This window comes from Aegilops tauschii, chromosome 4 (genome assembly GCF_002575655.3).
Source record: "Aegilops tauschii subsp. strangulata cultivar AL8/78 chromosome 4, Aet v6.0, whole genome shotgun sequence".
Taxonomy (NCBI): Eukaryota; Viridiplantae; Streptophyta; class Magnoliopsida; order Poales; family Poaceae; genus Aegilops; species Aegilops tauschii.
Window position 1 is genome coordinate 190,723,075 of NC_053038.3, and position 71,691 is coordinate 190,794,765.

The following is a 71,691-nucleotide window of genomic DNA, read 5'->3' on the forward strand; positions in this document are numbered from 1 at the left end:
ATGCAATAATAAACAGAGAACTTGTCAAGCGCAGCGTCACTTGGGTCTTCCAGCGCTGCGTCGAGCCAGAAAGGGGTGTAGCAATCCTCAAGGATATCCACCAAGGCAAATGCGGCCACCACGCAGCCTCAAGATCACTTGTGGCCAAAGCCTTCCGCCACGGTTTCTTCTGGCCGACTGCTTTGGAAGATGCCAAAGAGATAGTCAAATGCTGCAAAGGATGCCAAGTCTTCAGTTCCAAACAACACCTGCCGGCTTCCGCACTCAAGACCATCCCCCTCACCTGGCCCTTTGCCGTCTGGGAGCTGGACATGATGGGCCCATTCAAGACAGCCCACGGCGGCTTGACACATCTGCTTGTCGCCGTGGACAAATTTACCAAGTGGATTGAAGCAAAGCCGATCAAGAAGCTGAACGGGCCGACTGCCGTGACATTTATTGCCGACATCACTACTCGGTATGGCGTGCCGCACAGCATCATCACCGACAACGGCACAAACTTTGCCAAAGGAGCACTGGCACGTTTCTGCGCGACACAAGGCATCCGACTGGACTTAGCGTCTGTTGCCCACCCACAGTCAAACGGCCAGGTCGAACGAGCAAACGGCCTCATCCTCTCCGGCATCAAGCCCCGCCTGGTCGTACCACTAGAGCGCTCGGCCGGCTGCTGGCTCGACGAGCTACCGGCTGTCCTCTGGAGTCTGCGTACTACCCCAAAGAAGTCAACTGGCTTCACTCCGTTCTTCCTTGTATATGGTGCCGAGGCTGTCATACCGACTGACATCGAGTTCGACTCGCCTCGGGTCACCATGTACACGGAGGCGGAGGCCAAGGAAGCGCGAGAGGACGGTGTCGACCTGCTGGAAGAAGGCCGGCTGTTAGCACTCAGCCGGTCCGCCATCTACCAGCAGGGTTTGCGCCGTTACCACAACCGGAAGGTGAAGCCAAGATCCTTCCAAGAGGGCGACCTTGTGCTTCGGCTGATCCAGCGAACAGCCGGCCAACACAAGCTCTCGGCCCCTTGGGAAGGCCCTTTCGTCATCAGCAAGGCACTAGGCAACGACTCCTACTACTTGATCGACGCACAAAAACAAAGAGCACGCAAGAGGGATGATTCCGGCAAGGAGTCGGAGCGACCATGGAACGCAAACCTCCTGAGAAGATTTTACAGTTGAAAGCAGTATGTATCATGCTACCGTTTTTTTAAATATGAGACAAACGGGCCCCCCGAGGCACACTCGGAAACTGCCCTCCTTTATCTATGAATGACGAGTGTCATACTCATGAATGTATTATTACATTTGATTTTTTGTCTGGCACCGGGTTCGACTAGTCGGCCCGGGGACTGGCCGCCTTAAGTTATATTAAAAGTTCTGCCTGAAGTCAGACAAGTAGTGTGCCGGAACCCGAGCCCTCTCTTGTCGAAAGTCGCAGCTCGAAGAACCGACTGTCCGACTGGCAAGAGCCAAAGGCAGAAAGGATGCCCACATGAAAAACGGCTAAGGACCAACGAACTTATATAACCCAAAGACGGCCTCCAACCATGCCTACTGGCTGTCAAAATAGCCGGCTGGCCGGCCTCCCAATCACTTCGCTATAATCCAACAAAGCTAGAGTACTTACCCTCCCAAGAACTTCCCCAGCCACAGATTGCAGAGCAGCTGTCCGGCTGGGAAGGCGGCAACCAAGGGAGGGCGGCAAAGAAAACAGCCGAAGGATGAAAAGCAAAGAACAAGGGAAAGCCAAACGCATGCATAATTATGTTTACACATAAGGCACCCAACAGGCCGACAGTCAATATAGTTCGAATACACCCCCAGTTGGTGGAATTGTGCAGACTTAACAAAATACTGTTCCAAGAATGGTGAAACAGGAAAGTAGAGGCAGCAGACTAGACTAAGGGCGCAGCAGGGGAGCCGGGCTGGTCGGTGGAGACGGCGCCGCCGGCTGGAGGAGTGGCCGGCTGGCGGGTCACGACTTGATCATCGCCGGCTGCAGGCGGTGCACCCGCGCGTGCCTTGTTGCTGGAGGCACGGTCAAGCTGAGGCTGACTGGCCGCTCCACCATCTGGCGCGGCGTCTTCACCCTCCTCCTCCTCCTCCTCCTCCTCCTCGCCCTCGTCACTGGAGTCGATCTCCTCCGCCGAGTCCTCGCCGTCTGCCGGGTTCAGCCCGAACCACTCCTCCGGCTGGGCGACGCCGTTGTCGTCCACCTTAGGAGCGAAGTCGCTGGTGTCGGTGTAATCGGCAATCGCCGAAGCCCGCTGGATGATAGCCGGCCGCGCCGGCTCCAGCTCCGTGTCGGCCTCCTGCCGCCAGGTGGCTAGCTGGTCCAGACTCAGCTAAGGATACCAGGCCTTGGCGAACTCCAGCGCCCGCCTGGCGCCGGACCGAGCCGCAGAAGCCTTCCAGGCCTCGAAGCGGCCGACCACCACCTCCAGCCAGTCGGCAGTCCGATTGGGGGTGCGGGGAATCACCTCACCAGGCCAGAGAGCGGCCAACACCTGCGCCCCAACACGCTGAAGCCGGCGGAGCATGCGATGAGCCGGCTGGAGGCGGGCCTGAATTGCCAAGAGCTGCTCCTCCAGCGACCGGCGAGCGTTCAGCGCGATCTCGGCGCCAGCCTGCCTTCGTGCCTCGCGGTGGGCCTCGACGACCTGGTTGGCGGCGGTAGAGTAGCCAGGGAAGTACTCTGCGCAAGAAAGAAAGAGAAAGAAGAGAAAAACACCAAGTCAGAAAGTGAGCCAAACGGCAAGCGGCAAGCAAGGACGAAGAAGAAGGCGGCCTACCGTCAACCAAGTCTTCGATCTGGCCATAGCCGTTGATCAGCGTCTGCTTCGCTTCGGCCCAGCTGGCCGCCTCTGTCTCATACTCGGCTTGGAGGGCGGCCTCGTTGTCCTGCAATGCCTTCAGGGCTGCCTTGTGGCTCTTCTCCTGGTCGGCCAACCTCTTGGCCAGGCGGTCACGCTCCTGTGCCAAGGCATCAAACTCGGCCTCCTTAACACGGAGGGCGGCCTGAGCCCCGCCCAGCTGCTCCCTCAGACTGGCGTTGGCCGCTACAGGGATGGCAGAAAAGAAAGAAGCAATAAGGAAGAAGTCGTCAAGGAAGATCCGACCCGACTGCTCAGCAGTCGGCCCGAATCTCGGGGACTACACCCAGTGGGTGCACTGACGCGCCCCCACGTAAGATAAAAGACGAAGCACTTACCCCGGCTCTCAGATAGGTCAGCATTCTTCTGGATCAGCTCCCGAGCCTGGGAGTTGAAGGCAGCCGCGCGGAGGTTGTGGTAGTCCTGCAAAGTCAGGCAGAGGAGCGAATGAGAACAAGATAGTAAAACAAAGCCCGCTAAGAAGTTCCAAGCCGACTGCTCATCAGCCGACTCGGAACTCGGGGACTACACCCAGTGGGTGCGCTGACGCACCCCCACGGAAGAAACCAAGATCAAAAAAAGCAAAAATAGGAAGACTAACCCGAATGGCCGCCCGCGTCGCAAGGAACTCGTCATTGTATTTCCTCAGCGCCGCAGCCTGGGACTGAAGCCGGTTCCGGACGGTCCTGCGCTGCCACGTTCACCACAGCCGTCCCTCCACCTGGCGTCCACCCCGAGCTAGCGCTGGCCGCCTCCACGTCTTGGGCCGACGAACTGGGGCCCGCGGCTTTCTGCGGGTCCGATGCGGCCTTCCCCGTGCGCTGGCGCGATGGCGACCGGACCACTAGGTCCGTCCTCGCGGCCGGCTCGCCCCCAGCCGATTGCGCAGGCGGCACGTTAGGCCGGCCGCCTTGAGCCGCCCCAGTCGGCGAGGCCGATGCCGCCTCCCTCTCCGGGACGATGACGTCGTCTTCCCTCTCCAATCCCGGCTGGTCGCCGCCGGCTTCCTCTGGCGGGGGCTCCGGGACCTCGGGCGCCGCGACACGCAGAGGGGTGACGAGCAAGGCCCCCTCCGCTGTTGCCACAGCCGCAGCCTCCGCTTGGGCCTTGGCCGCTGTGTCGGCACGCGCCTTCGCCGCCTCCTCCTCCTGTGCCGCCTTGGCGGCAGCCGCCCTCAACTCCTCCGCCTCCCACTCCTCCCGCGCCTCCCGCGCGTTTGGCTCCGTCGCCGCCTGAAGCTCGGCGCGGGGGTCCACGCGGTGGGTGCTCCCGGATCCTCCCGGCGATCCAACGACAGAGGCGGCAGCAACCCGCTCGAGTGAAAGCGGAGCCCTGATTTTTTGAGAAAGAGCAAGGATTCAGAAATCACCAAGAAAAAAAGAAAGAATGTACAAAGGAATATACACTTATGCCGACACCATCTGCGGCTGCTTTACCACCTTACGGAAGCGGGACGCCTTCGCGGCCGCCTCATCCCGCCTGGTCGCCGCTGCCCCGCCCTTGGGCTTCTTCGGCCGGCTCCCGAACAAGCCCGACGCGGCACGGCGCTTCTGCCCGCCGCCCCGAGCAGGTGGCGCGGTGGAGGAGCCTGCGCCGTGGCCGGACGCCGGCTGGCGGCGTGGGACGATTTCCGCCTCGTCGTCATCCGGCCAGTCGTTGAAACTGGCTCCAAGCCCGGAGCCGCCTGCTTCGCCGCCGGCTTCGCCGCCACCCGCCTCGGTGTTGTCATCCATGACGGCCGCCCCCAAGTCGTGGTCCTCCAGGTCATGCTCCGCCCGGTCGGGGAGGAATCGGCGCTCCGCCTCCGACCCGGCTACAGGTCGAAGGAGAGGGCTCTGCCAAGGCGTGCCGACTGGTCAGAGACGGCCAGAAGGAATTCGGCGACAAAACTAAGAAAAGAAAAGGAAAAGGAGAAAATACCGTGGGCGGAGGATGTGCACGGGAATATGGCTCCTTGCCAAACCGCCACTCTGCAGAGAGCTTGCAGTTCGCAAGGTAATTCACCATGTGGGCCACCTCGTCGTGCGGCATGTCCTTGGTGCACATCCGACTCGGATCGAGCTGGCCGCTCATCTGACAGATCAGGTGAGGGCGGCTCTGAAGCGGAAGTACCCGACGCGCAACGAACGCGGCCAGCAAGTCGGACCCAGTCAGGCCCTCCGACTGGATCATCACCCGCATTAGGGCGACGGCCGCGGCTCCAGCCGGCGTCACGGCCCGATAGGACCATTGGGGCCGCCTCCCAGCCGGTGGGCTGGCTACGTAAGCCGGCAAGTTGACGTAGTCACCTTGTGGGGCGACGTTCTTCACGTAGAAATATGACTTCTGCCAGCGCTTCACCGACTGGATTAACGTGATGACGGGGAAGGGGTTGTCGGCCGCCGGCCTCCGCATCGCGATGAAGGCGCCGCTCTGGGCCGGCACGCCCTGCATGCGGGTGCCCAGCTTATATTGGAAGAACTCCCCCCAGAGCTCGAGGGTGGGGAGAACACCAAGGAAGCCTTCGCACAAAGTGACGAAGGCGAACAGCAGCACCACCGTGTTCGGGGTGAGGTGGTGCGGCTCGAGTTGATAGAAGTCGAGGAAGGAGCGGAAGAAAGCGCTCGCCGGCAAGCCGATGCCGCGCAGGAAATGCGAGCGGAAGACTACCCGCTCGCCTTCCTCTGGCTCATGCGTGATCTCCTTCGCAGGCGCGAGACGGACCCGCACCTGGTCCGCGCCGGGCAACCGCCCCGTCTTGCGGAGGAACTCGATGTGGTCCATATGGACGTTGGAGCCGTCCCAGTCCCCGCCGTACTGCATGGTGGCAAGAGGCTGGCAAGAAAGAGTGCGGCGGCGGAGAAAGCACGGCCTCACGGCGGCAAAGCTGCGGGGCGGAGTGAAGATTGGTGGGACGGCGCGGCGGCGAGTCGCTGTTGTGAGGGAAAGCAGGAGGAAGAAGATGGTGGAAAGGAGAGGAGCGTGCGAGCGTCTGCCGCTTCCCCTCCTCCCCCTACTTATAGCCTCGTGCGGCGAAACCGAGGAGGCGAGGCATGGGGAGGAACGTGGGATTAACTGCACCCACTCCCCCACGACCCGCGATTATTACGCCCTAAACAGCGTGCGGAAACCGCCGCCGAAAGACGTGCGGACAGTTGTGGGCCGCAAAGAATCCGCGCCTGGGCCTAGGCGTAGGAGTGGTGGGCCCTCGGCCTGCGGCGACGTATTATCGCGCGCGTGAGTTGGCAGGCTCTTTTCAGCCATGGGACGCCACGTGGTTCGCAGGCCACGTGGTGGCTATTGTCGGAGTAAATGGCCACGGGTAGCCTAACCGACTCCCCCTGGCTCTTCGAAAAATTACCAGGCCATTCGAGCCTTCAAGCATCCAAAGCATAGGATCGCCTTCCCCCGGCCGAGGGCCGACTCCCAGAGGGCGACCCAGCCTCAAAAACCTTCTCCAAGAAAGATACAAGACAGCCGACTCCAGGGAGCCGGCCCTGAGAGGACCGACTCCCAGAAGCCGGCCATAAAGAAAGCCGGCTCCCAGGAGCCGGCCGCGAGGAAAGCCAGCTCCCAGAAGCCGGCCAAGACTGCACCCACTAAGACTGTACCCACATGGCGGCGATAGGATGGGGTGTGGCCACCGTACAGCCCACTACCCCCGAATCCCGGAACAGGCATGGCCACAGGGCGCCGTACGGGCCAGCCATCCCCCGTCCGGCGTGGCACTGTAGCCATGTTGGCCTCGATGTCACCCACGACAGGCGGCAGTACGGCCCGTGGGTGGCGGGCCCCTTCGCCAGAGAGACATCCGAGGCAGCCTGGCCTCCCCTAGTTGTCACGACCGGATTTTCGGGATAATAATTTCCCAGAAAACGGCCTTTGTGCTCACCAGCCCCAGGATTACTGTTAGCTGATGAGGCACCAACTTGATACAAGAATTCCAAGCAAAGTACAAAAATATGTAGTACAAGACCATTGTGGCCTAGGAGTACAACACTTGGTTTCTAGTGGTTGATGGCAGAAGCGGTTCGTGGTTCATCGGCGTCTATGGGACTCCATTTCCCACAAGAACAGCTGACCAGGATAACTCCTATCTTCGCGAGGCTGCTATCACCTTTGCGAGGGTTCCCGGTCTGTCGTCGCAAGGCTCTCTCCATGCAAGAAATCTGGCCAAGACAATAGCCAGGGACAAGCCAGTGAGTACGTTTGAATGTACTCGCAAACATTAAGAACACGGGTATAATATAACAAGGGATACTCATGCCCCGAAATATTCATGATCATAATGTCTGCCACGAAATAAACGAAATCCGAGGTGCACGCATGCGGGGTAAAACATGAACTTGCAATACGGGAGTAGAAATAAAATGCGCTGATCGAGTGTCTGAAATGACTCCTCAAAAGGGTGCAAATAAATTAACAATGCCGCAGTCGGGCGTCTGAGCGACACCACATAAAGGGCTTATAAAGGATAAATAAATAACAAAACATGCTGCAGTCGGGCGTCTGAGCGACGCCACATAAAGGGCTTATAAAGGATAAATAAATAACAAACATGCCGCAGTCGGGCGTCTGAGCGACGCCACAAAAAGGGCTTATAGAGGACATATAAATAACAAACATGCCGCAGTCGGGCGTCTGAGCGACGCCACATAAAGGGCTTATAAAGGATATATAAATAACAAACATGCCGCAGTCGGTCGTTTGAGCGACGCCACATAAAGGGCTTATATAAGAATAATCACAGTGAATATCCAGGAGGTAGAACCGTCCCAGGGATACTCAATAATTCAGGAAAAATAACTGGTTAGTCCACAATAATAATAAACAAAAATCCTCATGTGTCACAGGTCATAGAAAAAATCTAGTCTAGCCGTTTCTCCATCCGAAGACCGTCACTGAGTTCTAGTTAAATCGTTCTCCATCCGAATACCGTTACTATGATCCAGTTAGCCGTGTCTCCATCCGAAAACCGTCCCTAGATTAAACTCAGACTGTGGTTCTTACCCATGAACATGGCTATCCAAATGGATATATCCTCTACAGAGGGTGTACTCTTTACCCACGAGTAACGGATTTATTTAGTCCATCGGGACTAATTCCGCCTACGGCCTTTTAATTGAAAACACAACTGACCTGCACACACCAGCTTAACTTACTGATGTCTGGAATCACCCACGACACCTGCCAAGCAAAACTCTAAGTGGGGAGGCTACAACCTCGACGTAGCATGGGATCAAATTTATATTCGCGCGCTCTAAGGGGTGCCCCCCTCTCGGTCCCAACCGGAAACACCCATGCCCCCGGACCAGGCGGCATGCCTACCGGATGCACCCGGTATCTTCCACCATGGCCTCTCTGTACGGTGTGTGCTTTGGTAAGGGGTTGACAACTTACTGAACCATACCCTGCCTGCGGTAGGGACAAGTGGTAGTACAAAACAAGTAGTGGAAACTACTAATCAAGGCTCGACCTACGGTCAACTCAGGAGGAGCAAGTATTCTCCGAATGATTAGCACAACCAATATTTCCCATTAACAGATAAACTCACCGCTTATCAAGCCTCACCACGCCATACCGGACATACTCGTCTCGACGAGGAACTAGGGACAAGCTCGTGTCTACCCAAGACCACGACTTTCCCGGCTTCCTTCCGGTATGCATGAGAAGCTCACGAGGATGATCAAAATCACCAGCGTATCCATTTATAACAGCAAGGAAATCTCCAATATGCATTCATGCATGTGACTTTACCGTTACATAAGAATAATGTATGCTCCAAGTCAAAGTGGTGTTGTAATCGTATCAAAACACCACACAAAAATATTATGCTAGGGTTCAGAATGCTTGCCTTCAAGAGTATGCAAAGGATGCACTTTTTGAAAGCTTTCTCTTCTCTCCATTATCCTATTTTGAGAAATATTCAAATAACAAATATTTCAAACACAGTACAAAAAGTTGTCTCAAATATTTTTGAAATAAATCTTAAAATAAACTAGATGAAATTTGAGAGAGGTAGGAAAAAGAATCAACTCATTTGGAGTTTTATTTTAAAAGTTATAGCCAGTCAAAGATCAGTCAAACTTCTGTTTTTAAATAAAACCAGAAAAGAAAACGTTTTGGAAGAAATACGCTTTCACAGCAGAGGAGACGTACTCAGGACGTCTGCGCCTTCACTTAACCAGAGTGGACGGCGCGCGGGTCACTGACAGTGGGTCCAGGGGGCCCACTGGTCAGGTTTGACTGGTCTCCCTCTCCCTCCTTTCTCTCTGCCCGAACGGTGGCGGGCCTCCGGCGATCGCCATCGACGAACGGCAGCTCCCCACGGGCATCCGAGGGCGGGGATGGATCCGAGGCTCCAGGGAGGTCCTCTTGGTGGTCGTTGGGTCGACGGTGGTGGGAGGAGTCGCCGGCGGCGAGCTCCGCGGCGGAGAGGGCTACGGGAGGGAAGTGAGTTTTGGGCTCCGGTGGTCTCCGATCGGGGCTGAGGCGCTGGGCAGCTCCGCAAGGACAAGAGGAAGCTAGTGGTGGCGCTGGATGGGCGGGGGTGTGGCTAGCTGCGACGTATTGCACCAGAGCTCGGCGGCGGCCGAACCGGCCGGAGTTGGGGAAGCTGGCCTCTCCCGGCCAATCCACTGCTAGGGGAGAACTAGGGAAAAAGTCTGAGGTCGCCTGAGGTCTTGTACGGGCTCGGGGATCCCTTAAATAGGCGCTCGGGGTTGGACCTTGGCGGCTGAGGATAAGATCGCCGGCGACAGCCGTGCTGTAGCTGCAGGGCGACGTGGCGGCGACGAGCGCGTGCCGATGGGCTTCAGGATAAGCCCGAGCTGTTCATATGGGTAGCTGGCGCGCTGGTGTGGTTTGGGCGGCGCCGTCCATGGCAGAGGCTCGCTGCCGACGCCGGCGTGCCGCCAAAAGCTCTGCCAGCAGCGCTGTAGGGCGCCAGGGGTGGCGTGGCTCCCAACCTCCTGCACCGCATCCCCATCTTCCTCCCCACCGGACTGCGCCCGCCTCCCCGATGCCTGACGCCGGCGCGCGTCCCCGGCGCCACCCCGACGCCCCACCTCGTCGCTCGCTGGACTGCCCCGCCCCGCCTCTCCATCGTTGGACCGCCCCGTTCCCCGCCTCTGCTTCACCCAGCGCCGCCGGACGTCCACCTCGACCTCATCCCCGACCGGCCTCCTCGAGCCACGCCGCCCCCGCTTCCCTCCATCGCTGGTGAGGCCCACGACCTCCCCTTTCCTTCTGCCAGCGCCTCGCACCTGCCGTGCTGCTACTGCCAGCGACGCGCCCGCGTAGGCTCGCCTCGTCGCCACGCCCATGGCCCCGCTCGACGGCCCCGCAATCGCCGTCCACGCCGCGCCCAGTGCGCGCTGGCGCTGTCCCGCTCCTCTCGCCCAGGCGCGGTCCCTTCCCCCGCCCTGACCGGTCGTAGCCCGCCCGGAGCCCCACGCCGCATGAACCCTTCGCCCGGAGATGCCCGCGCCCGTGCGCCGCGCGTGGCCACGCCCCCTGGCTAAGTCTAGCGCTCCGTGCCCGGCGCCCGTCCGCGCGGCCCCACTCCGGCACCACCTCCTGCTGCCGTCACGACCACCCCCTCGCCGCGCCGCCCCGGCGCCATGCCGTCGCCGTTGCCCCTCTGGCGGTTGAGGCGTGCGCCCGAACAAACGGGTGCTGGGCACCCGTTGCGCCCATTCGCCCAGTGCCCGCTGCACCCCCCTGAGCCACTGACACGGGGACCCCACCCACAGAACGTAAAATAAAAAGATAAAAAAAGAGAAAAGAATAAAAATAAATAAATAATAATAATAATATATTAAAAACAATTAATTAATTAAATAATTAATTAACCTAATTAAATTTTGATTAATTAAACTAATCTAATAACTAAACTAATTAAACTATTAGTTAATTAATTAATCAGTCAATGACAGGTGGGTCCCGCACATCAGTTTGACCCAGTCAACGCCCTGTTGACTGCTGACGTCATGCTAACGTCATGATGACGTCAGCAGGCACTATTCTGGATAATGTTGAATTAAATCAATTAAATAAATTCTAAAATGATTTAAAACTTTAGAAAATCATATAAAATAAATCGTAGCTCAGATGAAAATACTTTCTACATGAAAGTTGCTCAGAACGACGAGACGAATCCGGATACGCAGCCCGTTCGTCCGGCACACATCCGTAGCATAGCAAACCTGTAACATTTCACCTCCGGTTCATCTGTCCGAAAATGCGAAACACCGGGGATACTTTCCCGGATGATTCCCCTTTCGTCGGTATCACCTATCCCTACGTTAGGTCACCCCTAGCACAACGTATCGCCGCGTCTTGCTTTGTGTTACATTTGATTGCTCTATTATTTATTGTGTTCCCCCTCCGTTACTTCTTTCCGGTAGACTCCGACACCGCTGCCGATGTTCGTGTGTTCGACTACATCGAAGACGACCCCTCCTACTTGCCAGAACAACCAGGCAAGCCCCCCCCCTTGATCACCAGATATCGCCTATTCTTCTCTATACTGCTTGCATTAGAGTAGTGTAGCATGTTACTGCTTTCCGTTAATCCTATCCTGATGCATAGCATGTCATTGTTGCTACAGTTGTTACCCTTACCTGCTATCCTACTGCTTAGTATAGGATGCTAGTGTTCCATCAGTGGCCCTACACTCTTGTCCGTCTGCCATGCTATACTACTGGACCGTGATCACTTCGGGAGGTGATCACGGGTATATACTATATACATTATATACATGACACATGTGGTGACTAAAGTCGGGTCGGCTCGAGGAGTACCCGCAAGTGATTCTGATGAGGGGGCTGAAAGGACAGGTGGCTCCATCCCGGTAGAGGTGGGCCTGGGTTCCTGACGGCCCCCGACTGTTACTTTGTGGCGGAGCGACAGGGCAGGTTGAGACCACCTAGGAGAGAGGTGGGCCTGGCCCTAGTCGGCGTTCGCGGATACTTAACACGCTTAACGAGATCTTGGTATTTGATCTGAGTCTGGCCATTTGGTCTATACGCACTAACCATCTACGCGGGAGTAGTTATGGGTATCCCGGCGTCGTGGTATCAGCCGAAGCTCTTTTTGACGTCAGCGACTGAGTGGCGCGCGCCGCATTGGACCGTAAGCTCGCGCTTGTATTAAGGGGGCTAGGTCTGCTTCCGGCCGCGTACGCAACATGCAGGTGTGCATAGGGCGATGGGCCCAGACCCCTGCGCGCATAGGTTTAGACCGGCGTGCTGACCTCTCTGTTGAGCCTAGGTGGGGCTGCGACATGTTGATCTTACGAGGCCGGGCATGACCCAGAAAAGTGTGTCCGGCCAAATGGGATCGAGCGTGTTGGGTTATGTGGTGCACCCCTGCAGGGAAGTTTATCTATTCGAATAGCCATGTCCCTCGGTAAAAGGACGACCCGGAGTTGTACCTTGACCTTATGACAACTAGAACTGGATACTGAATAAAATACACCCTTCCAAGTGCCAGATACAACCCGGTGATCGCTCTCTAACAGGGCGACAAGGAGGGGATCGCCGGGTAGGATTATGCTATACGATGTTACTTGGAGGACTTCAATCTACTCTCTTCTACATGCTGCAGTATGGAGGCTGCCAGAAGCGTAGTCTTCGACAGGATTAGCTATCCCCCTCTTCTTCTGGCATTCTGCAGTTCAGTCCACCGATATGCCCCTTTACACATATACCCCTGCATATGTAGTGTAGCTCCTTGCTTGCGAGTACTTTGGATGAGTACTCACGGTTGCTTTTCTCCCTCTTCTCCCCTTTCTATACCTGATTGTCGCAACCAGATGCTGGAGTCCAGGAGCTAGAGATCCCGGAGGATGATTCTACGTGGAGTTCGGCTTCGAGGAGTAGTTAGGAGGTCCCAGGTAGGAGGCCTTGCCTTTTCGATGGTTGCTACTTTTGTGCTAGCCTTCTTAAGGAAAACTTGTTTAACTTATGTCTGTACTCAGATATTGTTGCTTCCGCTGACTCGTCTGTGATCGAGCACTTGTATTCGAGCCCTCGAGGCCCCTGGCTTGTATTATGATGCTTGTATGACTTATTTATGTTTTAGAGTTGTGTTGTGATATCTTCCCGTGAGTCCCTGATCTTGATCGTACACATTTGCGTGCATGATTAGTGTACGGTCAAATCGGGGGCGTCACATCCATGAAGAGATTGACTCCTCGGGCAGGTTCATGAGCCAGGAGCGCGCGCCGTCCTTGAGGGTCATGGGAAACCATTTCGCCATAACCTTGTCATCGCCGTTCGCCGCCTCGATGCTCAGCGCGTAGAGCTGGAGGAACTCCGTGGGGTCGGGGATGCCGTCGTAATGCGGGGGCAGCTCAGGCTTAAACGTAGCGGGCCAAACCATACGGCGCAACTCGTGAGTGAAGGCCCGACAGCCGACGGTGCTCGTGGGTGCGCCACGCATGTGGGCGGCGCGGTTTTGGCGCCCTGCCGCTGCGACCTCTTGGACGATCCCGTCCTGGTGCTGGCGCTGCTGCACGAGGACCACACGCACGTTAGGCGGTGCATGGTGAATGATTTGGCAGCTAGCCTCATCTCGGGCCGGGGTTCCGCGTTGTCACACGCAGGGGAGGAGGCAGAGGCGCGCCGTGCGCCACATCATCAGCACAGGACGGAGGAGGACGGAGCGAGTGGGAGGGTACCGGGGCTTCTCCAGCGGCATTGACGAGCTCGGTGATGCGGCCAAGCCAGGCATCTTAGTCGGCATCGGCCGGGCGTTAGCGCTGCATCTCACGCGCCATGAGCAGCGCGACCTGTGCGTTTGGCGGCCCGCGATGGCCTAGGGAGGAGGAGGCCGTGGCGGTGCGGTCGTCGGCTGCATAGAAGGGTGCATGGAGGAGTCCTGCAGCTCGTGGGCAGTGGGGGCGGTGGCGGCGTTGGCCGTGGCCGAGGCGGAGTGGCGGTCACCATGGCTCGTGGGCCATGTCTCGGTGATGCGAGCCGCCCGGCGCTCGGCATGAACACGGGGAGCATCGGCCATGGAGTTGGAGAAGCGGAAGCCAAAGCGAAGTGGAAGAACAGCGGCACACCCCTACTTGGCGCACCGAATGTCGGAATCGGGGCTCCGGGGACCCAAGAATGTTTGAAATCTGGGGTTCGCTCGTTGCCTACCGTTCCGCTCTACCTCACGACCCCCAACTTCATGACGATGCTCTGGAATGCTCGAGCTAAGGAAGGAGAACAATGGACACGACAGTTTACCCAGGTCCGGGACACCTTGCGGTGTAAGACCCTACTCCTGCTTTGTGGTTGGATTTCCTCGCGAGGGAGGATGAGTACGAGTGTACAAGGGGAAGGATGGTCAACTCTGGAGCCCCTCTCTATAGTGGCACCCTGCCCTTACTTATACTAGCCTTGGTCCTCTTCCCCCGAAAACACAAGGTGAGAAGGGTTGCCACAATGGCCAATTCAAAGGGACAGGGTTGCAGCTTATCCTGACTATAGGCGGTCTTCGCTTGCAAAAGCCTCTTGCCGTGATGCGTCGGTGGGCTCGGTGACGACCTCCGTCCTGGCGAGCCCATCGTCTTGGTCTTCCTGCACCGAACAGGTAACATTTGGGGATTGCTTTGGGAACCGTTGTGCTACCCTTGCTCCCTTAGCACGAAAGAGGAAAGCCCCCCTCTGACGCGCCTGCTGGCATGACCTCTGGCTTCACTCGTCGCCACGCGCGTCACCCACGTGAAGACGCAGGGCCGCGTGACTCCGCTAAATAGCTCTTGACTCACGTGCCTCCACGAGGGGCCTCGGGACGCAGCCTTAGGAAGCCACCGCGCGAGGCACCTGGGGATGACGCACGCCTCGAGAGGGTCTTGCTTGTGATGCCCTGGCGGTGGGCCAGCCTTGGGCCTTCTAGTGGCACCGCACACTGGGCCGCAGGCAGACGGGCCTGGGTACCCCCAGTCCCACGGGGCCGACACTCGTGTTATGGACTATAGACTTGTGACAAAATCATCTCCTAGTATAATATACAACTTTGGTCAATTCTACGCAAGTGTTCTTCTAACATCGTGCCCTCAATGTTGCTGGCATCATCATTACACCTAATTATGTCTGTGATCAGGAAAACAGAACCATTGTGCAACACTTGAGCTAGTCCTATAGGCAAGACTAGGAATCTATTTGACCGCTTATAATTCTACATGTGCACATGAGTTTTCCTTTGAGCCTCTTGATTTTCGCTGACTCGAGAACCATAGCAGTTATAACATAGAATATAAACATTAGTCATAAACTTAGAAATAAATAATATTTTTATTATTGCCCCTAGGGCATATTTCCAAACAATCACCATGGCCAAAAAACGAGCTTGAGGATCCTGCCTTGTAGGTACAGTTACCAAAGACATTGTCCTGGCCGCCTCCTCGAAAACTTGCATTGTCGCTCATCATGGTAGGGATAGCAATCGTCATAAGATTGATCATAGGAGCCCCGGCCTTGTCCTGTACCTTGATTACCACGACCTCCATAAGAGTTGATGTGGCCACCGTTGCGATAACCTCGTCCGCCATCACCGTGGGAACCACCATGCTGGGCAACGGCGCACGGCCTCCAGGACCGGCATGAGGTGCGCTGCCATGGGAGGAGGAGCACTCCCAAGATCATGACCATCACTGCCCAGCTCCATGCCTCGCCCTACCATGACGACTTTGACAAAAAGGCATGAATCCGAAGTTTGCCACACCCGTGTAGATTTTGCACGTCCTTGAGACCTAAACCCAAGTTTATCCATACAAGCCGCAAAGGCTGAATGTAAATCACATGGTGCAGTAGGGAAGGAAATGATCAATATCGTCCCACATATGATTCCTGTCACAGAGTCATGGGCGGTATGCAGATCCTGATGGGCCACATCTGGCCCATCATCATCTAGATGGGTCCGACGAGCAAATTTGAACTTGACAGCCAATGTCCATCCACCAAAGTTGCATCCGACTCCGGCAATGGTGATGCCGCAAATCGGGGAAGGAGGCATCCCTCCTCAAATTACGAACACTTTGAAGATTAACATGCGCTGCCACATGGTGCATTCTACCCTTCCTTTTCCAAGGCATTACCTTGGTCCATGAACTACCTAGAAAATCGGTGAGTGCGACGGTCGGATGGTTGACTACCAATAGAGGTCCACACCGGGGCTTTGAAGAGCGTCGAGCCACAACCCTGCGCACCAAGTCGCCCACCACGGCCTCTTCAAATCCTTGCATGTCATCTCGTCGTTGCTCCTCCCGCGCCGAATTGAAAGCCGAGATGTGTAGGATTGCACCAACCTCCTCTACCGAGTATCCCGCGGCGTGGTAGTCGTAGGGAACCGTCGGGAACGCCTTTGTCCTCGAACTCGTCCGGGAGAACCCAAAATCACCCCTCAACAGTCATCCGCTCTGCCCCCATCCGAAAACCAAGCATGGCAAACAATTTTGCCTAAAACTTTGATACAACCTGTGGCCAAGAAAACCAGAGGAACACAACCTAGCTTTAGTGAATGATGATTTTTCCCACATTTCCAAGACTTGGTCAAACTTGACGGTACACCGTCCCCGCGGCCTCCAATCCAATGGCCGAGAACTGTCCAGGTCATCACCGGACGCAGCTTCCTCACCCAATCCACTGGGCCGTTGGAACGAGCTAGAGAGAAGCGTCGTCTCGTCACGTCACGCCATGAGAGCCGCTTGCTTCTCCTTGTTCTTCACCGCCGCCTCCCTCCCCCTCCCTTCGACCTCCACCGCTGCCTCGAGCCCACGCTGTCAGAGTCACGCCTCCTACCGCTGGTCCCAGCCACGCCACCGCCGCGGCGGGGTGGTCCGGGCCCTCGACGAGCGGCTGCTAGAGGCACTAACCCCCGCACCAGCGGAGACCGAGGTCGAGGATGAGAGTGGTGTCGGTGAGATAGAAGACGGCGGTGAACGAGAGGGAAGAGATGGGGTGGCTAATATTGTGGGCCCGTCGGAGGCCCATGAGCAGCCGAAGAGCAGGCGACGACAGCAGCAGGAGGAAGAGGATGCCGCGGCGGAGCGCACCCGGTTCAAGCTCATCAACGGCAAAGAGGTAGACGGCTTCGTATTGCTTAGCTGCTCTAGGATCATGAATTGCTCCCGCACAAATAAGAATCGCTGATGCTTGTGAGGAACTGAGGATGAGACAATTAGATGCAGCTACCGAATTCACCGGAGATGGCCCTGTTTTCTTACATTCCAGAAAGTAACTCTATTTGTTATTTGAATCTATGGTGTGGTCCAAGGAATGAAACTGGAAGCTTGCTGCAGATATTTCAAGAGAAGACCTACCTAGTTGGAGTCGAGTGCAAGAAGGCCGCAAGTGATAACTTCAGCATAGAGGAATCGCTCAAGGAGCTCGAGCAGTTAGCTGATACTGCTGGGCTCATGGTTCTCGGATCGACCTATCAAAAGTAAGCTCCTGACCCCCTCATTTCCTAACTGATTCTCATTCAGTTGTTGAGGTGGACCCTGCTATATCGGAGTAACCGATTCACAACGTAGCTATATTTACTCCGCAAAAGGCCTTTTTTTTTCTTCTTTCTAAAAAATATTCCGTTTGCCACCCAAATGTAGGAACCAGAAACCATCCTTTGTCTTGTCTACATCGTGTTTGAGGACATGCGGAGAATATTTGGCGTGACAAGTCCGAGCCCATTGCTGACGATTCATGTGCAAACATAAAATTGATGAATGATTAGTATAGTTATACGTACTAAAAGGAGTTCCAAACCTGGTAAGCAGGTCGTACAATCATATTATCAGACACAACTGTAGCAATGGATTCTTTCAGCAATTGCCGAGATGCTCAATTTCATCCAGCAAGCGCTGAGGTGCTCGATTTCATCCAGCATGCTCATATATCTAACTTCCACAACTCTATAGTGTTGGATTTGGTGGAAGCGACTCAACACCCATACATGGATGCCCGTGATAGGAGCTAGGACCCTACCAGGTCTAGGCCGGAGGTTGTACGGGAAGGAGGAAGGTTGGCGGGGACGCGAGCTCGGCTGCCGGCGGCGGGGCGCCGTGGCGCGCTGAAGAAGAGGCGGCGGCGGCGCAAGGCGCGGCTAGGGTTTTGGGTTCCGGCCCTCTGGAAGCGGGGCAATAGGATTTGTCTTATTGCTTAATTCTCAAAAGAATCTTACAACTTGTTTATATAACCACGATGCGAATAAAAATAAGATAACTTGTGGGCTAAGCCCCTAACTAAACCTGCCCGGTGGGCCTCCTACGGGCATAAGTCTGCTCAGTCATAACATCTCTCCCCGCCTACGCAAACAGCTCGTCCTCGAGCTGGAAGTCTGGATAGTGTTGGCGGAACTCGTCGCGCTGCTCCCAAGTAGCTTCCTCCTCCGGAAGTCCAGCCCACTGAATCAACACGTACCACACCCCGCGACGTAGCTGGGCCTGCAACACCTTCTTCGGTCCCGGAAGAAGGCGCCCGTCGGCGGTCAGAGGAAGCGCGGGAGGGGCCGCGGGTGGCTCCCCCACAGAAGGGCTTGAGCAGTCCCACATGGAAGACGTCGTGGATGCGAGCACCGGCCGGAAGCTGAAGGCGGTAAGCCACCTTCCCGATGCGCTCCAAGACAGCAAAGGGCCCGTCGTAGCGAGGGCCCAGCTTGCGCTTCGCGCGTGGGTCCAGTGACTGCGTAGAGCGGTGAAGGAGACGCAGCCACACCCAATCACCCACCGTGAACTCCGCCTCGCGATGGTGGTCGTCGTAGTAGTGCTTGGCCAACTGCTAGGCCTGAATGAGGCGTTGCCGAACCTCTGCCAGCATCTCGTCACGGCTCCGCAGAAGATCGCCGGCCGCCTCCGTCCGAGTTGTCGCCGGATCAACCGGCAGGATGGGCAGGGGCGGTCTGCCGTAAACCACCTCAAATGGCCTGGCGCGCAGGGCAGAGTGATAGGAGGTGTTGTAGCAGTACTCCGCCCACGAGAGCCAATCCACCCAAGCGCGAGGACGATCACCTGTGACACAACGCAAATACATGTCAATCACCTTGTTGACGACCTCGGATTGGCCGTCCGTCTGAGGATGGAAGGCCGTGCTCAGGTGGAGCTTCACGCCCGCCATTCGGAAGAGATCGCACTAGACATGCCCCGTGAACACCGGGTCCCGATCGCTGACGATCGAAGAGGGAAACCCGTGGAGGCGGACAATACCGTCGAAGAAGGCACGGGCCACGGACGCAGTAGTGTAGGGATGGCCGAGCGCGATGAAGTGAGCATACTTGGAGAAGCGGTCGACAACCGTGAGAATGACCGATTTGCCGCCCACCTTGGGAAGGCCCTTGATGAAGTCCATGGAAATATCAGCCCAGACCTGAGACGACACCTCCAAGGGTTGGAGCAGACCAGCCGGCCGCAGTCTCTCCGTTTTGCTACGCTGGCACATCACACAAGACCGCACCCAGTCGCGGACCAGGGACCGATCACTTGGAATGTAGAAGTCGGCGCGGAGACGATGGAGGGTTTTCTGCACACCCTCATGGCCCGCCGAGTGGGCCAGCAGCAGCACCTGGTGACTGAGATCGTCGTGCGCCGGCACGAAGACCCGGCTCCCATGCAGGAGCAACCCGTCGTCGAGGCGCCACGGCTCCTCCAGCTCACCCGCAGCCAGCTGCTGCTGAAGGAGGAGCGCGTCCGGTGCGGCCGCGGTTGCCCGACGGTTGTCGGCGAAGAGGGCGAAAGTGGGCCCCAAGCGGATGCAGAGCGCCGCCCCCTCGGAGTCGCCGACGGCGGTGTTGTGGTCGGCGTCGCGGCGAGACAGGGCGTCGGCCACGGTGTTAAGGCGGCCCGGACGATACTCGACGGTGAAGTCGAAGCCGAAGAGCTTACTGATCCACTGGTGCTGCGGCACGGTCGATAGCCGTTGGTCCAACAAGAACTTGAGGTTGTAGTGGTCCGCGCGAATCCGGAAAGACCGACCCCACAGATAGGGCCGCCAATGACGCACCGCCTGCACCAAGCCAATGAGCTCTCGCTCATAAGCCGCGAGCTTAAGATGGCCCGCGGCGAAGGGCCTGCTGAAGAAAGCGAGGGGTCCATCGCCCTGATGAAGGACAGCGCCGAACCCCGCACCGGAGGCGTCGCAGTCCACGACGAACGGGCGGTCGAAGTCAGTCATCTGAAGGACGAGGCCCGTCGTGAGGGCCCCCTTAAGGGCCTCGAATGCCGTGGTCGCCTCCTCATCCCAGGCAAAGGCGTCGCGACGTAGCAGGCGCGTGAGCGGTGACGCGATGAGGCTGAATTCCTGGATAAATTTCCGGTAGTACCCCGCGAGGCCCAGAAACCCGCGAAGAGCCCGCGGTGAATGCGGGATCGGCCAGGCGGCGACTGCCGCCACCTTGTCGGCGTCCATGGCCACCCCCTCGGACGAGATGACGTGACCAAGGTAGGCGACTGAAGGCGTCCCGAGCGAGCACTTCGAGCGCTTAAGATGAAGATGGCGCACTCGAAGCTCGTTGAAGACGATGGCGACATGCTGAAGGTGGTCCGCCCACGAGGCGTTGTAGATAAGAATATCATCAAAGAAAACGAGCACAAACCGACGCAAGTAGGGGCGGAGGACGTCGTTCATTAGAGCCTGAAAAGTCGTCGGTGCATTGGAGAGGCCAAGCGGCATGACCAAGAACTCGAAGTTGCCGTGATGAGTCCGAAACGCCGTCTTGGCGATATCATCCTGGTGCATGCGCACCTGGTGGTAGCCCGACCGGAGATCGAGCTTGGTGAAGAAGCGCGCCCCATGTAGCTCATCCAGGAGCTCATCGACCACCGGGATAGGAAACTTGTCCTTAAGAGTCAGGGCATTAAGGGCGTGGCAGTCGATGCAGAAACGCCACGTGCCGTCTGACTTGCGGACGAGGAGGACCGGCGCGGAGAACGGCGATGTGGAGATCCGGATGATGCCCAAGGCGAGCATGAGCGCGCACTGCCGCTCCAGCTCGTCCTTATGCAGCTGAGGATATCGGTAGGGCCGTACTGCCACCGGCGCCGAGCCCGACAGGAGATGAATGCGGTGATCATACACCTGGGCTGGCGGAAGGCCCCGCGGCTCATCGAAGAGGTCGCCGTGCTGCTGCAGGAGGTGATCCAACAGTGGATGCTCAGCCTCGGTGGTGGTCGCGGCCAGCTGAGCTGCGGTGTCGCCGGTGAGGCGCGCCCAACGCCCTCCCACCGGACGCGGAGGCCGAGACGCCAGAAAGTCATCATCAGGGCGTCGAAGTCCCAGAGGATGGGACCGAGGGTCCGCAAGAAGTTGACGCCGAGGATGAAGTCGAAGCAGCCCAAGTCGATGCCCGCGCACGTGATGGTGAAGTGCTCGTCGCCGATAGTGATGGGCACGTTCCGCGCCAGCCCATGACACCGAAGGCGGTCGCCGTTGGCCACCGTGACCCGAAGTTGCTCCCCGCCTGTCGGCTGAAGCGCTAAGCGGCGCATGGTAGCCTCGGGCAGGAAGTTATGTGTGGAGCCCGTATCCAAGAGGGCCACCAAGCGCTCGCCGTGAATCATCACCGGCAAGAGCATAGTCCGCTCGTCGCGGATGCCGGCAAGCGCATGGAGCGAGACCACGAGCGCCGTCGCCTGGGCGGCCGCGGGTGCGGCCTCTACAGCAACTGGGGGCGGCAACTCGCCGAGCCTGTCGGCGGGTGTGTCCTCCTCGACGTAGTCGGCCGTCTCCAAGTAGAAGAGGCGCGGGCAGACATGGCCCGGCGCGTAGGGCTCATCGCAGTTATAGCAAAGCCCCTGGCGCCGACGCTCGAGCTGGTCGGCCTGAGAGAGTCGATGGAAGGGCCGCGTTGCGGCCGGGGTGGTAGTCGCCGGAGCGGGCGGGGGCGGCCGGCCCGGCGCAGGTGCTGGGGGCTGCCTGGCGTGCTGTTGGCCTCGTCGAGCCAGGGCCGCCTGCTGCACGGCCTACGCGCGACACTCGAAGGCGCGGGCGTAGTACATGTCCGTCTGGAGGTCCTAGGTCCCCGAAGCTCCACGTCAGCGCCGATGTGATCCGGGAGACCGCCGACGAAGAGCTCGGCCTGCTGCTGCGCCGTCACGCCCGGCGCGTGGCATGCCAGGGCCTGGAACCGGTCGGCGAAGTCCTGCACCGTGGAGGTGAAGGGAAGGCGGCCCAGCTCCGCCAGGCGGCTCCCGTGGATCGGTCGCCCAAAATGAAGGAGGCAGAGCTCGCGAAAGCGCTCCCAAGGGGGCATGCCGCCCTCGTCTTGCTCGAGGGCGTAATACCATGTCCGTGCCGCGCCTCGGAGGTGGTAAGAGGCGAGCCAGGTGCGATCCGACGCTAGAGTGCGCTGCCCGCGAAAGAACTACTCGCACTGGTTGAGCCGGTTGAGAGGGTCCATCGTGCCGTCATAAGTGGCGAAGTCAATTACCGTGGCGGCGTCTGGGTAGGAGCGCCGTGGCCGACTGGCTCGGAGGTGCGGAGCAGCGAGGATGGGGTCGCCCGGTCGGTGTTGGCGCGGCCCGCGTAGGGATCCGCGGAGCCGGATGGGTCGCCGTACTGCAGAGTGGGCGCCGGCGGTTCCCCGACCGAAGTGTAGACGGGCGGCGGTGACGATCCGGTCAGCCAGGCCGGAATTGGGGACGGCGACGGCGGGAAGCAGACGTGCTGGATCAGCACGCCTCCCTGCGTGGTCGGCCCGGGCCCAGTGCTGGGTGGCGGAGGAGCCGACAACGGCGGCTGCTGCTGGAAGGGCCCAGGTGGCGCGGGTGGCGCTGCGAGGGCCGGCGCCGGCCACTACGACCATTGTGGGGCGGCGGCGGGCGGTGGCTGTAGCGGCAGTTGGTGCTGGAGAGGCCCTGCAAGCGCCGCGGGGGCCGAGTACCAAGGCAGGGCAGCCGGCGGCAGGGCGGCGGCGGCCCGTAGGGGCTGGCCAGGTATAGTCGTATCCCCTGGACGGCGGTGACGAGGTCGTTGAGGACCCCGGTAATCTCCGCCGGGGAGTAGACGACGGCAGGCGGCGTGTTGGAGGGCGGCGTCTGGCCGGTGGAGGCGCCGGCGGTGGAGCCCAGCGGCGCCGTGGGGAGGGCTAGCGGCGCGGTGGAGAGGGTTAGCGACACGATGGTGATGGGCAGCGGCGGGGTGGGCAGCGGTGGGGTGGGCGGTGGTGCAGACATGATCGGAACCGAGCTACCTGATACCAAATTGGTAGGAGCTAGGACCCTACCAGGTCTAGGGCGGAGGTTGTACGGGAAGGAGGAAGGTTGGCGGGGACGTGAGCGCGGCTGCCGGCGGCGGGGCGCCGTGGCACGCTGAAGAAGAGGCGGCGGCGGCGGCGCAAGGCGCGGCTAGGGTTTAGGGTTCCGGCTCCTCTGGGAGCCGGGCAATAGGATTTGTCTTATTGCTTAATTCTCAAAAGAGTCTTAGAACTTGTTTATATAACCACGATGCGAATAAAAATAAGATAACTTGTGGGCTAAGCCCCTAACTAAATCTGCCCGGTGGGCCTCCTACGGGCATAAGTCTGCCCGGTCATAACAGCCCGGTGGGCCTCCTACGGGCATAAGTCTGCCCGGACATACAGAAGTGCACCAACTATACTTATGTAAGTGGTGACATCCTCCTGATTCAGGGGTTCCCCTTCTGCAAGAGACAAGGATTCTGAACTGGACAGTGGTATTGGTGATGATTTGCAGTTTTGCATGCCAACCCTGCTTAACAAGTCAGATGCATACTTTTCTTGTGACAAATGAATACCACTCTTAGTTTTCTTAACTTCAATGCCCAAGAAAAAATGCAAATCAACTAAAGCCTTGAGAGCAAATTCAGAACTTAAATCCTTAAGCAATGTTGTTACGGCCGCACTAGAAGAACTAGTTACAATGATATCATCAAAATATATGAGAACAAAGATAGATGTCTGCAACTTGTTGTAGATAAACAGAGATGTATCAGACTTTGATGGAGCAAACCCAAGTTTCTGCAATTTTGTTATCCTCTGGGAGCTTGCTTTCCATACAAGGCCTTATCAAGCTTGCAGACATGAAAGGGTGCATCCTTGTTTTCAAACCCAGGAGGTTGTTTCATGTAAACCTCCTTTTCCAGAACTGTAGCGACCAAACCTTAAATGGTCTGTGCTGCTGTGCACCAGTGTCATCCCTGGATCAGTAATGCTGACACGCACAGTACAAATGGATGATTTATAACAGAGTAGCAATCACACACTTATTACATCGAATATCTCCGAAGAGATTAAGTATGATAAACATGGCTTAAGGCCATCTAAAACGATAACAGCGGAAGACTTGGAAGATAAGTGAGTCCATCAACTCCAGCGGCATCACTGAGTATAAGACCACGACCTAAGGCACCTTACTCGTCGTCTGAAAAGTCCGCAACATGAAACGTTGCAGCCCGAAAACGGGTCAGCACATAGAATATGCTGGCAATGTAACACATAGAGAATAATGAACAATAATAATGCTATACTACATGCATATATGGCTGGTGGAAAGCTCTATGGTTAAGTTTTATGCGAAAAGCCAATTTTTCCCTACTTCAAAGGAATAAATTTTATTTAACTATCATGGTGGTTGTTAAACATTGAGAAGGTACCTCCAACTCAATCCCAATTAAGTGTCATCATTAACCCACAAAATTAATTAAAAGTAACATGGTGATGAGATTCAAATGATAATCCAGGTACTAGATACTCAAGTTGTCCATAACCGGGGACACGGCTAACCATGATTAGTTTGTACACTCTGCAGAGGTTTGCGCACTTTTCCCCACAAGACTCGATCGCCTCCGTTTTATTTCTCGCACTGCATGGTGTTTGAGAAACAGATGACCGAGACACAGTCCTTCAGAAACAATCACTCTTTACTCTGGATGGACCGGTACACCTACTTTCCCCTACATCTGCTAGCCCACCTCTTCAAGAGATCATGTAACCTACTCAACTATGCTAGAGCCCATAATAGCTTGTGGCTGCACACGGAAGTTTCTAGCATGAATAATCTTATGATCCCTTTGAGCCTGGGTGGCGGTCCTTATACAAACAGACAACACTGGATTCTCCAGGTGCCTCAATCCACCCAGATGTGAGTTTTAGTTGCCACCTTAGGTAAACCATTATTAACAATCTCACATCTGTCATGAATATCTCTCAAACCCAAATCCACGTCTATGAGCATAGCATGGCAATATAATAGCAACGTAAAAGTAACTCCCAAGGGTTTGATAATAAAACAGGTAATAGGTACTACCTCAACTACTTCCCAAAACCCACAGTTTAATTAGATCCTAATCATGCAACGTTTGAGGAATAGATCTAATGCAATAAAAACTGTGTATGGAAAGGTATGATCAAAGTGTTACTTGCCTTGCTGATGATCCGCAAAACCTAGCGATTCGAAGTAACAAGCGGCACACTCCGGGTACTCTATCGCAAACAAACAAGCAGACAATCAGTACTCAACTAATGCACAGGTAAAACTCGAATAAAAGATCCAACCAGAAGGTTCAACTTAAGAACTCCGGTTTACAAAAAGAATCAACTCGAACGAAGCAACGAAAGTCAAACTGCGAAAGAAACAAGCTTCGTTTACTAATCTGGATCTAGGTCAAATTTTACAGTAGCAAAAACTTGTTTGAGTAGGTTAAACGGAAAGAGAATTTCGAGACGAAACTCTAGGCGCTTGAATCGCCTGATTCCGATAAACGAGCGAGAAGTTAAACAGAAATGAAGATTCGATCAGAAATCGAATCTGAGATAATCGCAGAAAAATCCGTCGAAAAAGAAAACGGACGAACGGTTAAAGAACGGACGTTCGTTAACAGAGAAAAACCGACGAACGCGTTCGTTAAAACGAACGGTTCGGTGAACGCTCGCAAAATAACAAAACCGAAAAAAAACGATCTAGGGTTTTTTTTTAAACGAACGATTTTTTTTTAAAAGAAAACCGGCAACGAGGCGAGGTGCGGCTACCTCGTCGGGGGCGTGCTCCGGCGGGGCTCCGGCGGCTCGGGGCGAGGGGCGGGGCTCCGGTGCGGGCGGCGGCGGGTGCGATGCGGCGGCGGCGGGGTGAGGTGAGAGGAGGGGGGGTGCGGGGTATTTATATGGGGGGGGGGGGGCGGAGGTGGCTTGGGGAAGGGGGTGCCGGCGGGGGCGTGCGGAGCTCGGACTCCGAGCGGCGGCGGCGCTGCGTGCGCGAGGAGGACGACGCGGCGGGCCGGCCTGCGGCTCGGCTGGGCTCGGCCTAGCGGGCGCGCGCAGTTGTTTTTTTTTTTAAAAAAAAAATACGTTCCGCGGAAAATAATTCGTAGAAAAATAAATAAATGTCCAAAAAAGTAAAACAAATTTTCCCCGTCTAGTTAGAAAATCTAGAATAGGGTGAACATTTTTTTAACACAAAATAATTTTTTTGAAAACATGCAATATTTTTAATGCAATAAAATTGCAAATAAAAATCCGAATAAATTCCAATAAATGATTTTAACACTTTTCCTCCAGTATTTCAATTGTTTTGGAGAAGTCATATTTTCTCCTCTCGTTTATTTTTAAAATGAAATATTTTTCCGGAGAGAAAATAATTAAAACCAAAATCCTCGTCTTATTATTTGATGAAAATCAGATATGAAAATTCGAGAAAAATCCCCAACTCTCTCCGAGGGTCCTTGAGTTGCTTAGGATTTATCGAGGATTTGTCAAAATGCAATGAAACATGATATGCAATGATGATCTATGTATAACATACCAAATTGAAAATTTGGGATGTTACAAGAACACCATAAAGGAACGCGTTATGCCTTTCTAGTTGTCCGAGACTCCATCCCCTGGAAACAGCAATGGATAACACAAGACGATGCAACTTTTACAACTGGACTAAAAGTGTTCTCATAGTCAATGCCACATCTCTGCTTAAATCCTTTTGCTACTAATCTTGCCTTATAACCATCACTAGTGCCATCAGATTTTCTTTTCATCCTATAGACCCATTTGCAATCAATCAAATTTTTACCTTCATGCCGAGGAACCAAATGACACGTTTTATTTTTTTTTGCAATGCCAAGTAATCCTCCTCCATTGCCTTTTTCCATCGGGTATCACCAAGTGCTTCACTCAATGTTTTGGGTGGTGAACATGCCAAGCCATATTTAGTTTTGTAATTGAGACGAGTAATTACCCCCCGTTGGAGACGTGTGCGCGGTGGAGAAATTTCAGCAGTGGCTTCGGGCGCAGAAGATCCGGACTGCATGGCTATAGCAGATTCCGCCGCACTAGGAGACAGCCGGACAGGTGTGGATCCCGAAGCCGGATCCTCTGCGGCAGAGGTTGCTGATGAAGACAAAGGCGAGGCAACAGAAGATCCGAGCGCGCGGGCCGGATCAGATCCCATGCCCGAGCCGGGCCCGGTTGGCGCGTTGGCAGCTGCATGCGGGGCTGCCTGACGTAGACGTGGGGAACCGGTGCGTACCGCGCGGTCGGCGGGGTGGATGCAGGGGCCGAACCAGGCGCAGACAAGCGGAGACGGTCCGGCCCCACGTGCCTCGTGGGAAACCCAGATTGGCGAGCGGCGTGTGGCATCTTGTGCGTGGAGTCCGACGCGGGCGGATCGCCCTCGCCTGGCACGCCTGGCGTCTGCAGGGGGCAAAATTGACAAATTTGACCTATGGACGAAATCAAATCACAGAATGAACTGCCCGTGAAACTATTTCACGCGGCTGACCTTTTTGTGTGACGCCCGACACGAAGGCGCCACACTACACTGTGCAACGCCTCACAGATAGGCGCTACACGCCTGGCCAGCGTCGCACCCGTGTGATCCGAAAATTACTAAGTCAGTGTGCAGCGCCTGAGAGCTAGGCGCCACACTATACAGTGTAGCGCCTAGCTTCTAGGCGTTGCACTATTTTGTAGTGCAACCACTAGTGCAGCGCCTGAGAGCTAGGCGCCACACTATACAGTGCAGCGCCTAGCTCTTAGGCTCTGCACAATGACTTAGCAATTTTTAGGCAGTCTGGGGTGCAACGCTGGCCAGGCGTGTAGCGCCTATCTGTGAGGCGTTGCATAGTGTAGTGTGGCGCCTTCGTGTCGGGCGTCACACAAAAAGGTCAGCCGCGTGAAATCGTTTCACGGGCAGTTCATTCTGTGATTTGATTTCGTCCATAGGTCAAATTTGTCAAATTTGCCCCTGCAGGGTGGACCCCGGGAGGATTGCATGGCAGACGGCTCAGGGGTCAATCCCGACGCGGATTCGCCCAAGATTTCTGTGCCAGGAGGTAGGCACATAAAGACGTCGTACTGCTTCATTTGCCAGCGAATTTTCACCAATTTCTGCACCAGAAAAAGCTGAATCACCAAGCTGGGGGGCAGGGTTAGTCAATGATGGGTTAGAACAATTATTTTCAACCCCATTATCAATGCCAGAAAGATGTGACGGAAGATTTCTGTGCCAGGAGGCGGGCACATAAAATGACGCCGTACCGCTTCATTTGCCAGCGAATTTTCACCAATTTCTGCACCAGAAAAAACTGAACCACCAAGCTGGGGGGCAGGGTTAGTCAATGATGGGTTAGAACAATTATTTTCATCCCCATTATCAATGCCAGAAAGATGTGACGAAAGGAGAAGAATTTCTTTGCGAAGGAGAGCGCTGACATTAGGATGAAGTTGTTCGAAAGGGATTTTTGTTTCATCAAAGAGACAAAGACAACGTCATGAGAGATGTTGACACGGCCAGTAGATACATCAAGACATTTGACTCCTTTGTGTTGTGCACTATAGCCAATAAAAACACGCTGTTTAGAACAGAACATGAGTTTGCGATTATTGTAGGGGCGAAGGTTAGGCCAACAGGCACACCCAAAGACACGAAGGGGAGTGTAATCTAGTTTGACATGCAAAAGTCGTTGTGTAGGAGTTTCATTTTTAATGACACGACTAGGCAAGATATTGATAAGATGAACAACAGTAAGAAAAGCTTCATCCAAGAATTTTAGTGGCATAGAGGCAGCTGCAAGAAGAGCTAAACCCACTTCAACAATGTATCTATGTTTTCTCTCTGCAGATCCATTCTGCTGATGAGCATGTGGGCATGACACATGATGAGAAATCCCTAATTTCTGAAAAAAGAATTTAACTTCTCATATTCACCACCCCAATCAGATTGGACAACAATTATCTTAGCATCAAACTTTCTCTCAACAAGAGCTTGAAAATTATGGAATAATTGGAACACATCAGAACGTTTCTTAAGGAGATAAATCCAGGTATATTTGCTAAAGTCATCAATGAAACTAACATAGTATGTATGTCTACCAACAGAGGAGGGGGTTGGACCCCAAACATCAGAAAAAGTGAGCTGTAAAGGTTTGACAGAAACACTGGTGGAAATTGGATACGGCAATTGATGACTTTTAGCTCGCTGACAAGAATCACAAATAGTTTCTGGATTGTGCTCACAAACAACTGGGAGTTTATTTTTGCTAAGTACTTGCTGAACAACTGGAAAGGAGGGGTGGCCTAATCTATCATGCCATCTTTCTAATGAGATTTTAATGGCACTACAAACTTGTTTATTGAATCTGCTAACTTGAGGAATCAACGGGTAAAATCCATCCACGCATCTACCTCGGTAGAGAATTCTCTTCGTGGCCTGATCCTTGATAAAAAAGAATGGGTGGAATTCAAGAAAGACATGACTATCAAGAGCAATACGATGAACAGAGAGTAGATTTTTTTTTCAGTGGTTGGACAATATAAGATTTTGTTGAGATGGATGTCACGATATGGGGTTTTAATAATTGACTTGCCAACATGACTTATTTGCATACCTGCCCCGTTTGCATTGTGGACTTGCTCATGACCATGGTACCTCTCATGCATGGTGATCTTCTCGAGTTCGTTGATGATGTGATCCGTAGCCCCGGAGTCGGCATACCAATTGGTATCCACACCGTATGAGCCATCTACTGCCGCAGCAACCTTTTTCTTCTGTGAGTTATCCTCATAGCGCCAATTGCAATCCTTGGCAATATGGTTAGTTTTTTTTTTGTTTTTTTTTACAAATTTGACATTTGCCCTCATACTCATCATACCCTTGAAAAACGTTGCCGCTGCCGCCTTGACGCTTCCTGCTGTTGTTGTAGTAGGGGCATCGATTGTTGCTGTTGTTGTAGTGGCCTCCACCACCGCCGCCATGGTTGTTGTTGTAGTGGCTGCCGGTGCCGCTACTGTTGTAGCTGCTGCCGCCATTCTTGTTGTTGTAGCTGCTGTTCCCGCTGCCGTAGTTGCTGCCTCCGCTGCTGGAGCCCCCGCCACTGGACTTGGGGCGGCCACCGCCACCACAGTAACCCTTGGAGGGCCCCTGTTGGCGATGTGATGGGAGAGGAAGGCTCTGATACCATGTTGGATTTGGTGGAAGCGTCTCAACACCCATACATGGGTGCTCGCGTAGTATTTATTGATAGATTGTGACTTTGGTTCTCGTAGAATTACAGAGGGCTACGGTTGTTGAACTGTGAGGAGGAATACATGGAGGGATAGAGAGATAGAAAGATAAATGAAATATATCTCTAACTACTCCTGATTCTATACGTGAGAGACAAGCTCAAGGCTGTCATGTCACGTGGTACAAAATATGTATAGAACCAATTCAGCCTGCAGAAAAAGGAAATGCAATCTTGAATTATTGGTTGTCATATGACCACAGTTTGCCTGGATTGGTTTAATCCAGCCCCAATCTAATACGAATATTTCTATCTTATTGTTTGATCTTATGAAATGAAACCATACCACATACAACAAACTTTAATCTGCTGTCAAATCCAGTAAGCTCATTTGCCAAATGAACAATCTAGATCTACTTTTTGGGTGCATTAATCCTAAGAGTATCTCCAGCAATGCCCCTAGTCAGGCCCCCAAATCAGTTTTTGAGGCTGGAGGAAAAAAATTAACTATTCAAACACCGAAATAGCCCCCCCCCCCCCCCCCCCCTAGCATCCAGTCCATGTGTCAGGTTAATTAAATCCAATCGGGAAAAAGATTTTGCCCCCATCTAGCCTGTAGGGACCATTGCTGGAGATGCTTGTCACGTTGTACATATCTTTTTTTCTCAGTTAGGTTTCATGTTTTCTGCTTTTCATCAGGCTTTCAAGTCCAAATCCAAGGACTTATATTGGTTCAGGGAAGGTTGCTGAAATTAGGAGTGCAGTTCAGGCCCTTGATATTGAGACTATAATTTTCGATGATGAGTTGTCTGCTGGGTAAGCTCACATCAGACTCTAACATGTTTATTTTATCTACTGAAGCTATTGCAATCAAAGAACTGTTTTCTGTTGAAATGAGAAAACTATTACTCTCTCCGTTTGGAAATGTGATGTGTACTTTGACTATTCAAGATCAAACTTTGACTAACAATTATGATCCAGTAATATGTGGGTTTGTTACACGCAATTGATATCATTGGACTTGTATTCAAAAGTATGACTGAATGTTGTAACAATTTAAAAATGTTGTACAAGAATTATAAGGTCAAACTTTGCACGGTCAAACTCTACCCTGCATTTCCAAATAAAGGGAATACCACTCTATGTTTTGTTCGGTTTGCAATTTACGGTATGTTTGGTTGCTGTCCAATTTTATCCCACCAAAATTATGGTAGGGTATGTTACTTTGACTCTTGCTTGGTTGGTTGCCAAGATCTTGGTTGCCTATGGAATCTCGCCAACTTTTTTCACTCTTTTCACAAATCTTGACAACTTTTGGGCCAATAAACGGTCAAGGAATTAGCAAATTGTTGGCCAATTTTGGTAGGGCATTGTTATGGCATGAACCAAACATACCCTTAGAGTGCCTCTGTTTATCTTCACTTCTGCGCTCCAAGGTTAAACACAAAGAAAAAAAGAGAAATCTTATCTTTGTTAAGCTTCATCCACTAGCCAACGCAACCAAACGTCCGAACTGATGGAAAGGGCCAGGCAATCCGCATATACACTTCAACACCCCCTCTCACGTGTGACGCGAGAAGTCAACTCGTGAATAGACTAAGTGGTACGACTCAAGAGGCCTATACATGGAGATAGAGGGGGCAACAACAATTTTTGGACATATTGTGAAATCTCAGACTTGAATTCAAGACCTTAGGCTCTGATACCATGTTAAGCTTCATGCACTAGCCAACGTAATCAAAAGTCCGAACTGATGGAAAGGGCTAGGCAATCCGCATATACACTCCAACAATCTTGTCCTGAGAGTTTATTCCTTGATTATTTGCTCAATTTTAAACAGACAGCTGCGTAACTTGGAGAAGTCCTTTGGTGGAGGTGTTCGAGTCTGTGACCGGACTGCTCTTATTCTGGACATTTTTAATCAAAGGGCAGCGACGCATGAAGCTGCTCTGCAGGTAAACATAACAGATAGGTGTTAAGCGGTCCTTTAAGGTATTCTGTGATTGCTGCATTAAGTGATCCTATAAGATATTTTCTGAGGTTACGACTTCTCACCAATATTTGGATAACATGGAAAATGATCTTTTCAATACACTACTGGCGTAGTAGTGTTTGCCCCTTGCTCCCTTTACATTTATGAATGCTGAGTGGGTATGCTGGGCTGTTAGGTTGCCATAAGGTAAAACATTTCTCTGGCATACTATCTTGGAGACGAAGTTGTATCAGCTCACCACCGTTTTGATGACATAATATTTGGAACTATATTGCTATTTGTGAACATCTGAAGTTACGTGCATAACTCTGTACCATCATCAGACTAAATTTCTACATAAACATTTAGTGTGCGGACTTAATTGAGATATCTATACAGTGGAAAGTATCTTCATTTGCTTTGGAATTGATGCACAAGTCTGATGTTTCCTTTTTAGGTCACCTTGGCACAAATGGAATATCAACTTCCTAGGTTGACAAAGCTGTGGACTCACCTTGAGCGGCAGTCAGGAGGCCAAGTCAAGGGTATGGGTGAGAAACAAATTGAAGTTGACAAGCGCATCTTGAGAACACAAGTAATATTCTTGTTCTTACAGTTAGATAATTTATACGTGAACTGCCAAATATGAAACCACCAAGGTTCAAAATACTCCAATGCTTTAAGGACATTTAATTGTTCAATAGAGGAATAATGTTCTTATTCTGTACCTTTTTTTTTGTGCCATGGAATCTGATCGCATTTTTTAATACTTAAGATCTTCTCTATCATGTAAATTGTATCAGCGTGTGTATACAGTTCAATATATGTAACCAGAACATAGCCAGAGATGCTCCATTTCTTGTTTATTAAGTAGTTCGAGCAATGTAATATGTGTGACTTCATCATTTTGTAACCACCTATTGCCTATTCGTCAATTACATGTCACTTTCACCATTGTTGTGTAGAAGAAATGATGATTTGTAGCCATTTACTAGTTACGCATGAGTTCCTCGTGTTAATGTCTGAGAAACTTGCATATAATTATGTTACTTACTCTAGTTGCACCTCCTGTTCTTTTTCTGGAATTTGATGATTCTCGAACCTAAGTATCTTCTGTAGATAAGCACTTTGAGGAAGGAATTGGAGTCTGTCCGAAAACATAGAAAGCTTTATCGCAACCGTCGACGGTCGGTGCCTATTCCTGTTGTTTCTCTGGTATAACCATGGAGTTTTTGTTGAGTCTAATAGGAAGTTCCTTTTAATTATTAGTTATTAATAGATAAAGTTTCCAAAAAAATCAGGTGGGATATACAAATGCTGGAAAAAGTACACTCTTGAACCGCTTAACTGGAGCTGATGTGCTCGCTGAGGATAAATTATTTGCCACACTAGACCCAACAACACGGAGGGTGTTGGTATGTTGCTAAGAAACTGACATCTTAAGGAAACTTAGATATATGGCACTTTTAAGTGTCTGTGCAAGGTACGGCGTTTAATCAGTGCATGCACCACTTTGCAGATGAAGAGCGGCACTGAGTTCCTCCTAACAGATACTGTCGGGTTCATTCAGAAGCTACCCACTATGCTGGTACGCCTTTTAGACATCATCTTCGTGAACAAGGTTTACTGTGGCCCTCCTCCCCTTTATGATCTTCTGAGCATTAACTATTGTTGCTTGTCCAGGTGGCAGCATTTAGAGCAACACTGGAGGAGATATCAGAATCATCAATTATTGTTCATCTTGTAGATATCAGGTGTGCAACTGAAATACAAAAGATATTCTCGTCATTATGATTCAATTTAATGCATCTATTTAGGTATCATAGTATTTGTGTCATGTGTGTTCCAGCCATGCATTAGCTCAACAACAGATAGGTGCTGTTGACAAAGTACTGAAAGAGCTGGATATAGACTCGGTTCCGAAGTTGGTTGTGTGGAATAAGGTTCGTTGTTAGAAGTGACCTAGTACTGACAACAATTTAATCGCTTTAAGCTAATCTCAAGTGTTAGTAAATGTCAAATTTTAAGCTTACAGCTTGTGTTTGCTCTAATTTTAACTTCTCTATAAAATTTTATTTTGGTGCACCAAGACATTGTTAATTAAATTAGTAAATGCCTAAGATCTGGATAAATAGTATTTTGAATTGCTCTTAATTAATATGTTTCTGAATTGACCGAAGTAAGTTGTATGGCATGCAGATTGACAATGCCAATAACCCATTGAGAGTGAAGGAGGAAGCCGAGAAACAAGGGATAATCTGCATATCCGCCATGAATGGTGATGGTTTGGAAGAGTTCTGCAATGCAATCCAAGCAAAGTTGAAAGTATGAGCTGTTTCGGTTCTGGACTTTTGAGGCATGTGGTGCGTCTTTAATTTATCTGAGGTGAATCATGCCTATGTATGCGTCTTGTGCAGGACTCAATGGTGCCCATAGAAGCTTTTGTTCCGTATGACAAAGGAGATCTGCTAAATGACATACATAAGGTTGGAATGGTTGAGAAAACGGTGAGTGTCCTGTTTGCTCATTGGAAGCAAAACAGCAACTCATTTTTTTAAATACGGAGTACCCCGCTATGAAGTCAATCCAAATCCAACATGTAAATTTCATAAACTACAAAAAAGGATGACGCAAACTTTGAGATTTTTATGACCTGGCGCAATCAATCTTACCTGCAGGAGTACATGGAAAATGGCACGTTGATAAAAGCACATGTGCCTCTACCTCTTGCAAGGCTTCTCACGCCGTTGCGGCAGCAGGTGGCTGCTCCTCTATGATCATCCCTTTTCCAGCTCGAGTCCATCATCGGCCGTCGTATAGTTTTTGTTGGCGGGCGATGTACAAAGTTTAGAAGGAGAGACTATGAGGTAATATCATTAGCAGTTACACAACTTGCGCTTGACGTTCAGTTTGATACTAAAACTTACAAAATACGAAATTATGGTCATATAACTTGTTCCTGTGTTCAAATATGGTGTTTCCAAAGCGATCAACAAGGGGCAAGGAAAAAAACCTTATCCCCTCCCTCGTCGCCCTCGCGTGCGACGGGGAGGGCAACCTCAGCCATCTCCGCCGAAACCCCTCCCTCCCTCCTCCTGCTCACTCGTCGCCGCCAGCGGCGGCGGGCATTCTCGTTGCTGCGTTCGCGGGGGATGGCGTGGGCCGCGTTGCTGCATTCCCGAACCTGGCCGTGGTGCTGCACAGGGCGTTGCGGCATGGCGTCGTGCCGGCGCAGGTGATTGCGCGCGGGCGGGGGTGCTGCGCATCGGGCTGCGAGGTGCTGGTGCTCGCCTAGGCTAGTGACAGCGGTTGGTCGGCGGGGCCAGATCCGGCCCTGGGCGGCGCGGGCGGTGGCGGCTGGCCCTCTGACGGGGTGGCGGCTGCAGGTGCAGCTGGGGGTCTGGGCACCTCAGCTGGTCTCCGGTCAGATCCACTCGGATCTGTCCTTGGTCGTCGACGGGTGGCTCGGGGGGATGGCAGCGACCTTCTAGGTTGCTGCATCGATGTGGGCCGCGACGGCGTGGTGGCGGTCCACGGTGGTGGTGTGAGGCGGTTCGCGGCGGCGGCAGGACAGGCTACGACGTCTGGCCGTTGGCGAGCTGCTCGTGTGGATACCCTTGGGTCCTCTAGCGGCGGCAAGATGTGGTCTTTCCGGCGCCTCGCGTCGTTGGGCGAGTGTATGGTTCCTATCAGATGCCGATGCAGTCCGGGAACCAAGGTTGGGCGTTGCAGGGGGTGACGTTGGAGAGGTGACGGGAGTGATGGGTGGCGCCGATGCGGTTGGGCCGCCCGTCACCGGCAGGGGTGCTGGACGTCGACTTGGTCCGCTCCTGCTTCACCTCTTATCCGACCTGCTGGCTCCCCGATCGGTCTGGTCGGTTCAGTCATTGCGGCCTTCTTGGCGGTCGGAGCTTGTCGGTTGGTGCATATCTTGCAGCCATGGAGGGCCTATGGTGCGTCTTGTTTCCTAGGCGGCGGCCCGGGTGGTGGGAGATGTGGTGCTTGTGGGTTGAGCCTACGGCTTAGGTGCGGGCGGTTAGCGACCATGGCCGTGTGGGCGGCGTGGTGGCTGGCGTTGTGGCGATCTGTGGTGGGGAAGTTGGAGTTTGTTGCCGGGGTGAAAACCATGTCTGGCTTGGCCAGGCCGACGGAGGCGGTGCCCGCGGACGTCGTTATCGTCCTGAAGTCTTTGTTGTGGTTACTCCTTTCTCTTCGTCGTGCTCCGGATGAAAATCTAGATCTTTGGATCGGGCGGTGGTGGCACTTTAGTGTCGTGTCCTTCTTGAAGGCACTGTCTTGGAGCTCTCAGTTCGTCGTCATTCAACTTCACCCCTTCACGTGTTCTTCGGGAAGAGCTTCGATGGCTCTTTAGTGTCTACCTCATGTTGTTTGGGGTGTTGTTGTTGTAGGCCTTTGGCAGCTATGTCTCCAGCCTTGGGTGAGTGTGTTGGTGTGGTGTGTTGTGTTGTGGGTTGTCTCGATCAGTTGTGGGTTGTTGTTTTATATATAAAGCGGGGCGAAAGCCTTTTTCGCTAATATGGTGTTTTCTCTTGTATTCGGACATACGATCTGCACACGTAGCATGCCAGCACGGCATAGGCCCACCTGTCAATGGCTGGAAGCGTTCATTTTGCAGATAACTCCCTTACATTTTATTTATTCACGTACAAAGTCTGTCAATTAAAATAAAAAAAAGATGCTACTGCCATGGATAGATTACACGATCCGCTGCCACCCCCTTAGCATGGTGAACCACCAGAACAATGATAGTTCACGTTTAGCTTCCACAACTACAGTCTATATGTCCTTTGAAGACTGTACAAATTAAAATCAAAATCTAAACGAGAAAACGGGGAGCCTCGTTGTTCGAACATTTGTTATGTTGGTCGCTCGCCCGCATGTGCATGTGCTAACCACCTGACCATGATGATGTGCAGTAGTGTAAGAGGGGCGTCCTAAGCCGGCCTCTCCCGGACACTGACCAGTGACGAAAATCTGACCTAAACTAACGCCTCAAACGGACCTCAAACGTTCGGACTAACCGACATCCCTAATATCCAACTCAAATATGTGGTAGATATGAGGCGGCCCTGGCGCCGCCACGTTAGCCCTCCCGGGCCCTACAAATATCTAAATCCGGAAAATCCTAGACACCGGTCAATCTGAACTCCACTTCACTCCCCTCTCCGTCCACTCCACTTTCGATCCCCTCCCATTCGATCTGATGGCTGGCAATGGAAGCAGTGATGGCTCAGTTCGGAATCCGACGGCTCGAACATCGACGTGGAGGAGGTGGCCCTCCGCATCGCATTGAGGATGTCGCTGGTCGAGCAAGGCGGCCCCGGCAGCGGCAGATCTTCTTCCTCAGCACCCGTCACCCATCAACGCAGCGCCAGCGACGTCGTCGGCCCTTAGCGCCTGTCGTGTAGCTCCGGCAGCTCCGCTTCGCCAGGTACGACGATCACCTCCACCATCCTCTGGTCCGGAAAGTGGTACCCGGCCACCGCTGGGTCCTCGTGCCCGCGCCGGGGCCGGCGCGCACGAGGACGCCTGAGTTCGAGACACGTGCAGCCTGATGCAGGTGCGGCGGGCGAGGGAGAGGGGGAAGGCAATGTCCGCGCGCTGTTCGCGAAGGAGCGCGCCGGTCGATCCCGAGGCCGCGCTCCTCGTATCAGTCCTAGTCACCCTCTTATTATCTAGGGATAAGTGCCAATTCAAACTAAATATCGTAAGTAATCTTAAGCTACCTCACTATGGAAAGTTTCACTATTCTCAAAGACAAACAACACAAATGTTGTTTATCATTTTCACGCAATGTGCAACCGTGGTTAGCCCACGCACTGACGCACACATGAGGTTTAACCAGAAGGAGGTCACAGGTTCGAACAGTGTTTGTTCCCTTTTTCGTTTAGATTTTGAATTTAATATATTCTGATATAGGATATACTAGTTGGATGCCATGCGTTGCCACGGAATAAAAATATGTTTCTAGATGGCATAAATATGTTTTTTTTCTAAGAATAAAACATTTGTTGCTACTTTTGAAATGATGTTTGTATGATAATTGCAACTATCAAAGGTGTTCGACAGGAGTTTCTTCAATTCTTGAATGCAAGCGTCATACAAAATTGTCTTTAGATTAAGATGCAATCAGAAACAGTGATTTCCTCATTTCATGTTCTCACAACTCTTTTTATTCAAGTCATGCATCACCTCGATCATTTATCTCGGGTACCGGATGCTCTTCAACTCAAGTATTTTCATATACCCTACATTCAACACTCAATGTAAGGCCGGAAGGTTCACCTTCTCCATCTTCTCTTCTACCTCGGTACCTCGTACTCCACATGCGCCACCCCACATTGCTGCACTTGAAATGGAAGACTGTCAATAAGTTGTCTTGATTAGATCCACCTGAGCAGCTTGAACCAAAATAGATCCACCTGAGCAACTTTAATATATTTGCTTTGCAGCTGGCATGTATCCTGATTTTTGAGCCTGGTCTGCATTGTATTTAGAAGCATGTATCATCTAACAAAAAGCCGATAAATCACAAAGTAAAAATTGAATCCTAGAAGAAATATAACTAGGAAAGTGTGATTAAAAGATAAAGACTATTCTAGTTACATTGCATTGTGTACGACAGGGGGGGGGGGGGGGGCGCCACCAAGGCCACCCGTGCCTTCGGGTCCGACGCCTAGACCGGCTCCTCCACCCCACGTCGTTGCTCGCCCGTCTCCGTCGTCGCAGTCCAACGGTACTGTGGCTGCGCCTCGGGGTCAGTGGGGGGATGACGGCTACGATGCCTACGGGCCTGGCCGGCACCGTGGTTCTTCGTCCACGGGTGGCGGGCGTGGCTATGCATGGCAAAGCGATGGCTCGGTTGAGAGGCCGTTCTTGGGTCCTACCGGTGGCTTCGTTGAGGGGCCTTCGGATCTGGGTCATCGGCAGCGAGGAGGTTACCGTGGCCATCGTGGTGGTCGGGGCGGTCGAGGGGGCCGGTACCGTCCACGTCCTCCGCCCCCACCTGTTGTTGTCGAGCAGATGATAGATTACGGGGCTGCCGAGGAGCCAGTGCTGCCCGGTCACGCTATGGAGGTGGTGACGGCTCTTGCTACTGTTCAGGTTCCTGAGAACGAGGTCATGGCTGATGTGTTTGTGGAGATGACGGACAGGGCTGAGTCTGATAGGGCGTCCAAGTGGGCGCTCAAGAAGGAGAAGATGCTTTGTTATCGATGTGGAGACAAGGGCCACTTCATTGCGGAGTGTGTGGCTCTGTTATGTGATACCTGCGGTAAGCTGGCACACGACTCTGGGGACTGTCCGATACTGCGATATCAGGCACCGTCGCTCATGATGTATGGAGTTTACTGTGCTGAGCTAACGTTTTTTGAGTCTCCAAATGAGCGAGAGGTTACTAATGAGACCCCGAGCATGACTACGGGGATTGTCAAGGTCACCAGAGGGGAGGTCTCTGAGACACAGATTGTGCAGAGGCTTCGGGAGCTGGCCCCTGGGGAGTTCCAGTGGGACCTTGTCAGTCTCGCTGATAAGATGTTCAGAGTTGAGTTTCCTTCCGTGGAGGATCTGCAGAGGTTGCTGAGTTTTGGGATGTGTAAGGTGCGGGGAACTGATGGCATCCTTGAGTTTTAGGAGTGGAAGCACGTGGAGCCTCAGGGTAAGCCGCTCACTCAAGCGTGGTTGTGATTCTCCGGGCCCCCTCCAAGCCGTTGCAGGATGCTCGGGTTGTGGCCAGCTTGGGCATTTTTGTAACGCCCACGATGCGGCTATATCTCCCACGTGTCGAGGCACGACTTAGAGACATAACCGCATTGTGGTTTTGTCGCAAGAAGGGTCATCTTCACACAATCCCATGTAATGAATAAGAATGGGATAACGAGAGTTGGCTTACAATCGCCACTTCACACAATACATAAATATAATCCATACATCATCCAAAATCCACACATAGGCCGACTACGGTCAAATCCAAATGAAAATAAGATAACCCCAAATGCTAGATCCCCGATCGTCCCAACTGGGCTCCACTACTGATCATCAGGAAAAAAACATAGTAACGACCACGTTCCTCGTCGAACTCCCACTTGAGCTCGGTTGCGTCATCTGCACTGGCATCGTCGGCACCTGCAACTGTTTTGGTAGAATCTGTGAGTCACGAGGACTCAACAATCTCACACCCGCGAGATCAAGACTATTTAAGCTTATAGGAAAGGATGGTGTAATGAGGTGGAGCTGCAGCAGGCACTAAGCATATATGGTGGCTAACATACGCAAATGAGAGCGAGAAGAGAAGCAATGCAACGGTCGCGAAGCTAGAAATGATCAAGAAATGATCCTGAAACTACTTACGTTCAAGCATAACTCAAACCGTGTTCACTTCCCGGACTCCGCCGAGAAGAGACCATCACGGCTACACACACGGTTGATGTATTTTAATTAAGTTAAGTGACAAGTTCTCTACAACCGGACATTAACAAATTCCCATCTGCCTCATAACCGCGGACACGGCTTTCGAAAGATAATACCCTGCAGGGGTGTCCCAACTTAGCCCATTATAAGCTCTCACGGTCAACGAAGGATAAACCTTCTCCCGAGAAGACCCGATCAGTCTCGGAATCCCGGTTTACAAGACATTTCGACAATGGTAAAACAAGACCAGCAAAGCCGCCCGAATGTGCCGACAAATTCCGATAGGAGCTGCACATATCTCTTTCTCAGGGCACACCGGATGAGTCAGACGTCGGGTTGACATAGACCCTCGTTGCCCAGGGGGCGCTGGACATCGCTCGGTTTGGGCCAGCACTCGAAGGAGCACTGGTTCGGGGGTTTAAATAAAGATGACCCTCGGGCTCGCGAAAACCCAAGGGAAAAGGCTTAGGTGGCAAATGGTAAAACCAAGGTTGGGTCTTGCTGGAGGAGTTTTATTCAAGGCGAACTGTTAAGGGGGTCCCATAAATCACCCAACCGCGTAAGGAACGCAAACTCAAGGAACATAATACCGGTATGACGGAAACTAGGGCGGCAAGAGTGGAACAAAACACCAGGCATAAGGCCGAGCCTTCCACCCTTTACCAAATATATAGATGCATTAATTAAATAAGAGATATTGTGATATCCCAAAATATCCATGTTCCTACATGGAACCAACTTCAACTTCACCTGCAACTAGCAACGCTATAAGAAGGGCTGAGCAAAAGCGGTAACTTAGCCAAACAACGGTTTGCTAGAAAAGGATGGTTAGAGGCTTGACATGGCAATATGGGAGGCATGATATAGCAAGTGGTAGGTAGCGCAGCATAGCAATAGAACGAACAACTAGCAAAGCAAAGATAGAAGTGATTTCGAGGGTATGGTCATCTTGCCTGCAAGGTTCTCAGAGTTGTCGAAAGCTTGATCCTCGTAAGCGTACTCAACAGGTTCCTCGTTCACGAACTCGTCTCCCGGCTCTACCCACAACAAGAACACAAACAACGGAACCACAATCAATTACGGGAAATGCACAAGCAACATGATGCAAAACATGTATGATATGCTAGATGTGATATGCAATGCATATGCGTGCTCCGGAGGAAAAATGATGAACAAGGCAGTAACTTGGCAAACCAAGCATCCCACTGGAAAGATGAGATGATTTCGGTCGAAATCGATATAAAGATCACCGGAAACGGATGCACGGTTTGCAAATGGCAAGCAAAACAAGAATGACACTATTATGTGATTAACAGCATGATAGCACTTAGAGTACAACAAGTAACAATGCTACAGCACTCCAACATAGCAACAAAGCATATTAAAGTAATCTACAGGAGATGCTTGACAAAAGATGAACACTGAGCTACGGCTAGATCACACCATAACAGGTTCAAACAAGCATGGCAAAAGTGCAAAAGATATCAGCTTCACAGACTTGGTGAAAATACTGAACATGGCTGAAACAACATCAGGTAGCAATGTTCAGAAAAATCAATCAACATGCTACAGGAACTTATCATAGCAAAACAAGGCATGGCATGAGTCTACTAAATGCATAGAACAAAAATCCCTTACTGACCATGACCCAGAAAGGATCAGAAGATATGATGGCAACCATGTAAACATAGCAAGTTTCGTTAACAGGTTTCAGACTTAGCAGAAAACAGAGCATGGCAGAAACAGTATTATGAAGGCATCTTTGTGAGCTTGATGCACTCACCACAAATCAATGCATGACAAAACAAGCATACCTACAGCAAGATGGCATGTTTAAGAAGCTATCCATGGCAAGAGCAAATACATAGCATGTATGAAACAACTACAACAACCTTGGCAAAATTGAATAACACGTAAACAATCTGCCAGAAATATTTTATAGCAAAAGTAGGGCAAGATTGAGTCATGCTAGGGCACTCCATAATTGCAAACAAGGGCATGAATGGATAGAGCACAACTATATCTACAAAACATCCTTACTGAACATCACCAAAAGGAGCATGGATCTCACTGTAGCCACATGGATACATAGCAACAAAATAACAGCAGCCACAGACTTAGCAAAATTACTGTCTCTGAAATCAGAAACATCACGAAGCCTAGTTTGCATGCTTGTGCTAGTCACCACAGAGTTCACAAAAAATACATGGCATACACCTCCGTAAAGATGGCATGACATACATCAAAACACATGTAGAGCTCATGCCCATAAGATGCACACATCAAATGCAACAAAAATAATAAATCACCAAGTTCTGATAAGTAACAGCAGTTAACAGCATATAGCACTCTTGCACCAGAGAATTCGGCATCAAGATGGACTCAAATGAACATGGCATAATGGAATAAAATGAAGAGCATCTCGAGACGAACATTTCGATATATTACACGCACAAAACGGAGCTATATGCAGAGAGTTATGATGCGATGAACAGGAGCATATGTAGTAAAAATCTCGGGACTTGGAAGATTTCGGGGGAGAGGGGAAAGTCAACCTTCGGGAGATCTGGATCGGGCTCGCCGAAGAGAGCTCTCGCCGGAGCTTGCGGGGCAGGGGGCCGGAGCTCGGGCGGAGGGAGAGGGAGGAGGCCGGCCGAAGGTCGGAGGAGGCGGCGGAGACGGGCGGCGGCGCGGGGCCCGGCGCCGGCGCCGGCGGGCGCGGGCGGCCGCGGGGTTGCCGAGGTCGGCGGCGACCGGCGAACGGCGGCGGGGTCGGCGGCCTTGGCGCAGGGCGTGGAGGAGGAAGGAGGAGGCGGCGGCGCGGGGCCCGGCGTGGCCCGGTTCGGCCCGGCGCGGGCCGGATCTGGGCCCCGGGCGGCGGCGGCGATGTGGGCACGGGTTGGGTGACGTGGGAGCTTCCTATTGGTCGGGGCGGCGGCCGGACATGTTCGTCGGCGAGGAAGAAGCGTCCGGCGGCGCGGAGGGGAAATGAACTAGGGTTTGATCCGAAAATTCGGAGGGGGAGGTGTTTCTATAGGCATAGGGAGCTAGGAGACTCCAAATGGAGCACGGTTTTCGCCCACACGATCGTGATCGAACGACCGAGAGCATGGAGGAGACTTAAAGGGGTTTTGGGCTGTTTGGAGGGTTTTTTTTGCTGCAACACACAAAAGGACTTTGCGGTTACCCGGTTAACCGTTGGAGCGCCAAACGACCTCCAAATGGCACGAAACTTGATAGGTGGTCTACCGGTGGTATACCAAGGCCACTTGACAAGACTCGGTCCATTCCGAGAACGTTCAACACCCGCTCACGAAAAGAAACGAAAAGGGGTGCGCCGGAGGAGGTGGGAGTGCCGGATTGCAAAACGGACAACGGGGAAAATGCTCGGATACATGAGACGAACACGTATGCAAATGAGATGCACATGATGACATGATATGAGATGCATGACACGAACAAAATGCAAAACGAAAAACAAAACCCAACCACGAAGGGAATATCATAACACATAGCCGAAAAATGGCAAGAGTTGGAGTTACAAATATGGAAAGTTACATCCGGGGTGTTACAATTTTGGTGGGGAAGCTTGAGCGTGTGGATATGGCGTTCACCAGAGCTCATGGGATTGCTCGGGTTCTGGTTAGTATTCTGAACATTGAGTATGTGCCGGAAGTGGTTAAGTGGGCTTATCGAGGCAGGATTTATAATCTGGTCATTGAGTTTGAGGATGAGAGCCTTTTGGCTGCGGCGGCTCACGAGTCCGACGTGGATATGCACGAGGGTGACGGCAGCGCGGGGGCAATGGATTCGCCGGTCAAGGACTCTGGACGGCAGATGTCCATGGGACCGGGGTCCGAGACCGCGACGTCCGGGGATGGAGCAGCTCGACCCTCCTCGGTGCCTACGACGACTCTGAGATTTCGGTCCTTCGAACCCTCTTCTGCACCCCCGAGGATGTGGAGTGCTCGGGTGGAGTCCGAGGAGGCTTTTGAGCTCGCGTTGCCTGCTTTGGGGTTTGAGGATACTGTTTGCACTATTCCTGGGGTTCTGGGGGTTTCGCCGACCTCGGTCTGGGGAGAGGAGGAGGTGGGTCGGCAGGTGGCCACTCCCTCTCGTGCTCAGCACACTGTACTCCCTCAGGACGTGACGCCGGTGTTCGTGGCTGGTTTGTCGGGAGGAGTCCCGGGTCAGGCGGCCTCGGGCTGCACTTCTCCTGCTGATGTAGGGGATTCGAGGCAGGTGGCACCCGTATCCTTCTCTTCGTTGGGAAGGGGTCTGGGGCAGGTGGCTTCGGATTCTTCCCCTCCCGTCGCGTCTCCCCCCCCCCCCGCTGGTGGCGGCTGTGCCATTGGGAGAGGGTTCGGGGCAGGTGGCCCCGGAGCCCTCTTCTCCTGCGGCGCCTGTGGTGGTGGCCTCTCCGCTGCTGGGTGGGGAGTTTGGGCAGGCGGCCCATGCGATCCCTTCACCCCGCTCGCTGCCGGCTCCGTCCTGCGGGGCGCGCCAGACGTCTGAGGCCCCGGTGAGTGCCTTTCCACTTCCTGGCGAGTCTGCTGGGGAGTCCGTGCAGGTGGGCCGGCCTAGCGGTTGGGGAAAGGCAGGAGGCCTTACCCCAACCAGGATCTCTCGGGAGGAGGTCATTGCGTTTGGAGGGATCCAGGATCCGATGTCTGAGGAGCGATGGGTGAGTGGCCGTCTCCAGACTCAGCCGGATGTGGACGACATACAGCAGCGGTGCGCCATGAGGGCGGCCAAGCTCCATGACGTTGAGGTCACTACTGGTATGTCGGTCAATACTTCTAATTCTATTCTGCATTTTTCCAATGATGAGATTGTTGAAAATGCAAATCAATTAGGAGTGTCACTAGGTAGTAATGTCACTGAAATCTCTAATTCTGTTAATGATCTTCTGGATTTAGAGGCTGAGCGGGCCTTAGAGATGATTCGTAATATTGCGACGGTTAAACCCATGAGTGATTCTGAGGTTGATGCGCTGGGGGTCAGGGCGCTCGACAATTTTTGTGCGGATCTTATGCCGCCCATTCCTGAGGTGGATGTAGAGGATGATTCTACTGAGATGGTTTTGGCTACACCTTCTGAGACTGGTTGTGAGGACCGGTTGCAGAGTCAAAATGTCTCTAAGCGCAAGTGGAAAAGGAAGGTGTACCCGGTGTCCGCAGTGCGTAGGAGTGCTAGGGTTCGTACGGCTAAAAAATTCCATGATGAACTATGTGAGGAATCTTTTGGTATAGCAGAGGTCTAAAGGACTTGGCTAAACGAAGGTTTCTTGCTGAGGCGTCTGTCGAGCATTGTTTATATTTTATCGCTCTATCGGAGACTGGTAGAGATAATTTTGCACCACAATTTCTAAATACTTTGTCGGGAGGTATTGATTTTGATTGGCATTGCCTGCCACCGAGAGGGAGATCGGGTGGCATCTTACTCGGCGTTAGATGCGAAGCGCTAGAGGTTCGAAGTGTGGTTATGGGTGACTTTGCAGTCATGTTTCGGGTGCGTTCGAAGGAAGATGGGTTTAATTGGGCTTTGGTTGCGGTATATGATGCCGCACAACCCGAACTCAAGCCCGAGTTCTTGGCTGGTCTCGTTCGGATTTGCGGTTCCGAGCAGCTTCCTATCCTGGTGGGGGGTGACTTCAATATAATTAGAAGGCGTGAGGATAAGAACAATGATAACTTTGACGGCAGATGGTCGCTCATGTTCAATACTATCATTGAAAGTCTGGACCTGAGAGAAATTGAGCTCTCGGGTAGAAAATTCACCTGGGCTAACGCGCTGCCAAATCCGACGTATGAGAAGTTGGATCGAGTGTTGGCTAGTGTCGATTGGGAACAGAAGTTCCCGCTAGTAACAGTCCAGGCTTTGTCCCGTGGAATTTCTGACCACACGCCGTTATTTGTGGACTCTGGTGAGGCCACCCACCTGGGAAACAAAAATGCGTTCTCCTTTGAGCTGGCTTGGTTTGAACGAGAAGGCTTCCTTGATCTCGTGGCCAGAGAGTGGGCTAAGGATTCAGGAGGGAAGACTGCGCTTCAGCGCTGGTAGAATAAGATTAGGCATTTGAGGAGTTTCCTGCGTGGGTGGGCTAAGCATCTTAGCGGGATTTATAAGGTCGAAAAGGAAAGGCTCATTTCCCTTATTTAGTCCCTAGATGTAAAAGCAGAAACAACCGTGCTGCCGGCCGCGGAGCTTCATGCCAAGCTTGACGCGGAGATGAGGCTGAAAGAACTTCTTCGAGAAGAGGAACCGAAGTGGGCGTTGCGGGCCAAGGTCCGACGAGTAGTCCAGGGGGATGCGAACACTCAATTCTTTCACATGATCGCTAATGGTAAACATAGAAAGAAGAGGATTTTTCAGCTTGAGCAAGATGAAGGAACAATTTTAGGACAGGAAAACCTAAAACTGTACATTACTGAGTATTACAAGCATCTGTTTGGCCATCCAGAAGAGAACTGTGTGTCTCTCGATGAGTCCAGGACTGAGGATGTTCCTCAACTCATAGCGGTGGAGAATGATATTCTTGCGGCTCCTTTCTCTGAGAAAGAGGTGTTTGACGCCATTTCGCAAATGAAAAATAACAAGGCGCCGGGCCCCGATGGATTTCCAGCGGAGTTTTATAAAAAGTGCTGGCATATTATTAAAGGGGATCTGTTGCCTTTGTTCAATGATCTATTCTCTGGGCAGCTTCAGCTTTTTCAGCTGAATTTTGGAACGATAACCCTTCTTCCTAAGAAAACAGAGGCGGTGAGAATTGAGCAATTCAGGCCCATCTGTCTTCTTAATGTTAGTTTCAAAATTTTCAGTAAGGTCGGGACTAATAGGCTCACACAGGTCGCGCATGCTGTGGTGCAGCCTATCCAAACCGCTTTCATGCCGGACAGGAACATCCTTGAAGGGGTTGTGGTCCTTCATGAAACGCTCCATGAAATACACACGAAAAAGCTGGATGGGGTTGTTTTCAAAGTGGATTTCGAGAAAGCGTACGATAAAGTCAAATGGCCCTTCCTTCAACATGCCTTACGCATGAAGGGTTTTGATGAAGCTTGGCGACGCCAGGTAGAATCCTTCACGCAAAAAGGGAGTGTTGGAATTAAAGTGAATGACGATATAGGTCATTATTTCTAGACACACAAAGGCCTGAGGCAAGGTGATCCAATGTCCCCTATTTTGTTCAACATTGTGGTGGACATGTTGGCAATTCTCATAGGTAGGGCAAAGGAGGCCGGTCAGGTGGGTGGCTTGGTGCCTCACCTAGTTGATGGGGGTGCATCCATTCTGCAGTACGCTGATGATACAATCATCTTTATGGAGCATGACTTGGCAAAAGCGAGAAATATGAAGCTGGTGTTATGCTTATTTGAACAATTGACCGGATTAAAGATTAACTTTCATAAAAGCGAGTTGTTCTGCTTTGGTAGAGCCAAGGAGGAACAAGAGGCTTATAGGCAATTGTTTGGATGTGAATTAGGGGCTTTACCTTTTACTTACCTAGGTATACCCATTCACCATCGTAAGCTAACAAACGGAGAGTGGAAATGCATCGAAGATCGGTTCGAGAAGAAGCTTAGTTGCTGGAAGGGCAAACTTATGTCTTATGGTGGCCGATTGATTCTTATTAATTCGGTACTCACGAGTATGCCGATGTTCCTGCTATCTTTCTTTGAAGTTCCAGTTGGGGTCAGGAGAAGGCTGGACTTCTGCCGATCAAGATTTTTTTGGCAGAGTGATGAGCTAAAGAGAAAGTATCGACTCGCCAAGTGGGATATCATTTGTAGACCAAAGGACCAAGGGGATCTGGGTATTGAGAATCTTGAGGTCAAGAACAGATGCCTGCTTAGTAAGTGGCTGTATAAGCTATCAGTTGAGACTGACGCTACATGGGCGCAAATTCTCCGTAACAAGTATCTGCAGTCCAAGACTTTGTCACAGGTGACAGTGAGACCAACTGATTCGCCGTTTTGGAAGGGGCTTATGAGAGTTAAGGCAGCCTTCTTTAATAGAACAAAGTTTATAATCGGTGATGGCAACAATACCCGTTTCTGGGAGGATACTTGGCTTGGTGATACACCATTGGCGCTCCACTACCCGTCCCTGTATCGTATTGTTCAGCGACGCAATGCGTTAGTTGCAACGATTATGCAGTCCATTCCCCTTAATATCCAATTTCGGAGGGTGCTTGTTGGTGATAGATGGGAAGCATGGCTTCATTTGGTGAGTAGACTGATGGAGGTTCAGCTAGCTCATCAGCCCGATCAGTTGTGTTGGAAACTTACTAGGTCTGGACAATTTACGGTTAAGTCGATGTACATCGATGTCATTAACTCGAGTGTCATTCCTAGTTCCAAACATGTTTGGAAAGTAAAAGTTCCTTTGAAAATTAAAGTGTTTATGTGGTTTGTACATAAACAAGTCATTTTAACAAAGGACAACTTGGTTAAGCGCAATTGGACAGGATCTACTAGGTGTAGTTTCTGTGATCGGGACGAGACCATTAAGCACCTCTTCTTTGAATGCCCGTTGGCGAGAATTTTGTGGCGCACCGTGCAAATTGCCTTTAACATTACTCCTCCGAGTTCGGTCGGTACGTTATTTGGAACGTGGCTTGATGGGATAGAGTCCGATATAGCTAGACACATTCGTGTAGGAGTATGTGCGTTGTTATGGGCAATTTGGAATTGCAGAAATGATTTGGTTTTTAACAGAACAACAACTATTCATTTTTTGCAGGTTTTATTCCGAGCTACGGCGTTGATCCGTATGTGGTCCTTACTCACTCCGACGGAGGCCAGGGAGCGTTTGGTTACTGGATCTGTCCGGTGGGAGATGGTAGTGCGGGATATCTTCAACCGGTTTGGATGGCGGTCAGGTAATAGGATAGGCGATTAGTTTTCCTATCTTTATTTTGCCAGCCGGTTGTGGCTTTATGGCCTTTTTTTGGCATTGAGGCTCTCTGTGAGCTAGCCTTTATTTTGTTTCATGACTTTAAGACCGTGTTTAACCTTTTCTATTTATAAATGTGGCCGTATGCATCGTTTTGATGCAGAGGCCGGGGAGTCCTCCTTTTCGAAAAAAGCTATTTGATCTCTCACTGATTGATTGGAGCAAAAGAATCTCTGTCACTACCATATGAAATTCAAACAAACTTACTATGCCATCTGATCCACGACTGATTGATTGACCATCATTCAAAATTACAAATACTGGAAGTACTATTTCCCCTGCGGCTTAGCAGGATGAACATCATAAAGTAATTTTGTTCAAAAAAGACACCAAATAAACAATGCCACTAAGGGAAAACATCAGTAAGAAGGCAATCGACATACGACAGGGGAATGGATTTAGACCTCGTTGGAACTCAACAGCCTGACGAGGCAACATTGAAGGTTGATCCCTCTTTCGACTTAACATTCAACCATAATCCAACCAAATTTTAGTGATGTGGTCGTTATAAGAATTCAAACATTTTACTTGAGGCTGTAAAAAATAAATGAAAGACCAAAACGCTAGTCAGGCCCTATACTCAACTGATAATGGCAGGCTAACACTTCCACAAACACAAAGGAAGTTCTAGCTCGTACAGGTGAACATGCACTACAAGCCTACAAAATATACTTCCATCTCAGGTTTTAAAAGTTTTTCACTGAAACTTTTGCTCCCATATCCTATACTACTTTTTAACTTGTATCTTAGGCCTTAAGGGACTATACTACTTAGCATTACAATTTTCTAGATTTCCTTTTAACCCTATTATGGATCGGAGGGAGCACAAACTAAGGGTAAAATGAAATCTACAAAATTGTAACCAGATAGTGTTGTACTGCAACCTTTAGTATAGATGCCTGAACAGAGAAGAAAAACAGAAATTTGTAGATATATATCACATCATCATAAAATTTACTTGGAAGTGATCAATATTATTTAAACATCTCAACTAAATCAGAGCTTGAGAAGCAAAAGTTCATCTCCTCCATTCCTTCATCGTGAAGGAGGTCAGCATCTGCAGTTTGCAAACCAACCAAAAAAAATCCGATCCGGTAGAGGCAAGCCAACTAATGAGATAAGGACGATGGTCGGTTTTGGGGTCAATCCGGTGAGGGTTCGGTGACTGCCAGCGGCAAGCCCAGGTGGCAGCCGTGGTGATCATGGAGCCCGCGGATCCGAGTCGCTGTGCGTGTCCATCAGACCCATGGGCAGCTACAGGATTTGGAGAGCGAGTGGCCGGCTGGCCGCTACAATGCTATCAGATCACTTCGTGGTCAAGATAAAGCAACCCCTTCCTCTTGCCCAAGCATACTACCTCCTAACATCATCCTCCCAAATCATTTTTCCACGAAATTTTACATGCACACGGATGATGCAGATATTTGTATGTATAGTTTTTCTAAAACTGTTTGACATTTCAAAAATTATTATTCCACGCAGGTGAATTTATTGGCTCCTAACCCTAGCCGCCCCTCCTCTTCCCTTCCTCGCCGCCACCTGAGGCAGCCACCGGGCAAGCCCGGGGCGCCAAGGATGGTGGCGGCGGGGCCTCGGTTGCCCTGCTTCCGTGTGGGGGACCCCGGATCTGGAACAGCGGCTCCATTGGCAAGGCACGGCCGGCTAGCAGCTGTGCGGGCGGTGGATCTGGCGTCTCGGCCGCACGGGCGGCGGGATCCGGTGGTCGTTGGCGGCCGGCGGCGGCTTCTGCGGCGGTCGGTATGCGCGATCTGGCGCCTCCCTTCCTCCCCTGTTCGGCGTGCGGGCCAGCCTGGTCGGGCCGCGCTTCGTCTTGGTCGCCGGTTCTGTACAGGTGGCACTGCTGGTGGCGGGGATCTAGTTCGGGTGAAATCCCTGACCGGCCGCGCCGACGGCAACGCCTGAGAGCGCCGTTCCCCTCCTTGGAGGCGTCGGTATGAACTGATCTCCACACTTCCCCTTCCCCTAGGTCTCCCGGGCGAAAGCCCTAACTTTGTTGGGCGGTGGCGGCGGTCACGGCGCCGTTCCCTTCTTGAAGGCGCCGCTTTGGGAACTTTGGGGTCGGGTGGCGCTTGTGGGTGGTGCGCGGCGGCGGTGGTGCGGCCCTATTCTAGCATGGATTTACGTCCGTTGCTTGGAGATGGACTCGCGTAGGTGGAGGTCGTCGTCTGGCGTCGTGGTGGCGTCAATGGCGGAGGACCTGCCAAGGCTCGCGTAGGTGGAGGTCGTCGTTTGGCGTCGTGGTGGCGTCGATGGCGGAGGACCTGCCAAGGTTGTCACCTCAATCTGCTCTGAAGATGGACCAGTGGAAGATGGCGGCGACGACACATGTGAGTGCGTCGGACCGGTTTGAGCCCCGGACCCGGCAGATGGCTCGGTCGGGGCCTCCGGCTTAGATGTTAGGCTTAGGTGAGAGGTCTGGGTATGTGGCCCAGCTTGCACCACTTCATCATTTGAATAGGAGTAGCGGCAGATGTTGCCAAGATGGCGGATTCAGGCATATTGTTGTTATACTTTGTAAGGTCCTTGAGAATAATCAATAAAATGGCCGCATGCATCTCCTAGATGCAGAGGCCGGGGGTCATCCTCCTTTTCTAAAAAAAAACGCAGGTGCACGTATGAATTTCTCCTATGCAGCTTGCTAGTGTTCTTCACCACCCAATTACATGACCACTGAATCAGGTAAAAAAAACAAGCTCACTAAACTGAATGCAGTGTGCATCAACATAATAACTCATTGATATATAGCTCTGTGATATCCAAAAATGAATGTAGACATTCAGCTATCAAGGCTGCATTTCTTATAGTTCTTTCAAGAGACTGGCAGAAACATTGCCTTTCAATTACGAAAATAGAGTACGTTTAACAGTCATTTACATGTTTATTTCGTTGTAGTGGCAACCCAATGGAAGAACTTTTTCCGTACTTACACATTTGACTCACGCTTTTTAATCAATTGAATGAAAAGGAAATAATTGATGAAACAGATACAGTGATTAATTACCTGAAGCATACTACACATACCTAAGTCAACAGATTGTGGCACACATTTAGTAGTCAAATATAGATTGCAATGCACCTCTTCTTTTTTGTCCTCCATAATAACTTGATCTGCATGAAAGCGTCCATATTCAGAACAAAGAATAGATAAAAAGACATGTTCAATATTTGGAACAAGTCTCCGTGCTACAACAAAGATGATCAAGTCCCCATCTGCCAAACATCAATAAATCCTTTGGTCAAAATTGTATCCATTACAGCCACAATGTGATGTCGCCTCATGCTGTTGATCCTAGTCGCAGGCCTGCACTCTCTCCTGGCCTCCTTCATGCTGCAGTTAAGAGAGGAAAAACAAGTGAGAGAAAGAGGGCATGAGAGAGATGGTGGTATATCCTAAGTAAATCAATCTCTATGAGTAATTGTTTATTTACCCTCCCATAGTTCAGAATCAGGGCCTGCTTCTTCACACCCATGACCTACAGGCTGCAGCGCGCCAACGCCGCTGGCTTCTGCACCACCAAATCTAGGAGAGAACCTGCATATGAACAAACAAAAAACACCGCCATGTTTGGAATCTGCATGAGTCAAGAGGAAGGGACGAGAACGCCAATGAGGAGAACAGGAAAAGACACAAGCTATTTCTAGATGCCTTCAACAGCGGCGTCGGTTAACTGGTGATTCCCACTGAATCAACGTAGCAGCGCCGAGGGGTCCCTTCGCACGAACTGCGTACGCATCTGGTAATGCTGCCACATAGGCCGGTGCCAATGATTCTTCATCCATTGGCTTGCTTCACTATTCTCCAATGGCATGCCGCACGCGGCACGCATGTACCAGTTCTGATCGATGAGTCTCCTTGCTTGCATGATGAAAAAGAGACCTTGTAATCAGAGAATGAGAAGCGCCGATGAGAAATAAGAAGAGGTCATGGGAGGAACGACAAGGGAAGCGCAAACCGTCATCGGTAGCCATCCTCAGAGTCCTCACCGGCGGCGGGTGGAGGATGCGTCGGCTGCGCTGTACTCATACCACCCTGTGCAGGCGCCATGATGATCCTGGCCCTGGGTACATGCGTTGAAGGTTGATTAGATCAATCAAACATCGTTGGCCAACCAATTACCACTTAGATCACTCAAGGGTACCTGAACCTAAAGAAGTAGTACGACACGATCTGCTAGCCTGTACGCCGGAGCAGAAGCACGTGTGATCATCCGGCACCCGCTGTCATACCCGCGGCGCCCTCTAGAAGCCTGGCACTCGTCGCTGACCTTCCGTCGCACCGAGAACCCCTTCCTAACGGCGTCCCCAACGGTGGCATACTGGCGTTCCCGGCGGCCAGCGCATCCGCCATGGCCGAGTTGTACCGCTGCACCTACACACCACCCCCAGGCCCAGAATGTCCTCTAGCGCCGATGTACCGGCACTCTCCTGCGCCGCCGCCAAGCTCGGCGTCCCCAATGGTGGCGTACTAACGTTCCCGGCGGCCAGCGCATCCGCAATGGCCGAGTCGTACGGCTGCACCTGCACACCACCCCCAGGCCTAGTACGTCCTCTAGCGCCGACGTACCGGCGCTCTCCTTCTGCGCCGCCGCCAAGCTTGTCGATGGTTGGATGCGATCCAGAGTGGTACAGATAAGAGAGGGAGGAGTAGAGAATTTTTTCATGGGACTGGATCCCAGCACCGACGGCCTGGACCACGACCGCGGGGCGGACGAGGAGGCGACAGCAGGAGACATTTTTTTTCAGGAGCCGGGAGAGAGACGGGATCGGGAGCCATGGGGTGCGGGAGGCGAGGAGGCTGCGTGGGCGTGGGATCGTGTGTTTGTGGGTCGTGGTTTTTTTTTTTGGCCTTTTTTCCGGGCGGGGATGGAAGAAGCGGTGGGAGGACTTTCGATAGCTAGCGACAGGAGGGGGGTCGAACGAGGTCGAACCATCACGAAGTTCGATCCTCCTTTAATAGTAGAGATAATATATAGTTGCGCAGGTCAAATGTCTAGCCTGCATGGTCCGCTTTCTATCTATGCGAGTCACTTACCGGTAGATTTTGTGACCGGATCTCACTCTGTGCAGTTTTTTCATTTTATTTGATGAATTTTGTAGATAAAAGAATAAAACACAAGGAAATTGTCTGCAAAAATGATTTTAGCCACTGACATGCGGGTCTACACCACGCTGGCTCGCCATGTGTGCAGGCCATACACCGGCATACGGTTAAAAGCACCGTATTTGCACGTTGAGATAAGTTAAATGACCATAATTCCGTATTTTATAAATTTTAGAACTAAACTGAATATCAAACACAAGTTATATGACTTCCAAGGATATTACCTCAGAGATTATCTGGTTTCCCGTTTGACCTTTGTAGGGCAGCAAATACACAGTTAGTTTTCGCAACAAAAACAAGTACGCAGTTCTTCATTGACAATAAAGAAAAAGTACACAGTTGGTTGTACATGAGTTAGTCTACTGTACGACATCAACCAGTTTGATTTTCTTTGTAAACATTTTACTGGAACGGTTTCTTGTTTCCTTCACCAGAGACTAATGTTTGAGTGGTGTGCGCATGGCACTGGTGTTGTGCACGAGTACTTCGGTCGAGTATTTTTATCTCTCCTTCCAAATTTGATTCAGTTTGAGGGCATTTCCTATTTGGCGCCACAGGCGTCAGTTAACGTGCATATTTGTCAACTGGCGCCTGTGGCGTTCGTAAATGGGTCGGCCCATCTAGGCGCCCGTTGACGATTTTGTTTTTTGAAAATTCTATGAACTTTTTTGAATATCAATGAACTTTTTTTAAAATATCAACAGTTCTTTTTCAGATTGATGAACGCTTTTGAAATATCGATGAACTTTTTTGAAATTTGACGAACATCTTTTTGAAAATGGATGAACTTTTTTTTAGATTTATGAACATTTTTTTCCAGTTCAATGAACTTTTCCTAAAAATACATGAACTTTTTTGAATTTCTATGAACTTTTTTTGAATTTAATGAACTTTTGCTAAATTAGATGAACTTTTTTTTTTCAATTTGAATGAACTTTTTTTCAAATTGATGAACTTTTCTCAAAATTGATGAACCTTTTTTAAAGATATGAACTTTTTTTTTCCAAATGGACGAACCTTTTTTCTTTAAATCCGTAAACCTTTTTTGAGTTCATATTTTTATTTTCGTAACAAAAAAATAAAAAAAACTGGAGCAACACGCTAGTGGGCCGGCTCATGCTAGTAGCGCTGCAGGCGCCGGATGGTTAACGGGCGCCTGCAGCACTGCATAGGAGCTCCCCAGTTTGAGTGGTTGAATGATGCGCTCGGCGTGTGGGCCTTGTTGGTATTGGAAATAAGAAAAAACAAGGAGAGGTGGGATGACTTTTTTTAAGAGAAAGCCATCATGAAAAAAAACGAGATCACTCAGGACTAATCCAAGTATAATTTTTATCTTTTTTTAGGGTAATAGCCAAGCTTTATTCATCAAAGACCACATGTTGTGGGATACAATTCGGGTTATGGGGTTGGCCAAACCAAACGTGGCGCCCCGGACCCAGAGAAAGAGCATGCTTGGCTAATTTATGAGCTTCTAAATTGTTCAAACGGCCTTCAAAACAAAAATTACAATGAAAAGAGGATTGTTGGACTCTAATCTCCTTGATGATTGCTCCATAAGCGCAATTGCTGTCGTTATGTATGGCACTCACCACCTCCTTTGCGTCTGACGCTACAACAAATTGGTTTAAGTGAAGATCAGCTGCGAGCGCCAAACCTACCCGGCACGCTATTGCCTCTAGTGTTGCCGGATCATCCACACCTCTGATAACTAGAGCCGAGCTACCAAGGAAAGTACCCGAGTTATCTCTGCATACTGCTGCCGCTGTTCCCCAGCTTCCTTTTCTGCACCCCGCATCAACATTAATTTTGGCATAGCCATTAGGAGGTGCTTTGGGTTTCCTGTTGCTGTTATGTACCACTCTTGGTTCAGTCCTTACCGGGTCCTGTTTTCCATTGATTACCTCAAGTTCATCAATGTACCTCTCTGCAAAGGACATGATCGCATGTGGGCTCTGAAAAACACCTTCGTGTATAGCTTTCCGCCTCGCTGCCCAGATAGCCCAAAGAATCACCGAGATCTTCACAAATTCAGCATGTGATAACAGTTCCATTAGAGAAAATAGCCACTGCTTGGCCTTTGGTTCGGTATTTGACGTCATTTTTTGAAGAAGTTCGCCATCCATAAGCGCCCAGGTGCACCGTGAGGACGTGCAATCGACGAGCGAGTGTCTCCACGAGTCGGGTGCCCCACACATGCCACATGAACTCGAGTGTGTCATATGTCTTCTCGCACGGACATCGTTTGTTGGGATCGAATGCCTTGAGAGTCTCCAGAGGAACATCCTCACCTTGCGAGGCACTCTCGTACTCCACAAACTCTTCCAAGATCTCTCCTCCGTCGCAGTGCTTGAAGGACCCGAAGTATTCTCAAGCCATGCCTCTCTCGTTGACCTGGTAGCTACAAGCATGCGATATGCCGAGCGGACCGAGAAAGAGCCATTCTTTTCATAGTGCCAACTCCAGAAATCAGAGATATTGCGAGTGCATAGGGGAATGCTGAGAATGATTTGAATATCCATCGGCATGAACACCGACTCCACCTTCTCTCTATCCCAGCTTGCCGACGTGTGATCTATAAGCTTAGACACTAGCATAGGAGGATTTTGAATAACGCACCCATAAGGTTTCATCATCTCCTCTCTGGGAAGCCAGTTATCTTCCCAAATCTTTGTCGATTCTCCGGTGCCAATGCGCTTGATCAGGCCCATCTTCAGAGTGTCACGTCCCTCTATAATGGCCCTCCAAATCTGACTTGGGTGGTTCCCCAATGAAGCCTCCAAGATTGAGCAGCTCGGGTAATATATACTCTTCAGAATACGCGCGCTGAGAGAATCCGGCTCCTGCAACAGCCTCCATGCCTGCTTTTCTAACATGGCCAAGTTAAAAAGTTCAAAATCCTTAAAGCCTAAACCACCCATTCCTTTTGGCTGGGTCATAGTCTTCCATGAAACCCAATGGGGTTTTCGCTTTCCCTCCTTGCTTCCCCACCAAAATTTCCGGATTAACATATTGAGGTGTTCGCACAAACCTCGTGGCAATTTGAAACAGGACATGAAGAAGACCGGAACTGCTTGGGTGACCGCTTTCACCAAAACCTCTTTGCCTGCTAAAGACATTGTGCTCTCAATCCACCCTTGCACTTTGCTCCATAGACGATCCTTCAAGTATTTAAATGCACCGTTTTTAGATGAACCTATATCCGAGGGCATACCTAAATATTTCTCATTTAGGGTCTCATTTGGAACTTGCAACACCGTTTTCACCTCTGTCCGGATATTGTCGGGAACCCCTTTGCTTAAATAAACCCATGACTTGTTGTAGTTGATATGCTGCCTTGAGGCCTGGCAGTATCTGTCCAGGACTAGGTTCACCTCGGTAGCACCCGTACTATTTGCCTTGAAGAACAGCAGGCTGTCATCAGCGAATAATAAGTGATTCACCTTAGGTGCCGAGGGCGCCACTTGTAAACCACTCATGTTGGATGACTCACTTCTTGATTTTAACAGGCACGAAAGGCCCTGTGCTGCTAGCAAGAACAAGTACGGAGATATCGGGTCCCCTTGTCTGATCCCACGTGTTGGTGTAAACTCCTCCAACCTCTTTCCATTAAACTGAACTGAGAAAGTTACTGAGGATACCAGTCCCATGACAATATCCACCACCTCTGAGAGAAACCAAGTTTCAACATGATTGCTTGTAGATACTCCCATTCTACCCTGTCATAAGCTTTCATCATATCAAGTTTCAAAGCGCATGATTGATGTTTCTTTGCTTTGTTCCTCTTCATGAAATGCAAGCACTCATAAGCAGTCACAATATTATCAGTTATTAATCTCCCAGGGACAAAGGCTGACTGCTCCTCTGAAACGATCTCCGGTAGAATGACTTTCAAACGATTAGAGATTACCTTGGATGCAATTTTGTAGAGGACGTTACATAGACTGATCGGCCAGAATTGTGACAACAACGTGGGGTTTTTAACCTTTGGGATCAAAACCAAAACTGTCTCATTGATGCTTCTTGCTGATTCCTTGCCCTCTACGATATCAAGCACTGCTTTTGTAACATCATCTCCGCAGATCTCCCAATGGCGTTGGAAGAAGTGGGCCGGAAAACCATCCGGGCCTGGTGCTTTCGTGGGAAACATTTGGAAAAGTGCTTTTTTAACTTCTGCTTGGGTGTAGGGGGCGTTCAACATATCATTCATTCCCTGCGTTACTTTGCATGGTACGGTCGAGAGGACACTCTCCATATCCTGTACCCCTCTGAGCTATACAGGTTTTTGTAAAAGGCGGTTGTCATTGCTTCCATCTTGTCTCTATTCTTTGTGAGCTGACCGGACTCTTTCTGAAGAGCCCTAATCTGATTTTTCCGTCTTCTTCTACTTGCACGTAAATGAAAGAAATACGTGTTTTTATCTCCATGCATCAGCCACTCGAGCCTTGCCCTCTGGCGCCATAATATCTCCTCGCGATGATATAACTCAACTAGATTTTCTGTGATTTTTAACTCCATGTGGTTAGGCCCGGATCTACCTGGGAGGCCGCGCAACTCCTGTAGCTGTTTCTGCAACCATGCAATCTGCTGTCTTACATTCCCAAAGTGCTCGCGATCCCATGCAGAGAGATCACCCGACACACGCTGCAGCTTTTGTCGCACCTGCTCCACTGGTCTGATGTTGTCCAGATTCTGTGCGGCCCACCCGTCGCCAATCACTTCCGCATGCATGGGGTCACGCTCCCAACACATCTCGTACCTGAACTGCCTCGGTCCCCGTGAAACTGCATGCTGCATGTCGAGCTGGAGGAAGATGGGAATATGATCAGAAGAAACCACGTGCTTATGTTCCAGAATAGCTGTTGGAAAAGCCAAAGACCACGCTGGATTAGCGACACATCTATCCAGACGAACTCTGGCGTAAGTTCCTCCCGCCACCTTTTTTTCAAACGTCCAGTTGATTCCAGCGAAGCCTATATCTGACAAACCGCATGTATCAAGCGCATCTCTAAATGCATCCATTTGTGCCTGACTTCTGTTTGCCACTCCGTCGTGCTCATGTGAGTATAACACCTCATTAAAGTCTCCTATAACCGCCCATGGCAGATTGTTAGCACCAACAATGCTGCACAACATGTCCCATGTTTTATATCTCTCCACTACCTGGGCCTCCCCATAGACGAAAGTGACCCTAGTTTTTATCTGAGCTAGATCATCAATCACAACATTAATATGATACTTGGAGTAACCATCAACCACTAGCTTTATTTCATCGTTCCAAGAGATACCAAGTCCACCACTTCTCCCAGAACTACTAACTGCAAAACTATTGGTCAACCCTAATGAGCCTGCTAAATTCTCTACTCGAGAGCCCTCTATCTGAGTTTTGACAATGCATAATACAGAGGGGGCAAGTTGCCTCGTTAGATCACGAAGCTCTCGAACTGTCGCGGGTTTGCCAGCCCCGTGACAGTTCCAACATAGTAGACTCATTGCGCATGGCGCGACTCCCCGTGGGAGCCCGCCAAACACACATCATTGTTTATTGTCAACACTAGACTCTTCACCATTGAGTTGTCTTGGACTGGTAGAGAAAGCTTGTTCCTCTTTGGTTCCTGCTTGGATGGAGAGCTCGCCGGTACATCTTGGGTCTGCTGCATAGGCAAAGGGTTGCTTGGTTGGGCAACAGGCATAGAGCTAGCTGAACCCCTCGGGTCCAGCACCACTAGGGCGCCCCTTTTCCTGTTATTTTCCGCATCATCCATTGCAATATCTTCCTTCATATTCTCTGAAACCTCCTGCTCATTCCACCTCTCCTGACTTCTCTGAGAAGAAACGCGGCCTCGTCCACGGCCACGACCTGATCTGCCACGCCCTCTTCCTTCTCCCGGTCCCCGGCCCGGTCCTCTGAACCACGATGCCCACAAATTCTTGTAAACCAGAGCTTCAGGTGGATGAACACCATCACCGTGCTCCTTAAACTGGTGTCCAAGGTGGCCACAAACAGCGCACCAGTCGGGTAAGCGCTCGTATTTTACCAGAAAGATTTTTATTTTCCCTTCTTTCACTACGGAGACTGCATTCTTTAGAGGAAGATGGACATTGATCTTAACCCTAACCCGTACAAAGTTGCTTTCAAAGTCTTGTGATTTTGGTTCAGCGTATATGTACTGCCCAATTTTCCCTGCTAGTGCTTTGATCATTGCGAAGTACCCATCAGGAAAGTCATGTATCTGAGCCCATATATCCAGCATATCCAGATTCACCTCTGAAGGCTTAGTGAACCCATCATACTCAGCAAGCACCACCGCGTTTCCTTTGAAGGTCCACGGTCCCTCCGCCATGATGCGTTCCTAATCGCCGAGGCACGAGAACTGCATAGTGTACAGATTTTCTTTGAGCGGACGGATCTTTACCAACTGCGCTAGGTCCCAGGCAGCCCTCATGTTACGGAAGAACCAATATTGGCTGTAGTTCTTCGGGGTGTGAACTCTTGCGATGGCCATCCACCGCACCGCTGATTCAGATGGTACATCTTGCTCCTCGAAAACCACATCATCTAGGTCATCCTCAGTGATGCCCAGATTCTTCATCATCTCCTCAACATCGCTTGCCTTTGTGACACCCAAATTTTTTGACCTTGTTTTATTTATTAAAATGTTGCCAGGAAATAAAACTTTTCCATTTTGTCAAGATTTACCCTTTGTGATTTTGGATTTTTACCTCTAGTGGAAAAACCTTCAGAGAGTATTGTTGGACTTGAATACTCTCTATAATAAAACAATTCTTTATCAGTGGATTTAAATTGCAAGATTTGTTTTCTCAGAGCTTTATTCTTTTAAAATGATTTCTTTTGAATTTCGAGCCTGTTTTGCACTACAACCATTTGACAAATGCATTTAAAATCTCCACCAAAATTTGGGGATGTCATGTGATGTTTCCACATCACTTTTATGCAAAAATACCTTTTGACCATTGGAGATTTTGAGCTCTACACCAACTTTTCCAATCTGGTCCAGTAGGCACTTTTGCACTACAACCCATTTAAATATTTCTTTAAAAATTCTTCCAAGTGTTTGTGGATGTCAGTGGATGCATACAATTCAACTCTATGCAAAAACCCAGTGATGTTCTTTGAAAAATTTGAGTGAATCAACCTCTTTTTCATTCTGGCCCAGTTTGGTGATTTGAACTGCAACTCTATTTTATTTTGCTCTGGTGCCCATGACCCTTTTTCCTACTTGTAGCCCTCCCTTCAAAACCCGTAAGTCCAGAAGAGTGGACTCATTGGAGGTTTTGAAGTGCATGCAATAAACCCTTTTTCTTTCTGTCCAAAACTGGAGTTTTGCAAAACTTGCACTAACAAGTTTCTGGTTTTGCCCATATGATCTTGACTTCATCATCCACACCTAAAGAGACCCTGATCTGGAGATTTTGGCCACTCCAAGAATTGCCTAAGTGCTCTTGGCATTCTGTCGAGCACTTGGTGTGCACAGTCAGTTTTGGGCATGTTTCCTAGTTTGCACTGTGATCTTGCTCCAATGACCCAGCAACCTTGCCCACTGAACTCCTAGCTATCTCTATCCTAGTCCTGTTAATTGCCAGCTCCACCCTCGCGCTCTAGACCGCCCTGGCATTTCGTCGAGCAGGTTCCGTGCGTGCTCTGGGCGCGCCCAGAGCGCACGTTTTGCACGCGCGCGCACTGAGCCGCCGCGCCGCACTGCCGCACTCGACGCGACCCGTCCCTGGCCCCTGCTCCACCGCTGAACCGCGCACTAGCTCGCCCCCTCTCCACGTCATCTCTGGCGCCCTGCAGCGCCGCTGGCAGAGCATTTGGCGGCACGCCGGCGTCGGCAGCGAACCTCTGACATGGACGGCGCCGCCCAAGCCACCCCAGCGCGCCAGCTGCCCCCGTGAACAGCCCGGCCTTATCCCGAAGCTCGTCGGCACGCGCCCGTCGCCGCCACGTCGCCCTGCGGTTACAGCACGGCTGTCGCCGGTGATCTTATCCCCAGCCGCCGCGGTCCAACCTCGAGCGCCTATTTAAAGGGTCCCCGAACTCATTCAAGACCTCAGGCGACCTCAGACCCTCCCCGAAGAGCTTCCCTAGCAGTGGATTGACCGGAGAAGACCGTCTTCACCAACTCCGACCAGTTCGGCCGCCGCCGAACTCCGGTGAAATACGTCGCAGCCAGCCACTCTCTCGCCCAACCAGCGCCACCAGTAGCTTCCCCTTGTCCTTGCGGAGCTGCCCAGCAACCCAACCTCGATCGGAGACCACCGGAGCCCAAAAACCACTTCTCACCCGTAGCCCCCTCCGCCGCGGAGCTCGCCGCCGGTGATTCCTTCCACCTCCGACGACCCAGCTACCACCAAGAGGACCACCCCAGTCTGGCCGGTCCATCCCCGCCCTCAGATGTCCTAGAGGAGCCGCCGTTCGTCGCCGGCGATCGCCGGAGTCCCGCTCCCGTCGGGCAGGGAAGAGGAGGGAGAGGGAGGAACGGTCAAACCTGACCAGTGGGCCCTCTGGACCCACTGTCAGTGACCCGCGCGCCGTCTCCTCTGTTTAAGTGAAGGCGCATAAGTCCCGAGTACGTCTCCTCTGCTGCGAAAGCGTATTTCTCCTGAAACGTTTTCTTTTCTGGTTTTATTTAAAAATAGAGATTTGACCAAACTTTGACTGGCTATAACTTTTGAAATAAAACTCCAAATGAGTTGATTCTTTTTCCTACCTCTCTCAAATTTAATCTAGTTTATTTTAAGATTTATTTAAAAAATATTTGAGACAACTTTTTGTACTGTGTTTGAAATATTTGTTATTTGGATATTTTGCAAAATAGGGATTTTGGAGAAAAGGGAAAGCTTCCAAAAAGCGCATCCCTTGCATACTCTTGAAGGCAAGCATTTCTGAACTCTGGCATAATGTTTTGTTGTGGTGTTCTGATACGATTACATCACCATTTGGCTTGGAATATGCGTTATTTTTATGTATCGATAAAGTCTCGTGCATGAGTGCTTTTTGGGGATATTTTGTGGTCAGCAATGGATACGCTAGTGATTTGGATCGTCCTCGTAAGCTCCTCATGCATACCGGAAGGAAGCCGGGAAAGTCGTGGTCTTGGGTAGACACGAGCTTGTCCCTAGCCCCTCGTCGAGACGAGTATGTCCGGTATGGCATGGTGAGGCTTGATGAGTGGTGATTTGTTCCACTAAGGGTAATATTGTTAGAGAATACTTGGACCACCTGAGTCGGCCGTAGGTCGAGTCTTGATCAGTAGCTTCCCTATTTGTTGGTACCACCACTTGTCCCTGTCGCAGATGGGGTATGGTTCAGTAAGTTGTCAACCCCTTACCAAAGCACACACCGTACAGAGAGGCCATAGTGGAAGATACCGGAGGCCTCCGGTAGGCATGCCACTTGGTCCGGGGGCATGGTGTTTCCGGTTGGGACCGAGAGGGGGGCACCCCTTAGAGCGCGCGAATAGAAATTTGATCCATGCTACGTCGAGGTTGTAGCCTCCCCACTTAGAGTTTTGCTTGGCAGGTGTTGTGGGTGGTTCCAGACACCGGTGAGTTAAGCTGGTGTGTGCAGGTCAGGCGTGTTTTCAATTAAAAGGCCGTAGGCGGAATTAGTCCCGATGGACTAAATAAATCCGTTACTCGTGGGAAAATAGTACTCCCTCTGCAGAGGATATATCCTGTTGGATAACCATGTTCATAGGTAAGGACCACAGTCTGAATGGAATCTAGTAACGGTATTCGGATGGAGAACGATTTAACTAGAACTCAGTGACGGTTTTTCGGATGGAGACACGGCTAACTGGATCATAGTAACGGTATTCGGATGGAGAACGAATTAGCTAGAACTCAGTGACGGTCTTCGGATGGAGAAACGGCTGGACTAGATTTTTGTTTATGACCTGTGACATCTGAGGATCATGTTTTTATTTTGTTATCATTATGGACTAACCATTTACATTTTATATTTTATTGAGTGTCCCTGGGATGGTTCTACCTCCTGGATATTCACTGTGATTTTTTTTTATAAGCCCTTTATGTGGTGTCGCTCAGACGCCCGACTGCGGCATGCTTGTTGCTTATTTATCTTTTATAAGCCCTTTATGTGGTGTCGCTCAGACGCCCGACTGCGACATGGTTACTCTTGCATTTTCCTCTCGAGGAGTCATTCAGACACTCGCTTGGCCCTCAGTATTTTACTTTGGGATTTCGGGAGGACTACCGCCCGACTTCTCTTTTGTTTCCCATGCATCATTATCTCTATGTCTGATTGCACTTGTTAAATCTGTGCTCCTGCATCGTGTTTACATTTGTTATATCTTATGTTCGAACTATCTTGCGAGTACTTTCATAGTACTCACCCACGTACTGCATGTTCATATTATCTCTGCATGCGAGCAACGCAGACTTTCGTGGCAGACGTTGTGATCATAATTATTTCGGAGCATGATTGTCCCTTACTATATTATACCCGTGTTCTAAATGTTTGCGAGTACATTCAAACGTACTCACTGGCTTGTCCCTGGCTATTGTCTTGGCCAGATTCCTTGCTTGGAGATAAGCATCGTGATGACGGCCCCGGTACTTGCGCAGCGACGATAGCAGCCATGCGAAGATAGGAGTTATCCTGGTCAGCTGTTCTTGTGGGAAATGGAGTCCCATAGACGCAGATGTACCCAACCGCTTCTGCCCTCAACCATTAGAAACCAAGTGTTGTACTCCTAGGCCTCAATGGTCTTGTACTACATATTTTTGTACCTTGCTTGGAATTCTTGTATCAAGTTGGTGCCTCATCAGCTAACAGAAATCCTGGGGCTGGTGAGCACAAAGGCCGATTTTTCTGGGAAATTATATCCCGAAAATCCGGTCGTGACAGACTTGGTATCAGAGCCAGGCTGACCATTGGCTAATCCTATCTTAGCCAGGCCAATAAACCTAGGTTAACCACACGACCAGACCTTAGCCAAAACCCGGTCGAGCTTCCCGCGTAAGATAGCTCCACAGTGACCCGACGCCTTTCGGCGGACGGTGCTCAACCTATCAGCCTAGCCTGTTGATCACGCGCCAGTGACCGACACCCAACCCGTCTCTATCGCAAGCGTGCGGAGGAAGACTCCGTCCCCTTTCCCTATAAAAAGGGCACGCTAGCCTCAACACAGTACAACACAGCCTCTTTCCCCCAAAACCAAGCCACGATGCCTGGTCCCATCGTTCACAATGAGACCACAGCGACCAACCTGGGAGGTTTTGTGACCGTGCTCGCAAACCTCACCGCCGTGCCTATGCGTTAGAAAAGCCTCCTGAGTATGTTGTGTACCAGGGACCCATGTACGGTGAGAGCCGTCAGTACTGGGCCACTGTGCACATCTACGGTAGGGGTCTGTCGCCAGAACGCCCCTACAGGTTCACTGGAAGGACAACTTCCTTTGAGCCACAGGCCATCCAACTGACAGCCCGAGAAGCTATAGTTCAACTTCGGCATTTGTCGCCCAGAGTTAACTGTCGCTCGTTCTACTACTACCCCAGCCGTGACGGGTATGGTAGGCCGCCCCAGGTTGCCAACGGAGATCACGAGACAGATCCTGCACTCTTGCATCTGGTGCGCTATGTAAGCGCACTAGAGCAACTGTTCGATCAGGTCACCCTTGATCTGATCGCAGCTCGTGGAGAACTGGTTCGCCGAGCCCCGGCGAGAAGAGACGCGGAGCCCGACACCGACAACCCAGTCGTGCTATTCGGACACCCGATCGATCCCTTGAGGTCCGCCCCAGCCATCAACCAGAGTACTTTGGTGTCGCCAGAAGCGCTTCGTCGCCTTTTGGGAACCCATTCCAACGGGATTGTGGCCAACAACCCCCGCGATGGTCATCACCACTACCCCGACTCTGCAGCCCCTCAACCTCAACCAGCAAATCCCGACGGCGAAACCCGTGGAGAAACCTCGGCATCCGCCAGGCCAGCCCACCTAGACATTAACGAAGTAGACTAAGTTGCTCGAGTTGTATCGAGCCTTAGTTTTCCTACGCTTTGTAACGGTGTGGCCTGGTATCGCTTTTATTTAATGCTGTCTGCTTGAGCGCTCCTATTTTTGGAGTAGTAGCTATGCATGTGTACGTTAACGTACAGTTGCATTTTCTTTAAATTTCGGGCGCAGCTACCAAGAACAACCCCGACGGCACCCACAGTAATGCGTCACATTTATGTGATATGTATATCTGTGGCTTTGACCCGAGAACAGGATCGACAACCAGTTACCCTTCACCCCGGTGGATAACCCAGCCCCGATGCTATATAAAGGCCACTTCGTGACCTTGCCTAGTACTTCTCACCTTGTACACTACTCTCACAGCCATTCCTTTGCCATGCCGACCCCCAGTATTTATCTGAGGACCCCAGACGCAACCCCGGGTAGTTTTGTTAAATTATTGTGGGACTTTACCTGCAGTACTATGAGTGCCACCCGTCCACCCCAGTACGAGTTGCTCAAATCGAGGATCACCCCATCCACCTCGAAATATTGGGCAGTGGTGCACATCCTTCCCGCATACCCAAACCAAGACCCAACGGAAGTCTCCTTCGTGGGGAAATCCATGCCGACTCCGCATATGGCCATAGAAGCTGCTGCATACGAGGCGCTCGCTCGTCTTCGATTCGCGGTACCCTATGCCAGCGAGCGAGGATACTATGATTTTCCGAGTCGTGCAGCACCCGGAGAAGTTGCATCTTTTCCCGGTGGGCGAATTGAGAGAGATCCAGTACTGGCCAACCTTGCCCAGTACGTTATCGCCCAGGAGCGTTTGACTCAGCGGGTGATGGGTTATCTCCAGCGGACTTGAGCACGGAAAGCCATCGTGATGACTTTATTAATTTTTGGACATGATTGCGTCGTCCATCAAGCTAGATATAGTGAAAGTCGGAGATCCTTAAAAGTTAGAGGATCTCTCGTCTAGATACATATCTGGGACCCTGCCGCGTGGGCGGCTTATAGACGGGCTACACTATTCCTTTCCTTACCCTTCGATGTGAGAACTAATATACGAGCTACACTAATCCTTCGCCTAAGGGAACGTTATCACATGAGAAGAAAAAATCCTTACTAAGAACCCACACTTTTTGTAGATTGCCGAAGCTTCTGTCATTGAAAAGCCACCATCATGCATAGTCTGAACTTCTTCCATGCAGTCCGAGTTAACTATAATCTTCATATACAATTTATCCCGCAGGGATGTGACCATCTAGGCTGGTCCTCGGATTTAGGGGCCCGAGGCGAACCTAGAACCCGGGGGCCTATTATAAATGTCGAAAGAATAAATATGTCTATTTTTATGTATATTAAATTTTAGCGAAAGCATTACAAGTGCATCCAAAAGGGACACGCTTAAATTCAGCTCGAGCTCATGTGAGCTCGCGTGAACAATAAACTTACAAAATGGAAAAAAAATCAGCAAATTCGTTTTTTCTAAACATTGACAAATGTTTTTACTGGTTGCAAAGTTTTGTCATGAAATGACATTCATTTGTTTAAATATTACCGAAAGCATTACAAGTGCATCCAAAAGGGACACGCTTAAATTCAGCTCGAGCTCATGTGAGCTCGCGTGAACAATAAAATTACAAAATGGAAAAAAAATCAGCAAATTCGTTTTTTTCTTCTAAACATTGACAAATGTTTTTACTGTTTGCAAAGTTTTGTCATGAAATGACATTCATTTGTGGAAGGCATGAAAAACAAAATCAATGCTTTAAAATATGTAATTCCGTTTTGTTTTTGTTTTTTTAATTTCTTTATTTTTTTTGATTTTATTGTTCATTCGAGCTCACATGAGCTCGAGCTCAGAAAATCACTTTCAATCAAAAGGCGACAATATATTGAATAATGTGTACATATTACCTTAAAGTTTTTTCGTTCACATTCCGATATGTCAACATTGGCTTCGATAAAGCTATCATTTTCTGAATCTCTACTTTGGGAGTCGGTGGTTGGTGATGGTACGTCGGTACGCTGTCGTTCGTTTCTTAGTTCCCATCAAACAAAAGGATCTCTACACCTCGCCCGCTCCCTTTCGGTTTTTCTTACCATCCCAAAGTTGCCAACTTTATCGTAGACGCAACCAACATATCTCATCTGAATCAATACTTTCCTAAACAACCAAATGAAATAATCTCAACCAAATCAGCCATTGTGAGAGAAACGGCTGCATCGGCACCCACCACTGGATCTCAGGGTCCGCACGATGATCCACCACCTTGCTGCCTCACGAGTCGCGACCTGCTTCCCACGCGAATCAGACATGACTCAAACATGGTATTAGCCTGGTCGCGTTCCTTGCTCCCGACTGATATCTCTCCGAGCGTGTTTGGTTGTTATCTCCATATTTGCCTCCATTGCATACTTGTCTCAGTTCAGCCTCCTGAGCCAAAACATGCCAAAAACCAACATCTGCATGTTGTTTGGTCGCCTGTATTGCATCTGTGGCCATTATAGGGCCGGCTGTTTGCTTGCACGCATATGTGCTTCAGGGGTTGATGTCTACTACGCAACCTTCTTCTTGTAGACTTGTGTTGGGCCTCCAAGCGCAGAGTTTTGTAGGACAGTAGCAAATTCCCTGAAGTGGATGACCTAAGGTTTATCAATTCGTGGGAGGCGTAGGATGAAGATGGTCTCAAACAACCCTGCAACCAAATAACAAAGAGTCTCTTGTGTCTCCAACACGCCCAATACAATGATAAATTTATATAGGTGCACTAGTTTGGCGAAGAGATGGTGACAAAAGTGTAATATGGATGGTAGAAATATATTTTTATAATCTGAATAAATAAAAACAGCAAGGTAGCAAGTAGTAAAAGTGAGCAAAAACGGTATTGCAATGCTTGAAAACAAGGCCTAGGGTTCACACTGTCACTAGTGCAAGTTCTCTCAACAATGATAACATAATTAAATCATATGGCAATCCCTCAACGTGCAACAAAGTGTCACTCCAAGGTTCCTATTGCGGAGAACATAAGATGAAATTGCTTGTAGGGTACGAAACCACCTCAAAGTTATTCTTTCCGGTCAATACATTGAGCTATTCCTACAAGTGTCACAAACATACCTAGAGTTCGTAGTAAAATAACACCATATGACACACATCAATCAACCCTAATGTCACCTAGATACTCCAATGTCACGACAAGTATCCATGGGTCAATTATACGATATGCATCAAACAACTTCAGATTCATAATATTCAATCCAACATAAAGAACCTCAAAGAGTGCCCCAAGGTTCCTACCGGAGAAATAAGGACGAAAACGTGCACCAACCCCTATGCATAGATTACCCCTATGTCACCTCGGGAATCCGCGAGTTGAGTGCCAAAACATACATCAAGTGAATCAATAGAACACCCCATTGTCACCACGGGTATCCTACGCAAGACATACATCAAGTTTTCTCAAATCCACAATAGTATTCAATCCGATAATAGTGAAACCTCAAAGTTAAAACTCAATTCATCACAAGAAGATAGAGGGGAAGAAACACCATATAATTCAACTATAATAACAAAGCTCGTGGTACATCAAGATCGTGCCAAATAAGGAACATGAGAGAGAGAGAGAGAGATCAAACACATAGCTACTGGTACATACCCTCAGCCCCGAGGGTGAACTACTCCCTCCTCGTCATGGAGACCGCCGGGATGATGAAGATGCCCACCGGTGATGGTTTTGCCCTCCGGTAGGGTGCCAGAACGGGCTTCCAATTGGTTTTTCATGGCTACAGAGGCTTGCGGCTGTGGAACTCCTGATCTAGGTTTCGTTCTGGGGGTTTCACAATTTATAGGAATTTTTGGGGTCGGTCTCATGTCAGGGGGTTCCCGAGGGACCCACAAGCCAGGGGGCGCTCCCTAGGGGGGGGGGGCGCCCTCCACCCTTGTGGTTGCCTTGGGACTCCTCTGGTCCATGTCCGATGCTCCGTGGGCTTCTTCTGGTCCATAAAAAATCACCGTAAATTTTCAGCTCGTTTGGACTCCGTTTGATATTCCTTGTCTGTAAAACTCAAAAACAAGGAAAAACAGAAAGTGGCACTGGGCTCTAGGTTAATAGGTTAGTCCAAAAAATAATACAAAATAGCATATTAATGCGTATAAAACATCAAAAATAGATAATATAATAGCATGGAACAATAAAAAAATTATAGATACGTTGGAGACGTATCAAGCATCCCCATGCTTAATTCCTGCTCGCCCTCGAGTAGGTTAATGATAAAAACAGAATTTTTGATGTGGAATGCCACCTAACATATTTATCCATGTAATCCTCTTTATTGTGGCAAGAATATTCAGATCCATAGGATTCAAAATAAAAGTTTAATATTGACATAAAAACAATAATACTTCAAGCATACTAATGAAGCAATCATGTCTTCTCAAAATATCATGGCCAAAGAAAGTTATCCCTACAAAATCATAGAGTCTGGCTATTCTCCATCTTCATCACACAAAGTATTAAATCATGCACAACCCTGATGACAAGCCAAGCAATTGTTTCATACTTTTAGTGTTCTCAAACTTTTTCAACTTTCACGCAATACATGAGCGCGAACCATGGATATAGCACTATAGGTGGAATAGAATATGGTGGTTGTGGAGAAGACAAAAAGAAGGAGATAGTCTCGCACCAACTAGGCGTATTAACGGGTAATGTGGATGCCCATCAATAGATATCAATGTGAGTGAGTAGGGATTGCCATGCAATGGATGCACTTGAGCTATAAGTGTATGAAAACTCAAAAAGAAACTAAGTGGGTGTGCATCCAACTCGCTTGCTCACAAAGACCTAGGGCAATTTGAGGAAGCCCATCATTGGAATATACAAGACAAGTTCTTATAATGAAAAATTCCAACTAGTATATGTAAGTGACAAC

At 50.7% G+C, this 71,691-nt stretch overlaps 1 protein-coding gene across 3 annotated transcripts; it reads left to right on the plus strand.

The window, feature by feature from the left end:
• The first annotated feature begins 16,429 nt into the window (after positions 1–16,429).
• Positions 16,430–49,983, plus strand: LOC109775303 (uncharacterized). 3 transcript variants are annotated; one of them, XR_005754027.3, is made up of 14 exons: positions 16,430–16,929; positions 17,148–17,290; positions 30,985–31,101; positions 32,126–32,240; positions 32,715–32,852; positions 33,377–33,472; positions 33,559–33,672; positions 33,777–33,845; positions 33,941–34,011; positions 34,107–34,200; positions 34,457–34,582; positions 34,675–34,764; positions 34,936–35,124; positions 49,433–49,983. XR_005754027.3 is itself a non-coding variant. In XM_020334051.4 (13 exons), exons 1-13 carry the CDS (start codon positions 16,543–16,545, stop codon positions 35,032–35,034), a joined length of 1,659 nt encoding a protein of 552 aa, XP_020189640.1. In that variant the 5' UTR covers positions 16,430–16,542; the 3' UTR covers positions 35,035–35,227. The 3 variants fall into 3 exon arrangements, 2 of the variants coding, with proteins under 2 accessions (XP_020189640.1, XP_020189641.1); XM_020334051.4 differs by lacking the exon at positions 49,433–49,983 and having other exon boundaries at positions 34,936–35,227; XM_020334052.4 differs by lacking the exons at positions 30,985–31,101; positions 49,433–49,983 and having other exon boundaries at positions 16,476–16,929; positions 34,936–35,227.
• The last annotated feature ends 21,708 nt before the right edge of the window (positions 49,984–71,691 follow it).

What these genes read in the sequence shown, in the direction of transcription:
- LOC109775303 (XM_020334051.4), top strand. Translation starts at nt 16,543, where the DNA reads ATGAGAGCCGCTTGCTTCTCCTTGTTCTTCACCGCCGCCTCCCTCCCC. An exon ending in AGCTCATCAACGGCAAAGAG is followed by an intron (nt 16,930 to 17,147) that starts GTAGACGGCTTC and finishes AGCTTGCTGCAG; the next exon opens with ATATTTCAAGAGAAGACCTA. An exon ending in CTATTCCTGTTGTTTCTCTG is followed by an intron (nt 33,473 to 33,558) that starts GTATAACCATGG and finishes CAAAAAAATCAG; the next exon opens with GTGGGATATACAAATGCTGG.